This window comes from Adiantum capillus-veneris, chromosome 9 (genome assembly GCF_014529385.1).
Source record: "Adiantum capillus-veneris isolate H3 chromosome 9, ASM1452938v2, whole genome shotgun sequence".
NCBI classification, from domain to species: domain Eukaryota; kingdom Viridiplantae; phylum Streptophyta; class Polypodiopsida; order Polypodiales; family Pteridaceae; genus Adiantum; species Adiantum capillus-veneris.
In genome coordinates this window covers 164,664,611-164,736,699 of record NC_140939.1, presented here as the reverse complement: position 1 = coordinate 164,736,699, position 72,089 = coordinate 164,664,611, and the positions used below count along the sequence as shown (strand labels likewise).

Sequence of the window (72,089 nt, the reverse complement as noted above, 5' to 3'; positions counted from 1 at the left end):
CCATTGTTCCTCACATTCGTTCAGCAAAATCTGCAAAACAGGTTTCGGATATTCTAGTAGGTCTTTATGCAAGCCGCAATGAAGCTAAAATTGCTTTGCTGCGTTAAGAGCTGGAATCAAAGATTATGCATGAGGAAGATGATATGGACACTTTCCTTGCTGGTATCAAGGATATCAATGAGCAACTTATTTCTGCAAGTGAAGCCATTTCAGATAGTTCCCTTATGCAGATTGTTCTTGATGCCTTACCAGATTCTTACAGACTTTTGCTAGTACTTGGAGACTTATGAACCGAGGAAATCCTAAAGTTTAGGGTTTACGATTTAGGGTTTAGGGTTGCACATTGTTGTTGCAAGAGTCACTTTTCAAAAAAAATAGGACTAGGCAGCGTGCAGTTGAACAAGCTTTTATTGCTTCTCAAAGAAAGGGTGGTAACAGCAATGCAGCCACTTCTTATGGTTCTGTTGTGAGTGGCAAAACTTCTGTTCCTAATGCTTTTGCTTGCAGCAATTCGTCTGGAAATTCTGGTGATAAGGGAAAAAAGAAGATGTGTTGCCATTATTGTAAAGCTAATGATCACTTGATCAAGCAGTGTCCTAAGCTGAAGGCCAAAGAGGCTAAGAAGAAAGAAAGTGCTTCCAATGCAAATGCTTGTCCACTACAAATGCAGCCATTGTTGAGTCTTCTGTAAAAGGAGACTCTGTTGCTGATGTTGATGCAGAAAGGGCTTTTAGTGCAGAGTGCACTTACAATCCTGTTGTCCATGATGCATGCATGTCAGTTGCTGCAGATTCACATGTGTGGTATTTTGATAGTGATGCTACAAAGCACATTACCTCACATCGTGAATTGTTCACCTCTCTTGAGTATGTCCCTCATGGGAATTTAGTCACTTGTGCCAACAATGCCTCTTATCCAATTCAGGGAGTTGAAAAGATTATGCTTACTGCTGCAAATGGCAGTTCCTTCAAACTTGTTGATGCAATTTATGTACCTGGGATCAAGAAGAATCTCTTGTTTGTATCTGCACTTGCTAGACTTGGACTTGTAGTCAAATTGGTGGATGATAGATGTACAGTTCATGATCTTAGTTTTGGTGATGAAACTGTTGCATCTGGCCTTTTGTGTCGTGGGCTGTATAGGCTCACTTTGTATGACAAGTGTGGAAAAAAATTTGCAAATGTAGTTGTAGATTCAAGGGCTATTTGAAATGCAAAACTTTGGCATGCACGTTTTGGTCATCTGAATTTTCCCAGTTTGCTGCGCTTGCAGAAATCTGATATGGTTGCTTCTTTGCCGCCTCTTGAAGCACCTGCCAAACATGTTTGTGAAGGCTGTATTCTGGGTAAAATGTAGCGTTCTAAGTTTCCAAAGGATGGTTCAATTACGGCCACATGCACAGTGATGTTTGTGGGCCCATGCAAACTCCGTCCTTGGGCAATTACCTGTACTTCGTGACTTTCATCGATGATTACTCTAGGCATGCATGGGTATTTCCGCTTAAAGCGAAGTCTGAAGTTTTTATGTGCATATCGGTCTATTACTGATGCATATGTACATGATGTACTTGATGAGGAAAGGGCTGAAAATGAGCAGGCTAGAGGTATGCCAAAATGGCTGGTGCATACTTTGCGTGACGGTAAATTGGATGCACCTTTGTCTAGTCGTACTCATTCAGGCTCTAGCCATGCATCTTATGCATCAGATTGTTATGATTTGGCTGTGTCTAGCTTACATGATGTTGAGGAACCTCTGTCTTTTGATGAAGCACAGAATTTGGAAAATTGGATGGCTACCATGCAATTAGAATATGATGCACTTATAGAAAATGACACATGGACTTTATGTGATTTGCCTCCTGGAAAAAAGGCCATTGGTACAAAGTGGGTTTACAAGTTGAAATGAAAGCCAGATGGTGAGGTTGATCGCCATAAGGCTCCACTTGTTGCAAAAGGCTATGCGCAGCAGAAAGGCATATATTATGAAGAAACTTTTGCTCCCACTTGTTGTATGACTACTGATCGTTTTCTATGTGCATTGGCAGCTCATTTTTGTTGGGATGTACATCAATCAGACATTGTTACTGCTTTCCTGAATGGTGACATATTTGAGGAAGTTTTATGTAACGCGGCCTCACAGTTCTGTCATAAAAGGACAAGAGGATAAAGTGTGCAAATGTAAGAAGGCTTTGTATGGGTTGAACCAATCTCCTCGTGCTTGGTATGAGAAGGCTGACACTCATTTGGTCAAACGAGGGTTTCGTAACAGTCCAACACAAAACACATTGTATGTAAAGCATGAGGGTGATGTACTTCTCATTGTGGTTCTTTATGTAGATGATTTGCTAATCACTGGACCAAATGAGAGACATATTGTTGAATTTAAGGCTGATTTGAATGCTACTTTCAAGATGAAAGCTTTGGGGTTGTTGCATCATTACTTGGGCATACAGTTTAAGCAGTGTGATGGTGGTATTGCCTTGTGTCAAAAAAGTTACATAGAGACATTTCTATGTAAATTTGGACTTGAGGATTGCAAACATATTGCCACTCCCATGGAAACAGGTTTGAAATTGAGTCTTCATGATGCTGGTGATCCTGCTAATATCACTCTTTACCAAATTGTTGTTGGCTACCTCATTTATGTATGCAACACGAGGCCAAATATTCAGTTTGCAGTCTCACTGTCAAGAGGATTTTCCACTACCTTAGTGGCACTTTACATCCCGGCTTGTTTTATCCCAAGGGGGGATCATTGCCGCCAGACTTACATGCTTTTTCAGACTCAGATTGGGCTGGTTGTTTTGACACACGAGTGTCCACAAGTGGTTTTTGTTTCATGCTTGGTAGTTCATGTATATCATGGTTGAGCAAGAAGCAACCTACTGTGGCCACTTCAAGTTGTGAGGTTGAGTACAAGGCAGTCTTCACACCTATGATTGTGTGTGTATGGCTCAGATGCCTTATGGCTAATTTGGGTGTTGGACACGACAGTGCCAACACTATCTACATTGACAGTCATAGCGCATTGGTAGTTGTGAGGAACCCAATTTTTCATGCTCGCACAAAGCACATTGAGGTGCATTACCACTATGTCAGGGAGAGGCTCTCAACAAGAGAGATCATCTTGGCTTATGTGCCAACACAAGACAACCTTGCAGATCTTTTCACAAAGGCATTGTCTCGTGAGAAGCTCGAAGCTTTCCGCAAAGCTTTGGGCTTACTCCCCTTTGTGGACTAATCATGTCCTCAGGGCATAGCACTTCCCTTTAATCATGTGCCAGCTCTCCTTCACCGCATCACTCCAGGGGGGGTTTGTTACCATATACATGTGGTAGTGATGTGTGTGAACACACTAGGACCGCTGAGGCATTTTTTCCATCTTTAGGAGGTTTTTCCCCCATGCATTATATATACGCCCATCACTCTAGGGCTATCTATCTTTCCATTGCACACTAAGTAATACACTCTCTATTGTGTGCCTTGATCTTCCTTCGTCTTCTCCAAGATGTGTGTTTCTCTGCAACCCTATTTCCAACAAAATCCAAAAAGAGTACCGCACACCGAGCAAACACCGCAAATCGAGCAAACTGTTCCAAAGCAAATCCAAATAGCCAAAAAAAGCTGAAAACGGTCAAGTTGAAGCCCTGAGCGACAGACAAATTTCTAAAATTTTCAAAATCACACTAAAAATTGACCAATCATGAGGGATTGCAGATTAAGCTGCTCAAGGACAAGGTTTTCATCGTTTCAAAAGGTTGCAATCAATTTTGACACTGTCGAGCTAGAATTAATCAACTCTAATGAATTTGAAGAGTAGTCAGTCAACTGCAAAAGTACTTTGGCTAAAGCAATTTAATCAAAATCAAGGAGAAGAAATTCTGCTAATCGATACCAAAATCTGCTAGGAAACAGTTTTTCCAGAAGAAGCCGACATGGACTCAAGTTCAGCTGAGAGTTTAAGTACAGTAGAGCAAGCTAATAGCAATGGCAACACATGCACAACTGCAACCGGGCAGATTTTACAACTATATGGCTACAATGGAGATAAGGTCCTATATGTAGATTCAAAAGGCCATAGATACTTGATTAGCAGCAAAAGCAACACGAGCGCCAAGATCCTATTGATCAGAGTAAATCCAGATTCAAAGAAATCCCAGATGCTCATGGACTTCAGTGGAGTCAGGTATTGCAAGCTCAAAGATGAAGTGCAGATAGAAGTTCAAAAGATTAACCCAAGTGTTTATCCAGAAATCTGCACAAGTCAGCAAAACATACAGTTGGTGCATATGCAATCAGGGTCATTGTACATGGATTACAGTGGTCAGATCTATAATAGAGAACCAAAATTGCAAGATCCAACAGATCAGCCAATTGAAGCAAGTCTAATTGGAGAACCGAGCCAAAGACAATACAAAGGTCAAGATGGAGCAATCTACAGCTTGGTGCTCAGTGTTCTAAAAGAAGATGCCGACAACTTGGCAAGCATAGGAGAAGAAGCTTCTGAGCTAGAGCTTGACATGACTGAACCAGATGAAATACCACCATTCATGGTGTATTTCTCACATTGTGGATGAAAAGGTGGATATTTTTTTGAAGATTTCCAAGAAATCCAGACAACGGGGACACATCAACTGCCAAGCAAGGTACAAAAAAATTTGGAAATGTGAATCTCAATGTAAGTGCATTTAACTCGTCACTTTTAATGCAATGAAATGATTTTGCATTACCGTTAGAAGCACCAGTAAAAGCACTACAAGTTCAAAATGAGCATAAAGATGCACAGACACTTGAAAAGCTTAAAATTGATTCTTTGAGCAACAAATTCTTGCATGAATTTAGTCAAGGTGTCGAGATATCACTGAAGGTTGAAAAAACTATTAGGTTTGCAAATAATTTTGCATGCAATGCCACAAGTGTGCAATCATTCATTAGTCTAAGTAACACATCAAACAGAATGTTGTTAGCTTTGTATGGTACACATAATTCATATGCACACTATGTGGACCAAAAGGGGCAACTATACAAAAAGGATCAAGCAATGTTTGAACAACCCACATACCAGCTCATAGAAGTTCGTCCAGTGATAGATCAGAAAGGATGGTTCACTTCAGAGGAAAGAATCTATTATAGCCGAGTGAACCCAGAAATCTGTTCAGAGCCAAACTCTCCTCCATTGGAAATCAAGCTTCGATGTTGTGACCAAACGATCATATACTTTGACCAAAACAGTCCTAGATATAGATGAGAGTCTAGCATCTATGATGCCTTGGGTCCTAAAACCACAGAAGCTTATATCATAGGAGACCCATGGGATAGAAAATATCAGGGCAAAGATAATGCTATCTAGAGCTTGACTTGGGAAATAATTTGTCATTTTTCACAGAGATACATAGGAAGCTATGCAAAAGGTTTACAGATACCAAATGTCAACAGTGCTACCCAAAGTGTACCTTCACAGTCCCAAAATGTGAGACTAAACCAGAGCCAAACAATTCTGAACTCTTACAATGAAGCAGGCTACAGTGATCACCCTAGGAAGGGGGGAGCCAAAATCCATCAAGCTCAGCTTATGTACTAGGAAATGCTATGCCAGTTAGAAACCCTAGGGCTTCTAGCCAACAAACCTCTTCAAAGCAAAAACCGTTGAAAGATCATATGGTTGTTGGAAGTTTCCAATTGACCCAAATTCCATCAGAATCAGCAAACAAATGCTTATATAAGATCATCAAGGACAAAAGTTTCAGCTAATCTCCACAAGTCAAAGTAAAAAATTGACATATCCAATAGCGTTCAAGCAGTTACATGTGATCAAGCTCACATATGATCAAGATGCACATGGTAATGAATATCATCAAGCTCACATAGTGTTCAAGCAGTTATATGTGATCAAGCTCACATATGTTCAAGCAGTTACATGTGATCAAGCTCACATATGCATATCAAGATGCACATGGTAATGAGTATCAGCAAGATCAAAACCTTGTACAAACCCCTATGGATGGTAAGACTGAAGTCAAAGACTATCTAAAGATGTTGAATAGCCTCAAGCTGCCAGAACAGGTGATAGAAAATTCAAAATCAACAAAAGCTAAAGTCCAGAAAGCTACAAAAAGGTCACCACCAAAATCTCCTCCAAAGAGATAGATTCTGTGAGAAAGTACAATGGATCTGTTAAGGTCAAAGGTTACTTAGATGCAGGCAAACAATGCTCATCAGTTGCAAGCAAAATGTGCAATATTACAGCCAATGGAGTCAACATCGATTGAATCATATGGTCAAAGCAAAGAAAATGCAGATAAAGTTCAACCAAAGGACACTACCATAGCAAGGTCAATCATTACAGAAACAAACCTTGAGACGATCAAGTGCAACATTGTTGGTGAGAATGAAGAAAAACTCTCAAGCAAAGTAAAGCTAGATTTTCAGTTAGATAAGAACCTCATGTCTTTTCGCACTTGGATTGGATGTGGCCAACCACAGCTGGAAGATGCTCTTGAATCTGTGAGCATATCTGGAGATAAACGAGCAAAATGCTAGGGAATTATATCCATCACCATTGAAGTAAGTTCACAGATCATCACAGCTCAATTCCATGTGATCACAGCAAAAGGTATGCCAGACGACATCATAATGGGAATGCCAATGGCCTAGAAAATGTCAGAGATACAAAATTCAAACATGACGGAGCCATCAGAGACAACCAAACATGACGGATCCATCAGAGACAACAACACAAGGTCTTCAAGCACAATTAAAATGGAGACTGATATCAAAGTAGATCTTATTGAAGAGGATTCATCTCCATCAAATAGAACTTCAGAAGAGCTTAAAGAAAATCAGACAACAACAAGTGTAGATCAAACAGAGCAAAGAGAAACCACAAAAGCTATTGAGCAGAGAATGCCACTAAAGCTAGAAGTTAAGAAGAACAAGGTTGCATACAACCAAGAAGAACTAGGAGGTCCAAAGATCCAGACATTGCCAGTTGAATCAGCCGATGCAAGTCAGATTGGAAGACAGAGTCTCAAGTCACTCTCCATAGAGACACAGCTAGATCAAGGTGAGACCGTGACAAAAGCAGGCCAAAAATCTTCAATAGAACCTCCAATGAGATTAGTTGTACTTCTCAATAGTACAAAAGGAGCGAAGTACAATATGGTTGCAGACAGCATCCAAAGCATTCTCAAGATTACTCAACGCAAGCCAGATAATAGAGAAATCATGTGTAAGGCTACAAGTCAAGAAGAAATGGTTGCTACCCTTAGCATCGAGAAGTATAAAGAGCAGGTAAAGTTTCAGGTGAAGCCTTCAAAGGAAATGCTTGCAGATGTAATCCTTGGACATCAGTGGTTAGATCAACACAAGGCCCACACAATGCTTTCTTTTTCAAGAGGTAGCCAACACCAGCAGATACCGTTAGTGATGGAATCAAAGTTGCAAATGAAACAAGAATCAAAGAAAAATGTTGTAGACAAAGGTAAAGCTAAATTGGACCCTCCACCGATTAGCAAAGAAGGTGTGACAGCATATGCCTCTACATCAAAGAACCCTCATGGATCAGCTTATTCAAGCAAGTCAGGCTTTCAAAACTTCAAGTCAATTGCTGACACAACTGAAACCTCTAAGGAGACGCCCCGAAAAGCAAAGATATATTAACCAAAGTACTCAAGAAAGCAAAGGAAAGTCAAGCGAGTGTTTGTTCCGAGCAGTTTATTCAAAGTCAATGATCCGGTTTGGATTAAAGACAAGAAATCAACATAGAAAGACAAACACATGGGATGTATAGCATCACAATGGAGCTTAAAAGAACAAGAGTACTATGGAGGTAACAGATAGATATGGGTACCAAAATCGCAGGTTAGGGCATATGAAGTAACATCAAGTCCCTCCCAAGTAAGAAGGTCCACAAAGGTATCAACCTCGACAATATCCTAGGATATCTAAGAAGCAGGTATACAACAGAACAACATCAAAAGATGCTAAAATCAACCACAACTCTCAAGAGGATTCAGAACAAAGATGGATCTCAAATAATGTTCCTCTTAGACAAGGATTCTACACAAGTTATACAAAATTTGATGAGGGACGGGTAGAGAGAGAAAGAGACATAGAGAGACAGAGCGGCATGGTTGTTTGTGTAGATTAAGAGAAGCTCACATGCCAACTGTGCGAGCGAGAGAGAGAGAGAGAGAGAGAGAGAGAGAGAGAGAGAGAGAGAGAGAGAGAGAGAGAGAGAGAGAGAGAGAGCATTGCACCAACTCTCCAAGGGTGCACCTTACAAAATCCTCTATATCTCGTGCTATCAGAGTCTAGTAAAAAATCCCCTACACATTTTGTGGATTGGAATGAATCTACCCATCTTTCTTATGATCTATAACTTTTTTCAAAAATTGAACTACAATGGCCCTGCCGTACGTGTAAGTTTGTAGCTAATCTATGCAATTATAATGGGGGAAAGGATTTCGGCCCCTCCTGCCAGACACGTGTCAGTAGAAGCTTCAACCGGCAGTGTCCCCTGCACCCTTCGGGAACATAGCGAGCAAAGAGAGAGAGAGAGAGAGAGAGAGAGAGAGAGAGAGAGAGAGAGAGAGAGAGAGAGAGAGAGAGAGAGAGAGAGAGAGAGAGAGAGAGAGAGAGAGAGAGAGAGAGACGAAGAAGAAGAAGAAGAAGAAAGAAGAAAGAAGAAGAGAATTTTAACGTCGTAGGAAAGTATCCCAAGAGAACTTAAAGATCTATCCAGCGAAGCCAGTGAAGCCCGCCCACCATACTAGTAATATTGATATTGATTCAAAACCGGGAATATTATAAGTAGGAATATAATAGTGTGCATACCCTCTCCTAGCCCAGTCCCATCTTCTCCTCGCATTGTGTACAAACATGGGGTAGAGAAAGTGTTCTCTACGGCTTGTGTTTGCAACAAACAATTGAGGCCTTCAAGGCGAGAGCATCTGTGACTCCATTTGGAGGATCCATATGGAGAAAGGCACACCCTTTGCAGCTGGTGAAAATGTGAATATGCTTCTTCTCTACTAGTCCCATTTTTGTCAGTGGATTTGTTGCCGCTCTGTGGGCACAAAACCGGTGACGTTTACAATATATTCATTGACCACAAAATTTGAGAAAAAGAAGAGAGAGAGAGAGAGAGAGAGAGAGAGAGAGAGAGAGAGAGAGAGAGAGAGAGAGAGAGAGAGAGGGAGAGAGAGAGTCCTTGGCTCTTGGACTACACCTGTGGACCCTCCTTTCGAGCGCATGAGATACACCTACATACATACAAGTTGCAAGGCCCCTTAAACACCTGCTAGAAGATATCTATGCCATCAAAATAAATTCGATAAGGGAGGAGCACAAGTAGCAACAATACATCTACACATTGGGCAACAATAGTCAAGGAGGGAGCCCTAAGCATGTACTTGTAGCATCTATTATAGTTGACTCTCTAAGAGGCTCATATGAGCATGATAAATCATATGCCATGATGTGGAGCTAGGCACTAATGTGGGGTCCTAGACCTTTTATACCTTTTGAAAAGAGCATCTTCTCTAAAAAAATGCTTTCCCATTGATTGGTAATGGTAAAATGAGCCCAATCCAAAAAAATTCAGTTTGTAGCTATGATTTCAAAAAAATGGTGAGAGGAGAATCTACAAAGGTTCTCTCTCTCTCTCTCTCTCTCTCTCTCTCTCTCTCTCTCTCTCATGTATGGCAATCCACTCTCTTTCTTGTCCACATGTGTATTCCAACAGCCATGGACTCTCTCTCTCTCTCCTCCCCCCCCCCCCCCCCAAAGTTCTTTTTCTCAAATTTTGTGGTAAATGAATATCTTGTAAATGTCACCGGTTTTCTGTTCACATAGCAACGACAAATCCACTGATGGATCCCGGACTAGCAAGGAAGAAGCATTGTCGAATTTTCACCAGATACAAAGGGTGTGCCTTTTTCCCGATGGATCCTCTAGATGGAGTCACCTATGCTCTCACCTTGAAGGCCTTAGTTGTTTGTTACACACGCAAGCCGTAGAGAACACTTCGTCTACCCATGTTTGTACACATATGCGAGGAGGAGATGGGAGTGGGCTAGGAGAGGGTATGCCCATTTTTTGTCGGCCTGTGTGTGTGTGTGCGCGCGCGCACTCTAGCTATGTGCCAGAACGCTGTAGGGGACAGTGCCGATTGTGGCTCTGTTGACACATGTTCGGGGAGAGCCTCGTGATTATTTGACACCCCCTCTGTCATGTGGGATCTACGGTTCCTATTTATTGGGGGCGGCGTGATTGGTTTTGCATCGTCTCGATGGCGGATTAATCCCCAAGGGATCACCAAGTGATCACAATTAAAGTGAACATTAAGTGGCCGCCAAGTGATCCCCATGTGAATCCCAATCAACACCAAGTGATCACCTTGTGAACCCACCCATTACAAAGTGATTACAGTGTGACTCCGACCATCCCAAAGTAATCTCCAAGTGAACACCATGTGAATCCCACCCCATCATTTTTGCTATGACTCTATGTTCACACCACGCAATAGCTTAATGGGAGAGTCATGGCTATTGCTGGAATAGCTAGTGGGTTCAAATCGTGGGGTGGGGTCCCAGCCAACCGGAACCCTTTTATTCTTGAGAATAAACTAGTGTGGCCGGCGGCCTTCGGCCGCCTCTTTCTCTCTCTCTCTCTCTCTCTCTCTCTCTCTCTCTCTCTCTCTCTCCCCCTCACTCATATAAACAGGAACTCACCGGATGCAACAAAATTTGACACGTGGCATTGGAAAACCAGTCTCCTTAATATATAGTATAGATGGATGGTCCACATGGTTCAAAGATTGTGGACAGGTGATCCCACCTAACAAGAGGGGTCTCAGAGATTTCAAAAGGCAGACGATTCGAAACTCTTTGAGACCTTGGCTATCGAGTGTTGAGTAATGGTCTCTATCACCAGACTGACGCGAGCCTCCCGGCGAACTCAACAATGGCGCCACTTCTGCACAGAGCGAATTGAAAGGGTAGAGGAGAAAGCTAGGACAGCTAACAAGTAAGAGAGAGTCCATGGTTGGGCTTTGCATCGCAAGTCCTCTATTTAGGCTCAGATGTATGTATCTTGCTCATGCAGGTCCTGTCGCCCAGTCTTGGGTTTGGATGTATCTCGCTCACGCAAGTCCCGGTGCTCAAAACCACAAGGTGATTTACTGATGCCCTAGTTGGGGATCTCTATGCTTTCAATCTATAGATGTAAACTGGTAGCGCACGGAAAGGGGCATCAAGAGGGGAGATTAGAGGGAAAGGTGAGACTATCTGCAGACTCCAACGATAGTGAAAGGTGAGCTCTCTAGGATTTCAAAATGTACCCAATTGACTCAGAGCTTAACATGTAGAGTGGATGAAGTTTGTTTGGGCGTTCAACATCTTTGAACGATGGGGTTTTTCAACAAGTTGAAGCCGAGGATATCTGCAATCTCTACATATACAACCTTGTTTGCAATTCGCTTAAGAGCTAGTTCATCCGACCATGCGACAAAGGATTGTCCAAAAGCGAGCATCGATTGAAGAAGCCACAAGTTATTGCGCTCTTAATTCTTCTCCACTGAGAAAAGAAACGATGATGGCTAGTAGCTGTATATGAAAGATGCGTGCTTCAATGGTTGTCACATTTATTGAGGCGATGGCATGTTTTTTTCAATTATTTGCATGATGGATGCAACTTGTGCATTGGGTATAGTTGATTTGTATGTTTAAATGCGAACAAGCATCTATAAGGGTTGCATTGCTTAATCTTGGAGGTCCAATTGTACCCTTGACAATGCATTTGATATTTGCATTGGTGCTTATATTGGCAATCACTCCACATGGGACGCATAGAAGTGATGGAGTCAAATATTTGCGAGCAGCACTCCTGCCATTGTTTGAAATGTGTGCTTAGAAATGTCAAATATGTGACAGACAGCCTTAAAGCTGTCTTAGAGCTCCTGCCCATAGACCTCTTAACAACATTTTTAGAGAGCCCTTCAACAAATGCCCATACTTCACCTTTGCAACTATGTGAAGAAAGCCATTTTCTACGGAATCTTTAATATTGAAAGGCTCTCCATACAATCGCCCCTGAGGCTGGACGTTTTTAAATTTAGCAGGAGCTTTTGCTGTTGTGTTTGCTTGCTTGCATGGTAATGATGTCAATCTTTGAGTACCTTACCATTCTCTCCTTTGAATTGTAATCTTGTGCAGTACGGTTTGCGTGAGGATCCATACTGGTTTTTTTTGAGCGAGCAAGCTGCTTTATCTCCGCCATGATGTCTGTTTGACTAGAGTCGTTGTTCCAAACAATTGTAACGTGAACTTATCGAATGCAATGTACAGTATCTATTCAAAAGTTTAGAAGGTTGGTGGTAACATAGAACACTTCGGTAATGGAAGATTTGAAAGATGAGTAAAGAGAGGAAGAAGATATACTTGCGATCAAACTATTGATTAGAACGAGGCTGAAATATTGCTTAGTCCTTGCTGTCTACTCTGCTCCTTTTTGCACACAAGCATAAAAAAAACGATGAGAACGGTGTCAAGAGACTAAACATTTCCATCAAAAGACATTAATGAAAGCTACGTCCATGTACATTTTAAACTACAAGTGATTATGGATAGCAGATACCGCACAAACGATCGCTAGATGAGTGTGTTGGGGAGGTGCCACTATTTCTTCTCATCAAATTAGTCATAGAAACTCTTCTTTCCATTAGTGAGGGTGACTCCTATGTTGGCTTCCAGTGGTGAAAGCAGGTTTGCATACAAAAAAGAAGAGAGGATTGTGTAGTAGACTTGGACACTCCAATTCAAAGATCTAATGTAACGCATGTGAGAGAAATTGAAACAACTGAATAAAACTGAGAGAGGGACGACACGTCATGGCAGAGTTTTGTGCCTAGGAGCATTGGTACCCCTTCTTGGTATTTCTTTATTTATCAAGCTTCCACAAAGTACAAAGTCGAGGGTCCTCTCTCTCTAGCAAGCTCCTAGCTAATCCTCGGGAGCAGAGGCTCTGGCACTCTTTTAAAGGTCCTTGGCTATACCCAAAAGCAGTTACATGGAAAGCATAGATACTAAAAGCATCTATAGCTCTAAAAGCTAGTACCCCCTGTTAGATTTTTGGCATCTCAAGTGAATTGCCCAATGTGATCCCATTATTTAGTTTCGTTTCTAGGTATTTATTTGACTTATTTTTTAAAGTCTGGGTTCGGCAATTTACTGAGGTTGCTATATAAGCAACCCCTTGCCTCCATTGTAGTACATACTTAGTTATTTATCGCCAAGGTTGATTGGTTCAAGAGACTCTGTCACTCTCTCTCTCTCTCTCTCTCTCTCTCTCTCTCTCTCTCTCTCTCGTGCTCACCCTCCTTGGTCTCTATGCTTCCGCATCGTCGACTTTGACATGGTATTAGAGCTTGGTGTAGCTTGGTGATTAAAGAGCCTTGGCGTGGAGGAGCAAAGCGGAGAAGAAGAACCTCGTCAATGGTGCTCCATCTCCACCCTTGTCACTGCTAAAAATGCTGCCTAACAGTGCCGTGCAGTGTTTTGAAACGCTACCTGTTGACGACTCTCCTAATCTGTCTGTGTTTTGAAATGTTGCTTCCTGATGCCCCCCCTAACGTGTTTGCATTTTGAAACGCTCTTGTTGACGCCATTCCTACCCTCCAACCCGTCTGCGTTTTGAAACGCAACCCCTTGTTATAGCCGTTTGTCGGCAAGGGCCACCCAAAGAGAGGCTTGGAGAATGAAGATATTGTGTCGGGCTATGCGGAGCGGGAAAACTGGAGTTGAAGAAAGGGATTGCAGAGGGTGCGGAGCAACTTGGGAGTAGGAGATGGGTGGATTGGTTTGGGAAGTGGTGCGGCTTGGTTCGTGCGGCCACCCTTCGAGTGCGAGAAGGTTTGTCGGAGTTCTAGATCTTGCAACTTCATCATGGACCCCCCTTGCTAGAGCGCCAACGACAAATGGAACGGAAATAACTACGCTCATTGGAATTTGATTATGCGATTGGTTCTCACGGAAAGGCTTATGGAATAATGTCGACGTCTCGGAGCCTCGCACCAAGAGGGATCCCCGCAACAGATACACGCCTTCAAGATGACGAACATCTCAAATCTTGTGTCGATTGGGATGCGGCTAATGCGAAGGCAATGTCGGCCATTGCGGAATTTCTTACAAAGGACCTTTCTTCAGCTATTCAGATTTCTTAGACTGCCAACGAAATGTGAAAGCTCGTAAGAATGCTTGATCGGGATTCTACGATGCGAGCAATCAGCCTTCTTGGACAATTATTTGCCATTCACTTTCCACGAGGAAGCTCCTTGCAATCATTTCTTATGAAGACTAAAGCTATTCATGATCAACTAGCAGCTATGAAGAGTGCACTGACGAGTACCCAATTATCTGCTTTGGTTCTCATGAAGCTGCCTAAAGAGTATGAAACGGTGGCTGGAACACTTTGGCTACAAATCACGAAGGAAAAGCTGGAATTTGACGATCTTAAGCTCTTTTCTCATTGAGGAGGAAGCCGTATTGGTAACTCAAGGCAAAATTCAGATTTTGAGACAGAGGAAGCACATGGTGAGGCACTTGCTGCTTTAGTTTCCAGAAAGAGGACGAAGTACGTTGCTACAAATGTGGAAAGCGTGTTCCCTTGGGACAAGGATTGCAAATCCAAAGGTATCTACTTGGTGGTCACTTTCTATGGTGTCCATGGTAGCTTCTTCATCGACTCGGTCTCACTATTCGTGTCCATTATGAGTTGTAGTTTTGGCATCTCAAGTGAACTGCCCAATGTGATTCCATTTTTTAGTTTGGCGTTAAGGTATTGATTTTACTTATTTGTCAAAGTCTAGGTAGGGCAATTTATTGAGATTGTTGTATAAGCAACCCCTTGCCTCTCTCTCTCTCTCTCTCTCTCTCTCTCTCTCTCTCTCTCTCTCTCTCTCTCTCTCTCTCTCTCGTGTGCTCTCATGCATGGCAATCCACTGTCTCTCTCTTTCTTGTCCACATGTGTATTCCAACAGCCATGGACTCTCTCTCTCTCTCTCTCTCTCTCTCTCTCTCTCTCTCTCTCTCTCTCTCTCTCTCTCTCTCTCTCTCTCTCTCTCTCTCTCTCTCTCTCTCTCTCTCTCATGCATGGAAGTCCACTGTCTTTCTCTCTTTCTTGTCCACGTGTATTCCAACAGCCATGGACTCTCTCTCTCTCTCTCTCTCCCCCCCCCCCCCCCCCCCCCCCCCCCCCCCACAGTTCTTTTTCTCAAATTTTGTGGTCAATACCGGTTTTGTGTCCATAGAGCAGCGACAAATCCACTGACAGATCCCGGACTTGTAGGGAAGAAGCATATTCGCATTTTCAACAGATGCAAAGGGTGTGCCTTTTTCCTGATGGATTCTCTAGATGGAGTCACCTATGCTCTCACCTTGGAGGCCTTAGTTGTTTGTTGCACAGGCAAGCCGTAGAGAACACTTCCTCTACCCATGTTTGTACACACATGCGAGGAGGAGATGGAAGTGGGCTAGGAGAGGGTATGCAAACTATTAGCATGCCTCTGTGTGTGTGTGTGTGTGTGTGTGTGTGTGTGTGTGTGTGCGCTCGCTATGTGCCTGGACGCTGTAGAAGACACTGCCGGTTGTGGCTCTACTGGCACGTGTTCGGGGAGAGCCTCGTGATTATCATTGATTTGGGGCAACGGGATTGGTTTTGCACCGTCTCGATGGCGGATTAATCCCCGATTGATCACCAAGTGATCACAATTAAAGTGTACCCCAAGTAAATTTGATGTGCACATCAAGTGACCGCCAAGTGATCCTCATGTGAATCCCAATCAACAAGTGATCACCTTGTAAACCCACCCATTACAAAGTGATTACAGTGTTACCCTTACCATCTTAAAGTGATCTCCAAGTGAACACCATGTGAACCTCACCCGGTCATTTTCGCTATATGACTCTATGTTCACAACTCCATTTCAAGTGGTGCGCAATAGCTTAATGGGAGTGTCATGGCCTTTGGTGGAATAAGTGGTGGGTTCAATTCGTGGGATCTCAACTGGCTGAATCCTTTTATTCTTGCGAATGAACGGATGGTCAACATCGTTTGAAGATCGTGGAACAGTGATCCCACCTGACAAGAGGGGTGTCAAATAGTCACCAGGCGGGGAGAGGGCGAAGGGATTGGTTGAAGCTCCTCTTGACATGTGTCCAAGGGAGGGGCCGAAATCCTTTCCCCCATCCCCCATTATAGATGTCAAAAGGCAAACGATTTGGAACTCTTTGAGACCTTGGCTATTGAGTGTTGAGTAGTGGCCTCTATCACCAGATTGACGCGAGCCTCCCGGCAAACTCAACAATGGCTCCACTTTTGCACAGAGCGAATTGGAAGGGTAGAGGAGAATGCTATGGCAGCTAACAAGTAAGAGAGATCCATGGTTGGGCTTTGCATCTCAAGTCCTCTATTTAGGCTCAGATGTATGTATCTTGCTCATGCAGGTCCTCTCATCTAGTCTTGGGTTTGGATGTATCTTGCTCACGCGAGTCCCGATGTTCAAAACCACAAGGTGATTTATTGATGCCCTAGTTGGGGATCTCTATGCTTTCAATCTATAGATGTCAACTGGTAGCGCACGGAAAGGGGCATCAAGAGGGGAGATCGAGGGAAAGGTGAGACTATCTGCAGACTCCAACGATAGTGAAAGGTGAGCTCTCTAGGATTTCAAAATGTACCCAATTGACTCAGAGCTCAACATGTAGAGTGGATGAAGTTTGTTTGGGCGTTCAACATGTTTGAACGATGGGGTTTTTCAACAAGGCAAAGCCGAGGATATCTGCAATCTCTATAGATACAACCTTGTTTTTAATTCGTTTAAGAGCTACTTCAGCCGACCATGCGACAAAGGGTTGTCCAAAAGTGAGCATTGATTGAAGATCCCACAACTTATTGCGCTCTTAGTTCTTCTCCATTGAGAAAAGAAACGTCGATGATGGCTAGTAATTGTGTATGAAAGATGCGTGCTTCTAACGGTAGTCACATTTATTAAGGCGATGGCATGTTTTTTTCAATTATTTGCATGATGGATGCAACTTGTGCATTGCGTATAGTTGATTTGTATGTTTAAATGCGAACAAGCATCTATAAGAGTTGCATTGCTTAATCTTGGAGGTCCAATTGCACCCTTGACAATGCATTTGATATTTGCATTGGTGCTTATATTGGCAATTACTCCACATGGGACGCATAGAAGTGATGGAATCAAATATTTGCGAGCAACACTCCTGCCATTGTTTGATATGTATGCTTAGAAATGTCCAATATGTGACAGACAGCCTCAAAGCTATCTTAGAGCTCCTGCCCATAGACCTCTTAACAACATTTTTAGAGAGCTTTTCAACAAAAGTGTGCTATGCCCATACTTCACCTCTACAACTATGTGAAGAAAGCCATTTTCTATGGAATTTTTAATATTGAAAGGCTCTCCATACAGTCGCCCTATGGATGGACGTTCTTAAATTTAGCAGGAGCTTTTGCTGTTGTGTTTGCTCGCTTGTATGATAATGATGTCAATCTTTGAGTACCTCACCATTCTCTCCTTTGAATTGTAATCTTGTGGAGTACAGTTTGCGTGAGGATCCATACTGGTTTTTTTTGAGCGAGCAAGCTGCTTTATCTCTGCCATGATGTCTGTTTGAGTAGAGTTGTTGTTCCAAACAATTGTAACGTGAACTTATCGAATGCAATGTACAATATCTATTCAAAAGTCTAGAAGGTTGGTGGTAACATAGAACACTTCGGTAATGGAAGATTTGAAAGATGAGGAAAGAAGATGTACTTACGATCAAACTATTGATTAGCACGAGGCTGAAATATTGCTTAGTCCTTACTGTCTACTCTGCTCCTTTTATCCTCACACACAAGCATAACGATGAGAACGGTGTCAAGAGACTAAACATTTCCATCAAAAGATATTAATGAAAGCTATGTCCATGTACATTCTAAACTACAAGTGATTATGGATCGCACATACCGCACAAACGATCGTTAGACGAGTGTGTTGGGGAGGTGACACTATTCTTTCCTATTAAATTAATCACAAAAACCCTTCTTTCCAATAGTGAGGGGGACTCCTATGTTGGGGCTTCCAGTGTTGAAAGCAGGTTTGCATACAAACAAGAAGAGAGGATTGTGTAGTAGACTTGGGCACTCCAATCGAAAGATCTAATGCAACGCACGTGAGAGAAATTGAAACAACTGAATAAAATTGAGAGAGGGACGACACGGCATGGCAGAGTTCCGTGCCTAGAAGCACTGGTACCCCTTTTTGGTATTTCTTTATTTATTAAGCTTCCACAAAGTACAAAGTCCAAGGGTCCTCTCTCTCTAGCAAGCTCCAAGCTAATCTCGGGGAGAAGAGGGTCTGGCACTCTTTTAAAGGTCCTTGGCCATACCCAAAAGGAGTTACATGAAAAGCATAGATTCTAAAAGCATCTATAGCCCTACAAGCTAGTGCCCCCTTTTAGATTTTTGGCATCTCAAGTGAATTGCCCAATGTGATCCCATTATTTAATTGCGCTTTTAGTTATTTATTTGACTTATTTGTCAAAGTTTGGGTTGGGCAATTTACCGAGGTTGCTATATAAGCAACCCCTTGCCTCCATTGTATTACACACTCAATTATTTATCGCAAAGGTTGATTGGTTCAAGAGATACTCTCTCTCTCTCTAGTCGACTTTGACATGGTATTAGAGCTTGGTGTAGCTCGGTGATTAAAGAGCCTTTGCATGGAGGAGCAAAGCGGAGAAGAAGAACCTCGTCAATGGCGCTCCATCCCCACCCTCGTAGCTGCCAAAAACGCTGCCTAACAGTGCCCTGCAGCGTTTTGAAATGCTGCCTGCTGACGACCCCCCTAATCTGTCTGTGTTTTGAAATGTTGCTTGCTGATGGGCCCCCCAACCTATCTGCATTTTGAAACAGTCCTTTTGACGCCATTCCGGCCCCCCAACTCGTCCGTGTTTGGAAACGCAACCCCTTGCAGGTGTCTGTCGACAAGGGCCACCCAACGAGAGGCTTGGAGAATGAGGAGACTGTGTCGGGCTATGTGGAGCGGGAAAACTGGAGTAGAAGAGATGGGTGCGGAGCAACGTCTGAGTAGCAGATGGGTGGATTGGTTTGGGAAGTGGTGTGGCTTGGTTCATGCGGCCACCCTTGGAGTGCGAGAAGGTTTGTCGGAGTCATAGTAACAGGGGACGCCCTTTTTCGGGCTTCCCGTCCCCACTTTTCCGTCCCCACTTGCCGTCCCGCTCTCTTTTTTACACTAAAAATCCATTTCAGCCCCGTCCCCCGTCCCCCGTTCCCCCGTCCCGGAATGCGTCCCTTGTGACTATGGTCGGAGTTCTAGATCTTGCAACTTCATCATGGCTCCCCCTTGCTCGAGCGCCAGATTGAACGGAAATAACTACGCTCAATGGAATTTGATTTGCGACTCTGGTTCTCACGGAAAGGCTTATGGAATATTGTCCACGGCTCGGAGCCTCGTCCCAAGAGGGATCCCCGCAACAGGTACACCTGTCTTCAAGATGACGAACATCTCAAATTGTGTGTCGATTGGGATGTGGCTAATGCGAAGGTATCTCTTACAAAGGACCTTTCTCCAGCTATTCAGACTTTGTAGACTGCCAACGAAATGTGGTTCAAGCTTGTAGGAATGTTTGATCGGGATTCTACGATGCAATCACCCTTCTTGGACAATTATTTGCCATTCACTTTCCACGAGGAAGCTCCATGCAATCATTTCTTATGAAGACTAAAGCTATTCATGATCAACTAGCAGCTATGAAGAGTGCACTGACGAGTACCCAATTAGCTGCTTTGGTTCTCATGAAGTTGCCTAAAGAGTATGAAATTTGGTTGGAACACTTTGCCTACAAGTCACGAAAGAAAAGCTGGAATTTGATGATCTTAGCTCTTTTCTCATTGAGGAGGAAGCCATATGGTAACTCAATGCAAAATTCAGATTTTGAGATAGAGGAAGCACATGGTGAGGCACTTGCTGCTTCAGATTCCAGAAAGAGGATGAAGTACCGTTGCTACAAATGTGGAAAGCGTGTTCATTTGGCCAAGGATTGCAAATCCAAAGGTATCTAGTTGGTGGCCACTTTCTGGGGCATCTCAAGTGAACTGCCCAATGTGATTCCATTTTTAAGTTAGGCTCTAAGGTATTGATTTTACTTATTTATCAAAGTCTAGGTAGGGCAATTTATTGAGATTGCTATATAAGCAACCCCTTGCCTCCATTGTATTACTCATTGAGTTATTCATTGCCAAGGTTGATTGGTTCAAGAGACTCTCTCTCTCTCTCTCTCTCTCTCTCTCTCTCTCTCTCTCTCTCTCTCTCTCTCTCTCGTTGGTCTCTACGCTCTGCATCGTCGACCTTGACACCCATAAGGGTTGTCCATACGGCATGCAACGTCATTCTATTAGCGTGATTTGTGGTGGTCCGTACATCCTGCCACGTCTTTAGCTGGTTACACAACTTGGGATCATGCTTTTATTTTTAAGGTTTTAGGCTCCTCGGCGGGGGGTTACCATAAGTTGGGCATCTTTTGGGTTAGGTTTTTAAACTTTATTCCTTTGGGCCGCTCGGAAGGGTCGTGTAAGTTGGTAAAACTTCTGATGCCTCTCTTGTTAGAGTTTGGGCCCCCTTCCATCCTTTAGGCCATGCCACATCATCACTTTGTGATATAACCCCCTCTTGAAAGAATTGTAATCGTCTTCGATTACGTTTGCAAAAGAGACATAGGACGAAAACCAATTCAGTAGACACCGACTCTAAGTACCTACGTGTTAGAGTTACACCACAAGCTTCGCCATTTTGTACGGCTAGTGATTGTCCCGGGTTGGCCACCCATCGCACATCATGTAGATTGCATGGGTGGACACTTTTAGCACGTGTCCGGCCGGTCATTTTGAGAGCCTGGCTGGGTGCACACATTTTTAGCTATTTTTGGGCTTTTATGTTTTTTGCACCAGTTACACATTTTGCCCTAAGATCCTGTAAATAGAATGCTTAGGGTCTTGTAGTCATACATTGTGTATTGAGAGCACCCCATTTGCATAGCGCTTGTGCTCTCTCTCTCTCTCTCTCTCTCTCTCTCTCTCTCTCTCTCTCTCTCTCTCTCTCTCTCTCTCTCTCCAGCATTTTCAGCAAGCGTGGCTGACACCCTCTCCTCTGCTCACTTTAACGCGCTCGATGCGCGATAGATAAAGGGTGGGAGCGGCTAATAAGTCTGGGGTTGAGGCTCGAAGATTCTTTGAGAAATTTCTTTGAGAAAATTTCTTTAGGTTCTTTTCTTGGGTGATGATATTAAACATTGCCAAAGAGCTCTGATACCAATGTAATGTGCAGCGGAAGAGTTAACTATTTAGCTCGGATCTAGTACTCCGCACAAACACAAGGTTACTTTACTTCCCTTGATAAGAGAAATTGAACTGGAGACAATTAGAGACACAAAGAGAGAGAAAAGAGACGACATCAATTGTGGGGTCCCAACCACCCTCAAGGGCTCCCTTGCTCTGTTGCCAAAGAAAGTACTTGCTTTATTACTTGCACAAATGCTGATATAATGATGCTAAATGCTGAGGTGCTGAGATGCTAATGCTTGGTACTGCTGAGAAACTGAAAGGTACTGCGGTAGATGTTGAGGTACTGCTGTGGATGCTTGGTACTTGAGAGGCTAAGTGCTTGGTATTGCGGGTACTTTGGTACTTGGTGTTGTGTCGACGATGATGATACTTGCTAGAAATGCTGTCACAAAGCGATGACGTGGCTGCTCGATTGTTAGGGTTTTGATGACATGGATGTCCGATTACTGAAACCCTAAATTTTGAAAACCCTAATTACCGTCAAAAACCCTAATCTGCAGAAACCCTAATTCCAAAAACCCTATATGCTGTCAAAAACCCTAAATGCTGCGAGAAACCCTAAATGCTGCTAGAAACCCTAACCCTAATTTTTGAATTGTTGACGTGGCTGGCTACAGTACGGACATGCCCGGATATTGCGGAAACTGTGCCATGTGGCAGGACGGACGCGCGCGTTTTGCGGCGTAATTTGCGGAAGTTTTGGCTGCTTTATTGGCTACGCAATTTCAAATAGAGAGAGAGAGCTCCTTTGCTTTATTTTGGAAGCTCAAGAGAGCTTGTGAGAGAATGTTTCTCTGCTTTAGTTTTGAAAAGCTTTTAAGCTTTTGGGGCTCTGCTTTTGGCATCCCTTGTAAACAAATAAATAAGTGGTTTGGGCTCCCACTCTGCAGAGCATGTGGACGCAGAGTTTGGGAGTGCGACCCAACCACTCCTGTACTTTGAACTCATATTAATACCGAAAGGGGCGCCAGTCTTTGGGACCAATATCTCTAGGCACGGAACTCCCCCGTGCCAGTGTAAATCAATTGTGAATCGTGAACTGTTTTGAAGTGGTTACTTGGTGCTGTCGTGGTAGATTCTTGACTTGGAGTGTCAAGTCTGTTATAGTGGTATCAGAGCGCGGCCGATTTCTCTTCTACGGGAAATCTGATCCCAAATTTTTTTCCGCGGCACCTATGGCTTCACGCAAGGATCAGTGGACTCCCTCTGCATCCGGAGATGCGGGAAGGGATCACAATGAAGATTCCGGCAAGGAGTATGGTCGCCTCAGCCTACTTAGGCGGAGCGACGAGAGATGGAGCGTCATCAATTGATCGTCGATGCAACAAAGATGATGCTCAATTTTGCAAAGGACCCAAAATTTGCAAAATATATGAACGAGACTTCTTTTCAAGGAGTGCACGAGCAGTGGCAAAAAACCACAACACCACCTCCGAAACCCGCCCTTAAGAAACCTTGTGCTTATAAGAAATATTCAAAGAAGGAATTAGAAGAGGTGGTTGATGCACGGATTGCTTAGCTTTTTGATGCGCAGAACAAAGCTAAAAAGCACGGCAAAAACAAAAGAAAGGCACTGACTTCCCGGGTTATTTGGGTCGCCAGTCGACATTTGATAAGGCAAAGAAATAGAAGGAGCGTGTTCGATTTGAAGAAGTACCCAGTTCTTCTTCTTCTTCTGACAGTTCTTCTAGCTCATCTGGCTCGAGCGAAGAAGACCGCAAAGGCAAAAAGCGAAGCAAGAAACAACGCTTCGGGAAGGGCAAGAAAAAGGCAAAGAAGTCTAAATCTCGCCTAGTGAGTGACAATTCTACAGAGGACTCGTCTACAGACAGTTCAGACTCTGACGACGACAACTTTTATGCAAAGAAGAAGAATCTTCATAAAGCCAACCAGTATGACTTTCTGGAAGACAAAAGCAAGAAAGTCCGAGAGTTTAAGGAAGGTGGATAGTCAATTAAATTTGATACGTTTTCGGGATATAGAGATGCTTCGAAGGCTTTGTCTTTTATACAACAGTTTGACATCGCTTTCGCGGGAGGACGCTACTCAGAGCACTCTAAGATTTGGAGACCTGCCTCTTACTTTAAGGGGAATGCTCGAACTTGGTGGTCCCCGCTTCTTTTAAACAAGACTGCGCCAGTTAAATAGAAGCTTTTTATTTCTTCTTGGCTGACTCAAGAGTATGAACGTGATATACGAGCTGCTTGGAATCATCTTTGGATGACCAAGAAAGATACAGTGGATGCTTATTGCGAGAGATTATGGAGCTCTTTTCTATCCGCCTCTTCATTCAAGAAGATCTTGTTCAGAGAACAGATTGAGTTGTTTACCTTGGGTCTACCTACAGAGATCTGAGATGACTGCTTGGAACAGAAGTCAGCTTCTATTCAGGAGTTGATGAGTCATGCGAAACGGGGTTTTGCCATTCACTCTGGCAGTTTGACCTATCCCACCGATGAGGTCATGACACAACGAGCCGAACAGACTTCAGCGAATGAAAGTAGAAAGAGAAAGAACAACCCAAAAAAGAAGGATGCACGACCCAAGCTTACTCTTCAGGAGAGAGCTCGCTTCATTAGGGAGGGGAAGTGCTTTGGATGCGGGGAACATGGACATCTCCACGAAGTGCCCTAAAAAGGCACAGAAAGAACAGAATGATAAGGACGACGAAAGGCCTGAGAGTTCGAGAGCAACTGAGGAACGTGGAAGAAAAGGCAAGATAAAAACAAGACTGGTTCCAGATTGTGTGGGTACCGATCCCAACATCATGGACGAGAGTACAGAACTTTGCTGAGCTTGGGGCAAAGTGAAAGACCAAGAGGCCCTGATCTTCTTTGATGGAGGAGCCAAGGCCAACTTCATTTCATCGGAATTGGCGGTACGTTCGAGATCACTCCCGATCGGATGGGACCACTTGCGGAGGCTGTTCTAGCGGCACCCGGCAGGGATGTAGCCATTACACCTGTCATTGGCAAACTTCGGTTGCATTGTCAGGGGTATTTGGGGCATGAGGACTTTTACATAATGCCTTTGGAAGGTTGTGATGTTTCTCTTGGGAATTCTCTGGTACCACAAGAACAACGCCGTTGTCGATTATCGGGCGAGGAAAGCGACATTGACTACAGAGAAGGGCAGAATCATTGTACTTTACAGTAAACTGGTTATTGAAGGGCGAGTCTGTCCCTATTGTATCGGCTTCGGCTATTTTTAAATTAATGAAATCCAATTTGTTTGTTTACTCGATCTTTATGAAAGAATTGAGTGATGAGTATAGGATAAATATGTTTAAACTTGATAATGAACGCCAAGATTTTCTCCACTCACACCGATTGCTTCTTAGAGGGCCTACCAGGCGAGTTACCACCTGCTCGTCCTAAAGATCATACCATTGATCTGATACCTGGAAGCACACCATTGAACTGGCCACCTTACCGTGTGAGCCGAACACAGAACAAAGAGATTATGAACCAAGTGAAAGACCTCTTGGAAAAGGTCTTGTCCAGCCTAGTACTTCACCGTATTGCTCTCCAGTGTTGTTGGTTTTGAAGAAAGACGGATCTTGGAGAATGTGCTTCGATTATAGAGCTCTCAACAAAATCACCATCAAGAACAGATTTCTGATTCCTAGGATCGATGATATACTCGACAGATTACAGGGATCCTCGTGCTTTAGCAAGATTTATTTGAAGAGTGGATATCATCAAATCAGAATCGTGCCGAGAGACGTCTACAAGACAGCTTTTCAGACGACTTTTGGGTTATTTGAGTTTTTGGTAATGCCTTTTGGCTTAACCAATGCTCCTGCGACATTTAACCGGATGATGGACAGGATTTTTCGAGAGTATAGGCTATTTGTTGGCATTTTCTTTGACGATATCATTGTTTTATCCAAGAATGAGGTAGAACATAGAGATCATTTGCTTCAAGTCTTTCAGGCATTACGAGATCACAAGTTAGTGATTAATGCAAAGAAAAGTGATTTTTTTTTACCAGAGATACACTTTTTGGGACACATTGTGTCAGCAGCAGGAGTGCAAATGCATCCGGCCATGATAGAGACTATCCGTGATTGGCCCGATTTGAAGAATGTCCATGAAGTTAGAAGCTTCTTGGGACTGTGTTCGTACTACAGGCGGTTCATTCGAAAGTTTGCAGAGGTTGCTTCCCCTTTGCATATCTTGATACAGAAAGGAGTCCCTTTCTCGTGGAAACCCATAGAGGTGACTGCCTTTCAGACCTTAAAAAAGAAATTGACTACGTGACCAGTTTTGACTTTGTTGGACTTGCAGAAGTCATTTGAAGTATATTGTGATGCTTGTGGTCGTAGTCTGGGTGCGGTCTTAATGTAAGAAGGCCATGTCATTGCTTACGAGAGCCGATTGTTCTCAAGGCCGGAAATGACAGCACAGGTTTATGAGAGAGCTTTGGCGGTTATCCATGCTCTTACTCAGTGGCGGCATTACCTACCCGGAGCGGATTTTACAGTCTTTACAGACCATCAGAGTTTGCGCTATTTCTTGTCACAGAAGCAGCTATCCGAAAAGCAGATGCGGTGAGCGAACATCTTGTCACAGTTTCACTTCCAGATTGTCCATATTCAGGGACAGAAGAATGTGGTGGTAGATGCTTTGTCTCAGAAGCCATTGGTTCTGGCTATTTCCGCGATACATCATAGGAGCTTCGAGGATATGGTCGACCAGTATGCGACAGATACAGATTTTGCAGACGTTTTCAACGGATACGGGATGGGGAGACAGAAGCGGGATATTCCATTTGGGATGGCTACTTGATGAGAAAAACCATGTTGTGCGTTACACAGCCGTTGAGGGAAAAGGTTATGACCGGATGCCACTGTCCACCTTTTATGGGTCATCACGACATTGCTACCACCATGAAAGGGGTAAAGAGATACTTCTTTTGGCCGAGACTCAAGAAGGATGTGGAAGAGTTTGTGCGCAATTGCTTGATATGCCAGAAGGTCAAGTTTGACAGACGTAAAGCACAGGGATTGTTATAGCCTTTGCCCATAGCCACCCGCCCTTGGGAAAGCATTGCAATGGATTTCATTTTTGATCTCCCGAGAACACAGAGTGGTCACGATGGTATCTGGACTGTTATTGACAGATTTAGCAAAGAGGCTCATTTCATTCCAGTGAAGAAAACAGTCAAGCCGATCACTTAGCGAGACCGTTTGTGGCCCAGATCTTCAGATTACATGGCATGCCTGAGACGATTTTCTCCGATAGGGACCCCAGGTTTACGAGTTTGTTTTGGAAGGCAATTTGAGAGAACATTGGCACGCGGTTGCAGTTCTCGTCATCGTTCCACCCGCAGACTGACGGGCAATGTGAGATTGCCAATTCACCAGCTTTAGATTTATTGAAGTCTTATATCTCGGATTAGAAGACTTATTGGGAAAAGTATCTACCTTTGGTGGAATTTGCCTACAATAACACGATACACTCTTTGACAGGGAAGGTGCCATTTGAGATTGTTGAAGGTGCTGCAAAGGTTCCACCCTTCCTAAGCACGAAAGATAAGATTTTTGAAGCAGATGAGTATACGCGCGACTTAGACACGGCTTTTGCCCCAGTCCGCGAGGCTTTGCAAAAATCTTAAGAACGACAGAAAAAGGCAGCGGATCGCCATCTCGCGACTTGAAAGTGAAGGAGGATGATTGGGTGCTCTTACATTTTGAGAAGGCACGCCTGAGAAAGAAGGGAAAGGAGAGGGTTTTTCCAAAGCTTAGTATGCGATACTATGGACCTTTCCATATCTCTGAAAAGATTAATGATGTCTCCTTTCGACTGAAACTGCCTAACACTTGGAGGATTCACAATGCATTCCATGTGAGTCTCTTGAAACCTTTTAAAGGTGATGTGCGTGATGATGGGGAGTTTGATGAGCAACCCGAAGTGGAAGAAAAAGAGGAGATCCTTGTTCCTGAACAGATTTTGGCACATAAGGATACGAAGAATAAAGGTAAAGTCCGAAGGCGGTTCATGGTTAAGTTCAAGAACTATCCTGCATTGGATACGAAGTGAATGGAGGAGGAGGACCTAGCAGATACTCCTCAGATTGTGAAACTTTACCTCGAAGCTTTTGGTTTAGCATAGTCTATTTTAATGGAACCTAGAATTCAGCTTGGCCGGAGATCTAGTGCAATGGGATGCACAAGAGGGGAGTTACTCCGCTCCTTTGTCAACAGATGTCTCGATTTTGATACTAGAGTCACTGATGTCTCTTTGAGCTTCAGGGATACTGAGAGCTGACAGTATTCTGCTGTATGACTTTATGAAATGGAATTCCTGAATATGAAACTGATTTGTTCTTGACTTGTTTTTAAGTGCAGGAATTGATAGACGAGATGATTGCAACATTTTGGTCTACTTGATCTCGAGTAGACATGGTTGCAATAGGGGTTAGTCAATCGGGCATCGATGAGGTCCCGACTGGATATAGATGCGATTGCTAGCTACATTGCCAATAAATCATGGTCTAAGATCCGAATGTTTGTTGAATGTCATGTGATGTCCTGTGATGTCGTGTGATGTGACTGTCGATTGGTACATGTGCTAAATGTGTGTTCCTAGTACATAGGTGCTAACAGTCAGTGTCTGCTAAGGCAGTTTATGGCCTCTGTCTGTTTTGCAGGCGTAATCGAGGGCGATTACAATGCTTTCAAGAGGGGGGTATGTCACAAAGTGATGACGTGGCTGTCCGATTGTTAGGTTTTGAATACATGGATGTCCGACTGCTGAAACCCTAAATTCTGGAAACCCCAATTTCATTCAGAAATCCTAATCTGTAGAAACCCAAACTGTTGGAAACCCTAAATGCTGCCAGAAACCTTAACCCTAATTTTGGAATTGCTGACGTGGCTGGCTACAATACGGACATGCCTGAAAATTGCGGAAACTGTGCCACGTGGCAGGCTGTACGGACGCCCGCATTCTGCGGTGTAATTTGCGGAAGTTTTGGCTGCTTTATTGGCTACGCAATTTCAGATAGAGAGAGAGAGCTCCTTTGCTTTATTTTGGAAGCTGAAGAGAGCTTGTGAGAGAACGTTTCTCTGCTTTATTTTTGACAAGCTTTTAAGCTTTTGGATTTAAGATTTTGGGGCTCTGCTTTTGGCATCCCTTGTAAACAAATAAATAAGTGGTTTGGGCTCTTACTGTGCAGAGCATCTGGACGCAGAGTCTGGGAGTGAGACCCAACCACTCTTGTACTTTGAACTCAGATTAATACAAAAAGAAATATCGAAAGGGGCGCCAGTCTTTAGGGACAATATCTCTAGGCACGGAACTTCGCCGGGAGAGTGTAATCTATTGTGAATTGTGAACTGTTTTGAAGTGGTTATTTGGTGCTATCGCGGTAGATTCTTGACTTGGAGTGTCCAAGTTTGTTACAAATGCTTCTACGGTGACGACGACACGACGAACGACGAGGCTGTGGGCTGATTTGCTATCGCCGAGGATGGCGATGGCTGAAAAACTGAAAACATTGGTTACCTGGCCGATCTGAAAATACTGCTGTTCGCTGAATTCAGGGTGCTTAGAGCTGAAAAACGCTGGTGAGACTTATGGAAAACGCTGATTGCTGATGGAAAACGCTGAGGTACTGCTGAAAATCAAGGGCCGGAAGCCCTTCTTCTTTGGCTCTTTCTTGCCCATCTCTAGTGCCAAAGACCTACCTTAATAGGTGCCAAACGTTGGGTCAAGCAGCCTCCTAAATCAGCCCACGATTTGGAAGATGAAAAGTCACTTATTTAATTAAATGAACTTATAAGGGTGATTCATAGGCGGATAGAACGTAGTTCCTATGAGGTGAATTGCTTATGTTGCTTTAAATGCTCATGCTAATGGGTTATGCAACCAGAGGGTATGCAACTACTCGTGCCTAGACATGCTCTTGCGTATAGACTTACAAAGGTGCCAAAACACTTCCTAGGCTGACCTAAACCCTAGAAGTAGGAGTTACAGCTTGTCCACATGCACATAGGGTTAGATGTGCACGTGACAGTCTCGTACCGTGGCTGCTGTGCACTGGTTCAATCATCAATTTTTCCTTTAGAGTCTTGAATGCTCCAATGTCTGATGGTCCCTGAGCAAAAGGAACCTCTTTCTGTGTCAAAATGTGTAACGGAGAAGCAATCTCCGTAAACTTTTGGATGAACCACCTCTAATATGAACATAAGCCCAAAAAGCTGTGAACTTGTACATTCTTTAAATTTGGTCAATCTCTAATGGCTTCAATCTTGGCTGGGTGCATCCTTACACCCTCCGCAGTGACGATGTGTCACAAAAAGTGTATCTCGGGCAAGAAAAACTCGCTCTTCTTCCCATTAACCACGAGTCGATGTTGCTGTAGTGCCTGACAAACCTGTAACAGATGGTGTCTTTGCTTTGCCTCACTCTGGAAGAATACAATGATATCGTATGAAAAAGGTGTCCACAAATGATTCATACTCTTAAAAAATCATGTCCATCATCCTATTGAATGTTGCATGAGCATTTGTGAGATTGAAAGGCACACCAGATATTCGTACATTTTAAAGGGCCTCTTGAATGCGGTCTTGAAGAGCGATCCTGATATGATGATAGCCGCTTTTCAGGTTGATTCTGCTTAAGCATGTAGAATATTGTAACTTGTTCATTATATCATCGATCTTGGGTATTGGAAATTTGTTCTTGATGGTGATTTTGTTGAGAGCTCTGTAGTCAACGAACATTCTCCAAGATCTATCTTTCTTCAATACCAACACACCGGCAAACATTAGACCCTTTTCGAGAAGCTCTGTCACTTGGTTCATAATTTCCTCATTCGGGGCTTTGCAATCTCAATAAGGTGGTCAATTCGGTGGTGTGTTGCTTGGAATCAATCAATCATGTGATCTTCAGGTTGTGGAGGATGTCACAAACTGGTGATGTGTCAAGTCAGTAAAGAGCAGAGCCAACCTTCAGATCACGGCCGAGGGGCTTAAACCCTAAGAAGAACAAGCAACAGAAGAAGTCCTACCAACTTATGGGACCCCGTCCGATGGGGCGCAAGTGACATAAAGGATTAAAATAAAGCAGGAGCCACACACACACACACTGAAAGATTTGCGTAGCAACTGATGACGTGGCAGTTTTACGAAAAAAACCCCAAAATTGCGCTGATATGATGACATGGCAGATTGTTTCGTGTTTTGCGTTGACTGTTGACGTGGCAGTTGTACGGAATTCCGTGATTTTCATTGGCAGCTTTTTGGCATTGCTTTTGGACCAGAAGCTTTTGAGTTTGAAGGCTTTTCATGTAAACTGCTTTTGGGGCCTAGGGCCTTTAAATATGAGGCCATGGGCTCATTCTTTGGCATGCTTCTTGGAGAAGGTATAGAGTCTGGAGTATCGGCTTGTAGTGTGTTGATGCAATATAAAGAAATATTGAGAGGGGCACCAAGGTTTGGGGCCAATACTCTCTGGGGTGGAATTCCGCCACTCTGTGTTGCGTGTCGTCTCTGTCTCTTAGTTCAGTTGTTATTGAAGTGCTAAAAGTTTGTTTAGTCTGTTCGTTTCTATTGGCACGTGGTGCCCGTCTTGTGACAGTGGTATCAGAGCATCAAGTGTGCTTTTTAAAAGAGTAGACTGAGCAAACCAGAGACTACTGGAAATTGTTATTTGAAGTATCTTTGGGTCCCGACCCCGGACTTACTAGTCACTCCCACCCTTACTTCATCGCGCATTAGGCGCGCTCCCGTCTTCAACGCTCTGTCTTACAGGGCATAAGTCATAAAGAACCCAAGACATGGAATTCATGGATTCAACAGAATATTTGCAATTTCTGCTCGACGAGCTTCACGACATTCTTTCGTGGCATCCTCAACAAAATCTTCCAATGCTGCAAAGTTTTCAACAATTTTTGAACTACATGTTACCCCCTCTGATGCCCCAGGTGGTACCTCCTCCGACATCAGAAAGTACGAGAGCTTCCAACCGGCAACCTTCTCAGCCGTCTATTCCGATTGGGGAAGTCTTCAGGAATATGGTGCAGCCATCTGACCCTGATCCAGTGCAACCGCCTTTGCCACCCCCATTGCCCCCACCTCCACCACCACCATCGCCACCAGGCTACTATGGTTGGAGCCCATATGGATACCCTTATTATCCATACCCGGGATATGTGCCTAACCAACCCAAAGGTTTCAAAGATGGCGGCACGACTGTCAAATTTTTCACTTTTTCCGGGGTGAAAGACCGTAAGAAAGCATTGCAGTTCCTACAACAATCCGACAACATCTATGCTTTGGGGAACTATACAGAAGAATCCCGACCTCGGACTTACTAGTCACTCCCCACCTTACTTCATCGCGCATTGGGCGCGCTCCTGTCTTCATCGCTCTGTCTTACAGGGCATAAGCCATATAGAACCCAAGACATGAAATTCATGGATTCAGCAGAATATTTGCAATTTCTGCTCGACGAGCTTCACGACATTCTTTCGCGGCATCCTCAGCAGAATCTTCCGATGTTGCAAAGTTTTCAACAATTTACATGTTACCCCCTTTGACGCCCCAGGTGGTACCTCCTCCTCCGGCACTAGAAAGTATGAGAGCTTCCAGCCGGCAACTTCTTGGCCATTTGTTCCGATCGGGGAAGTCTTCAGGAATATGGTGTAGCCAACCGCCTTTGCCACCGCCATTGCCCCCACCTCCACCACCACCACCGCCACCAAGCTACAATGGTTGGAGCCCATATGGATACCCTTATTATCCATACCCGGGATATGCGCCTAACCAACCCAAAGATTTCAAAGATGGCGGCGCGACAATCAAATTTTTCACTTTTTCCAAGGTGAAAGATCGCAAGAAAGCATTGCAGTTCCTACAACAATTTGACAACATCTATGCTTTGGGGAACTATACAGAAGAATCCAAGATTTCTCATGCAGCAGGATTTCTTAAAGATAATGCTATGCAATGGTGGAGTTCAATCGCGACACAACCGCATGCTCCAAGGACCGGGCAAGCTTTCAAGACAGTTTTTGCACGTAGCTACATGACTTCGATGTTTGAAGTCCGGATTTTGGCAGAGTGGGGCAACTTGCTTGCCACCGAAACCATGGACGACTATAACCAAAGGTTTCTTGACGTGTGTGTTCCGGTGTCTTTCTTTAAGTTCATTTCCTTAGAGGACTAGTGCGAGCGCTACACCATTGGACTACCATCACCATCGCAGGAATATTGTCTCTCCAAGCAAGCTTTACCATGCAAGAGCTTATGGACCATGCCGCGGTCGGCTACAAGCTCATGAAGGGAAAGTTGGAGTTTACCACAGAAGAACCTCCGGCTACTAACCAGAACTCTCGGCAACAACGAACAAATTCTCGAGAATCCCGTGAAAACCAACCTCAAGGGCCTTGTTTGACACACTGTCAACGAGACGCCTTGTTACAAGAAGACGGATGCTTCGAATGTTTTCAAACAAGGTATACGTTCAATACATGTCCCGAGTGAGCCTCGACGTTCTCAGTGCAACCTTCTTCCACTTCAGACAGATCCCCAGGGCCACCTCCGGCCAAGAGGGCTAGATTTGCTATTGAACTAGTACCCGATATTTATGGTATACACCTCGAGAGTTTTAACGAATTATGCAGAGCTTATGGAAAAGTCAACGGCTTGAAAGCCCTTATTTTCTTTGACCCTGAAGCTATAGAGAACTTCATCCATCCAGAATTTTGAAGCAGATGCACTTTGATTATGATGCAGAGGGTGGAGAAATTGAAGCTGAGCTAGCCACGGGGCAAACTCAGAAAGTGGTATTGCTAATTGGTGCTCTTCCAGTGATTATACAAGATTATCATGGAAAAGCCGATTTCCACATTATGAAGTTGGGCAACTGCGACGTTCTCTTGGGCATGTCCTGGCACGACAAGAATGATGCAACTCTCTAGGTTCGGAACTGAACCATCACTGTGATGCAGAAGGGCAAGCCAATTGTCCTCAAAGTTCGATGGTCCGAACAAAGCCCAGAATGACCCCTCTAGTTGTTTTCTAGTTAGATACTTTTGAACATTGTTTGAAATTTGTTTGAAATGGATGCTATCTGTTTTAAACCTGTCTTGGTGCCAATTTGAATTGTTTGACTCTGGTTTTAAATACTAGTTTCAATGATTGGTGATTTTTCTCTCGGGTGGAGAAGTGAGAAATATTGTATTGTTTGTACCTCGAAACGACGCAGGCCGATGTTTGGGGAGCGTTTCGTTGTATGCTAAAAAACCTCCGAACGACGTAGGCCGATGCCTGGTTTGTATGCTTGAACCTCCAAGCGACGCAAACTGCAATCTGGGGAGCGTTTGGTTGTATAGTCTTCTGAGCTCATGGCCCGGACCTTTTTAGGTTATTTGCGGGGGAGTGACGAGGTAGTCATTGAGTAGCTTCATACCGCAGACTGTTTGTCTCGTGGGAGTGCTCAGCGGCGCTGCTTGTTGTGTCTTGTAACATGTATATGTAAGCATTTGTGTTGCATTGTGATGTGCCAACTACTGAATATTCCTAACTGGATGAGATTGCTTGGGTATGTAATTTTAGTGCATCAAGACACGCGTGGAAGATCAGTGCGGTTTGGGTGTGATGGCTAATTTTACTACGCCAGCATATCAGAGTTCCGAACTAGACGAAAGGAGAAGCCAACTCCTTAACAAAAAAATAACAAACTGATTGTCCCTCGGAATGACCCTCGAAGTTTTTTTAAAAGCTAACTTGAGTTGTTTTGCAGAATGCTGTAATCGCGGACGATTACTCTCTTTCAAGAAGGGGGGATGTCACAAAGTGTTGATGTGTCAAGTCAGTAAAGAGCAGAACCAACCTTCAGATCACGGCCGAGGGGCCTAAACCCTAAGAAGAACAAGCAACAGAAGAAGTCCTACCAACTTATGGACCCCGTCCGATGGGGCCCAAGTGACATGAAGGATTATTATAAAGCAAGACCCACACACACACTGAAGGACTTGCGTAGCAGCTGATGACGTGGCAATTGTATGGAAAAAAACACGGAAATTGCGTTGACATGATGACGTGGCAGACTGTACGGATTTCCGCGTTTTGCGTTGACTGTTGACATGGAAGTTGTACGGGATTTCCTGATTTACGTTGGCAGCATTTTGGCATTGCTTTTTTTTTTTTGAGAAAAAGATCCTTCTATTAGTTATTGAAACTGCCCATAGGGCTACAACCACCTCTTCAAGAGAGGGCTACAACAACCATGATGGGAGACTCTACCAATGAAAAAACCAGCATATGTACAATGGGGCTAAATCAAGAAATGGGGGGAGGGAAAATCCACACAGGTGGCCGGTAGTGCCATCGGAGTACACCCTGGACCATGGTGTAAAAAGGCCCAGGACGCCAGAGTCGAAGGAAAGCCTCTTTGCGCTCCCGCATGTGGTTGGAGCTGCCCTGTAGTCCCTCAAGCTGTCCTCTGAGAGTATGGATCAGCTCTAGCCAAAAATCGCGAACAGTCTCTGCTGGTGGCATAGGGCGAGCCTCAAAGATGTGGAAGCAACGGGCCTGCCAGATGAACCAGAGTGTCAGGCCACTGATGAGCTCCCAACACTCCTCTCTCTCACTGCACCACTCCTGTGGAGTAAGCTCTGTAGCAGGCTGGAGTGTAGGTCGCCCCTCCTGCATCACTATCATCCTGCTTGCGGAAGATAGCTCAAACTGAAGTGCCGGGCCCGTGAGGGTGGACCAAGCCGCTGCTCCCCAAGTGTACTGTCGAGCCGTGGAGAGAGCAGGCATCAGCCGAAGAACTCGTAGCCACACCTGCTGGGCCGAGGGACAGTCCCAAAGATAGCGACGGTGACTCTCCAGAAGATGGTCACAAGCTGCACAGGCGGTCGAGAGACCACTATGCACTAACCAGCTCCCAACTGCTGTAGCTCTGTGTGCGACCAGCCACTGAAACAAGGTGACTCACCTCGGCTGTCTGGAGTCCCACAACCTCTCCCAGAAGGCTGCCAAGAACTCAGCTGTGGGGAGACCCTCCTCTTGCCAATGAGGTGCTGTAGCGGGGCGGGCCTCTCTCTATGCTGCTAGTATATGACGTCCCAGTCGAACAGTGTACTGAAAGAATGGGACACCTGGGTGGTCTGCAGAAGAGAAGGGGTCCCTCTAGAGCCACTCACCAAGATCCCACTGTACTTGCGTCAGTGGACAACACTCCCAGGCCCACAACCTCCAGTGTCCAGTCTCAAGAGCTGCTGGGTTAGGATCTATGACACAAGTCCTCCCACAGATGCCCACTACTCGGATCCTCTGAAAACAGCACTCTGCCACCTACGGGGCCTCTACTGCAACTCGCTGTAGGCGTCCCCCACCCTGAAGCTCGAAGAAAAGGGATGGAACAGTCTTTAAGCAGGCCCTGACTGAGATGAGAACCTCCAGTCGTGTGAAGGCTCCCATCCACCTGGGTGCTACTGGCTCGAGAGGCGTGAGCCACTCAGCTTGAACTGCCTCTGAGACGTCCTGGCACATGCTTTGCACCCCTCTCATGCCCTGTAGCTGGAAACCCTGCACCTCCTCTGACAAGCCTGTGAACTCTAACCAGTCACCTAAAGAGCGTGCTGGACCCGCTGCCATGGGACCCCAGGAAACATGAGGCCGACTACCAACCAAGTGGCCTCTCTGAGTGCTAACCATGGGGTTCCAGACAAGGGGTTGCCGTAGGCGCTCCTTCGTGCAAGTAGGCTGTCTTTGCTCCGGGCCTCGCCGCAAGATCGAAGCAAACTCACAACGAAGCGGTCCTCCAGTCTCTTGCTCAAACCAACTCTGCGCATCTCTGTGAAGATCCATCTGGTCGAAGGTTGCCAGGGGCCTCCTGCCTGAGGCACCCTAGCACGAAGCCGCTGTAGCAAGAACTCCTTCTAGGGCTTCTCACCTGGAAAAGTCCTCTGACCATGAACATCCCAAGAAGGGCTCTGCTCTGCTGTGCTGGGTCAATGATCCCAAGCCTTCCCTGTAAGCAAGGAAGAGTGATGACCTGCCAAGCCACTTTGGCTCAGGCTATCTGAGTGTCACGTCCTGACCAAAGTAAGTTCCCGATCAACCTCTCTACCTGGCTGATACAAGAACTCGAGAAGATTGAGCAAGAAGTGATGTACCACATAGTCGCCAACAACACCTGGTTGGCCACTACTACTCTGCCAGCCAAAGAAAGTCGTGTTGAGCTCCAATGTAATAACTTTCTCCTGATAGTAAGGAGGAGGGGAGCAATCTGCTGCTCGGGAGACAAGTCCAAACCAACCTGACAGCCCAAGTACCGAACTACAGTCCCTGTGAGAATCCACCTGAAACCCTCACGTGGCATCCATTCAGGCATAGGAGTAGTACCAACCGAGAAAGCCATTGTCTTTCTCCAGTTGATCAGTGCACCTGATGCACAACAAAAAGTCTCAAGAGCTTGCTCACACCTGTGAAGGTTGGCCTCCTAGCCATCCAAGTACAAGGCTGAGTTGTCTGCAAACTCAGTGTCCAATAGCTCATCTCCCCGAATAGGGAGCGCTAAGCCACGTAAACCAACCTGCTGTGAAACCAAAAACCTGCTCATTGCCTCAGCATAGAACAGAAAGAGGAAGGGGGCAAGAGGTAGCCCTGTCTGACCGACCTGTGAGCATGAAACGATCACCTCTACCTCTTGACAAAAGTACCTGACTGTGTGCCCGTCTGTACAGAGCTGGCACACCTATGATCCAAGCATTTGAAAAGCCCATCCTGTGTAGAGTGCCCTCCCAAAAGTCCCAGTCAACTTTGTCGTATGCCTTCTCAAAATCGAGAAGAAGAATCACTAGGTCCTCACCACGGAGCTGTGCTAGGGCAGAAGCCTCCCACAAAGTAAAGATGTTGTCAAGGATACTGCGTTCCTTGACAAAACCTGTCTGAATGCCATGTATAAGGCTCTCTAGAAGTGCCGAATCCTCAAACTCAGAGCCTTGGCAAGAATTTTGTAGGCTGAGTTGAGGATGGTGATGGGGCGCCACTGTCAAATCCATCCAAGGAGCCACCGTCCTTGGGAATGAGGTAGATCAGGCCCTCACTCATGCTGTCAGGCATCACTCCTGTGTGCAAAATGTACTGAAAAGCACTACAGAGATTTGGGCCAAGCAGGTCCCAATACTCCAAGAAAAAACTGGGAGTCAGCCCATCCTCACCTGGACAACTACCACGGGGGAGGGCCCTAAGAGCCGTGTGCAGCTCCTCAAGCTGAAGTGGCAGCTCAAGCCTATGACGCATCTCCTCAATCACAAGACAAGGCATCTGTGCCCAAACCTGCTCCCTGCATACATCCTGACGCTCTGACTGGGACTCTGCAGACAGTAACTCACGGTAAAAGTCAGTAGCAACTGTACGCATATCCTCGGGCCCAAAAGCAACTGACCCGTTGGGCCTTCTCAACTGACTGACCTTGGCATGCGAATGCCGAGGTCCCATTGCCTCAAAGAAAGCACCAGTCACTCTGTCGCCCACCTGGGTCCACTGAGATGCCTGTCGGTGGAAAGAAAACTCACGTCGCTTCTCCTCTGTGCTAACAAGCTCCTGTCGAGCCTGCTGTAGCTGCTCCTCCAACCAAGGACTGTCTGGATGCTGCTCTTGCATCCTCTGTAATGAAGCAATGCCTCGTCTGAGACGCTGCTCCTCCTCTGTCGCTGTAGCCCGGCGAGCTAGAGACTCCTGGAGAAAGAAACGGCTAATCTGAGCTAGGCCTGAGGCCACTCTGTCAGCACGAGAATCCTGCCTGTCCAAGCTCTCTGGCCACAGAGCCTCTACCCGCTCTCTGAGTGCTGAGTCCAACAAGACCCTCTTTGGGATGCGAAGCATCGTGCTCCCACTCCTCCGCCTGTCTGCCACTGTGAGGATCACTGGTGCATGGTCCCAGAAGGAAGTCCATGCCAGAATGTCCATTGTCCCTCCCAAGTCACTGAAATGGTCACTAGTGCAGAAGCGATCTATCCGCGATAGATTCACTCCTCCCACTCTGCGGTCCAAACGAGAGAAGGCAAGGTTGTCTGGGGGCCTCAAAAAACCAGAGTGCTGCCAAACATCCGAGACCCTCAGAGCCATACAAAACCTCTCCCAAGCTGCCAGCTCAACTCCATGCATAGTAGCATGGCTACCACCAATCTTGTCAGAAGGGTCCTTAACATGTTGAAGTCCCCTCCTATGCACCAGGTCTTCTGCCTGCGGCGGCAGAGACTCAACTATCTGTGACCAAAACTCTGCTCGAGCACTCGCCACATTGGGCGCATAGATGTTCAGGAAGCCCACTAGGCAACCCTGAACCTGTATAGTAATCCATTGAGCCCTGCTTGGCACAATAATCCCTCTGCCCACAATGGTTTGCTGTAAATACATACCCCACTCTGGATGCCTCCAGGTCCAAAAGCAGCTGACCAAAAAGTATCATATCGTCCACGCAAGAGCTGACCACAACGTCTAATGCGGCTCTCACACAGATGGTGCTCCTGAAGCATAAGGAGATCAATCTCTCCTCCCACAAGGCAGCGCTGAAGCTCTTGACGCAGTCGGCCCCGCTGACGCTGAAACTGGGGCCCACCTAGTCCCTGCACGTTCCATGAGACGATCGCTCATGGGGAGCGAGAGAGAACAGATGCTGCCGCAACAGCTAGACGGGCTATCTTCGAGGCTGGCTTGGATGGGGAGTAATCCACATTCGAGCGTCCTCTAGATAGGCGTGACTGCAACGAGTGCAAAGCCCAAGCCCAAGCAGAGCGAGCCGTATGTAAAGCAACCTCCTGTGTCGAGGAGTCCTCATGAATGTTTACATAGCATGCAAGCATTGTGTATCGGCAAAGAAGTAAACCACAATGTCTCTACATCCTGCTGAATCTGGAGGTGTCACCGCAAACTTGGCCAATGGCCACAAAGTCTGAAGCACGTTTGTAACTCCTAGTTCTCCCATGTGGTGGGAGAACTGTAACCGGCCTGTTTAATCCAAAAAGGGCGGTAGACCTTAGACTTGAACTTTATTTTCTTTCACCCATTTAATTTGTCGCCCACTTTACCTGTACTTTCAAGACACAACAAAGGGGAAAGGGATACAGGTTGCTAGATTGCACCTGTATAAGAAGACCGACACCAGATTGGCCCCTAAATAGATGCCCCTTTCGGTATTTCTTTATTCTTTAAAGAGGGAATGGCCTTTTGAAGACGTTAATATAACATTTCATTTCATTTCATCTCTCTCTCTCTCTCTCTCTCTCTCTCTCTCTCTCACACACACACACACACACACACACACATTCTCAGATGTCGTGTCTCATTTAATCTCAGTGATCTCTCTTCTCCATGAGTCCACATGTGTGCCTTGTTCATGTGTTTGGCATTGCAGTTGTTCTAGATCAGAGTCGAGGTACCCACCGGATCACTAGCCGGTTCTTGTCTTTATTGCATCTTCCGTTGTCACCTTTGACAAAGATTTGGCATGCTGTACAATGTTATTGAGTGAAACGCCACTCTCCTGTTCTTGGCATGGAAACTTACCCTTGTCAATTTCTTGCATAAGGTTGTCAAGGTGCCAATGTATGTGATTGCAACTGGAGAGAGGCCTTCCCTTCACCCATATCAATGTCGTGCATAAGGCTGTCAAGGTGCCAGGATACGTGATTGCAGCAGCTGGAGAGAGGCCTTCCCTTTGCATCGTGGTGATCAAAACAAGTGGCGGTGTTGTGGTAGCAAGGTGGGTGCAGTGGCCACTAGCGCATGTGATTGCAATTGGAGAGAGGCCTTTCCTTTGCATCTGGCCTGATGCTCAAAACAGCAAGTGGCAGTACTGTGATAGCAAGGTGCAACTAGTGGGTGCCGGCGGCTGCAAATATTCGGTTGTTGCATGCAAAGCATGCCTTGCACGTGTTTCGCTAGCTGTTACGTGCACATGGCTCTGTGTGCGACGTGGACATGCTTTATCGCCTTCCAGAGCCAGTCTTGCACCTATCCCTAGATAGGAGTGTCTAGAATCCTAGGAGGATTAGTACCGGCTTCGTGAGCTTGTTCGTAGGACCTGCATGTCCGGATGAGTCCGTTTTATTGGGTTTTCTAGTTTTGAAACGCTCTTGCATAAATGGATCATACAAGCGGTTTTGATAGATGGTGTTACACTACGGTGGGCATCTGTATGACGTGCATGTAGTTTTAGCTAGAGGAATCCAATGAGCCATTCCCCGCGTCAATCAGTTTCCTGGATTGATACATGTGCAAGAGTTTCACCCAAAAGCTTAGCCCTAGTCAAACTTATTAATAAATCATTTTCATGATTTATTTTAGAAGAATTTGATAGAGGACCTTAAGTGGTTTATAACCAGTAAAAATTTCCTATAAAGGGAGCAGATAGCCTAGCGTTTTGGCATTAGGAGGTGCGTGAGATCTTCAATCGCTAGCCATCCAGATGCGTTCTGGTACTTCGGCAGCCCATTGAGCCTCTTCTTGGCGGTTCCCTACGCATCAAGGGCTCCCATTGTTGTCCATCATCGGTATCATTGAGATCTGTGTTTTCAGCCCTTCATTCCTCTCACGTCGGGAGCGCAATTCAGCCCTTGATCTACCCCTTGGTGGCCATCCGCAATCCCACATCAAGATGGATCCAAAGGTGCATCAAATCAGCCCTCGAGGTGCTTCATCTTGAGGAGCGGCCGAGGCGACATCCGAATTCAAATCAGTAGAGTATGCATTTGAGGTATTGCATGTGTGTACACTGTACATTCCATTCAAGCAATCAAAAGCAAATACCACATCGGCAACGGTGTGGGGGGCCCTTGAGGGGGTTGGTTGGGATCCCATTGGGTGTCACTCCCTCCCTCCCCCCCCCACCCCCCTTTCCCTTCTCTCTCTCTCTCTCTCTCTCTCTCTCTCTCTCTCTCTCTCTCTCTCTCTCTCTCTCTTCAGGGAAGTAGAAGGAACTATAATTCAAGTTAAAAACAATTATTAATGCAAGGAAAGAAGTAAGTATTTGTGGAAGTGTAAAACCTAGATCTTCACCATTTCAATTCCGCTTTACCTGACATTGGAATCCGCTTGCAAATCGCGTTGGAGAAGGATCTTCTCTTCACCCGAGTTCTACCCTTTTCTGCGGGCGCACCCCTTGGCGGCCTTGCGCTCACACCAAGGTTGCTTTTTCCCACCTCACGTCGATTGGCCGGCCGCTAAGTGCATGGTCCGCTCTCAATGAGTGAAAAGAGACACAAGGGGAGGTTGGACAAGCCCTTCTTTCTTGGGATTCCCGTTACTCTTCAACAAAACACGATTAGGAATCGCCACGCCCAAGTAAACTTGGGTTCGTGCGATTGCAACAAGCAAAAAAAATTTCTAGTGGTTCTTTCCTTGAGTAATGCAGAACACTTCCAAAGCTCTGATACCAATGTAAGGTGCAGCGGAATGAATGTTGTATTTTCTCAAGATTAGTGATCTTTATTGCTCAAGGTTCCTTTTAGTTCTTAGGGAAAGAGAGAGCTTTCCATCTTATGAAGAGTGCCATGATCACGAACAAAGTGAGTGGATATTGTGTGTGCAAGTGAATGAGACTGAGAGAAGGAGAGAGAAGAGATACGACACCCGAGAGGTTGTAAAACCCTCCTCCGAAGGTCCCACTCTCGTCGGCGAGAGTGGTCTACTTTGATTGCACAAAGGTGTACAATGCGTATGCAATGGACTGATGCAATGGGACTATGCCGATGACGACAACGGTGACGACGACGACGACTTGGTGGCTGAAATCTGAGATCTTCTATCTGCTGATTTTCGGGACTGTTTCGGTGGCTGAAAATGACTGTTTTGGCTGTGTTTTTATGGCTGAAAATGGGGGAACATCTGCAACCGACTTGGGGGAGTTCTGCTACTGTGTCATAGGGCTGAAAATTGTGTGTATCCGATGCGGTAAGGGGCTGAAACTGAAAATGCCGATGAGTCCTGCTGCTAGCCAAAAACGCTAGGCTGATCTGAATCTGCAACTCAAAAACGCTGATGGGCTGATGTGAAAAAACGCTAGCAATGCTGAGGATTCTGCTGGTGATCACAAGGATCTGCAAACGCTAGAGGGTCATGAGGGGGGTACTGCTGAGAAGTTGCCTGTTGAGCGGGAGGCTCTCTTTTGCCAGAAAGTGCTAACTTGGGTTTGCTTATATATTAACTTAGCAAAATTGCCCTACCTACTTTTGTTGGAAAGTCACTTAAAAATAATAAGTGAAAATACCAATAAATAGGAAAATAGGCTAAATGCACTGGAAAATTCCCCTAACTGATGCTAATGGATTCTGATGGGAATTCTGATGATCATGCTGTGTGCAACCGGAGGATATGCATCTATGCTAAGTGACTGGGCATGCACGGTCTACGAATAGACTCACAAAAGTGCCAGATCATTGCTAATCTAGACTTGACTGAATTGACTAAACCCTGCTGTGGTGTAGCTTGTCCACGGACACATAAGGTTGGGATGTGTCACGTGACATATTGGCTTTGGAGTCTTTGCATTGTTGGAACAACCATCCCTTTCATGTGCTTGGAGAATTTTCTCATTCCAGAAGAGGCATTGCATTGTCATTGATCTGTACACATCTTTGGCATCACATCGGTTCCACACCATATGCATCTTCTTAACAATCGGTAGCCATCAATCCGGAGTCGGAGGGTTTCAACCCGAGGTAACCACTGTGGGAGTTCGTAGGCATCGTGAGCCTACATGCATAGCCACATCCGTTGCACAAATGAGGATTCATCTTGAGCTTCCATCATACAACAATCTAGTTGAAGCCCCAAGAGGAGTCTCTCTCTTTGAGGAGTTACTTGGCGGTTTCATGAGACATCATCTAGAGGACTTACCATGGTTCATGGGCATTCCAAAGAACATATCCATCTTCATCGCCCATTTGGCATTGCTCTCTCCAATCTTCTCGCGTAGGGGCAGCATAGGTTTGCCGGTAACCTTCATGGACATCGACATTTGCATAGCCAGCCATCAACATCCATCTAGGTTGCAATTTGGTTCACACCATCCGATGCATCATCACCATCCTTGTCTTTTGGACATTTCCATATCACTGGGGGAGCCTCTCTGTCACAAGTAGCTGTGGAGGACATCATGTAGAGAGCCATTCATTTGAGATCATCTTATGGCATGCATGGAGTTCGGTACGAGTACGTCACCTTAAGCAGATGTTATTACACTATGATGGGCATCTGGCATGACGTGTATATAGTTGTAGGTTAGAGGAATCCAATGAGCCATTCCCTGCATCAATCTGATTCCTGGATCGCTACATGTGGGATAGTTTCACCTAGAAACTTAGCCTTGGTCATACTTATTGATAAATTATTTTCATGATTTATTTTATAAGAATTTGATAGAGGACCTCAAGTGGTTTATAACCAATAAAAATCCCCTATAAAGGGAGTAGATAGCCTAGTGTTTAAGCGATCCAGATTAGCCTCAACGTTTTTGCAGAGCAGCATACCAGCCTAGCGTTTTCTGATCCAGATCAGCCCTTAGCGTTTTGGCAGCAGATCAGCCAGCGATCTGCAATTCAGATCAGCCAATAATTTCAGTTTTCAGCCCTTCCCCCGTCGGAGGTGCATGAGATCTGCAATCACTTGCCAATCAGACGTGGTCCAGTATTTCGGACGCCCATTGAGTCTCTTCTCGGCCATTCCCTCGTGGCATCGAGTGCTCCCATTGCACTGTTGCAGTCCATCATCGGTATCCTTGAGATCTGCGTTTCCAGCCCTTCATTCCTCTTACATCGTCTCTCACGTTTCAGCCCCAGATCTATCCCTTGGTGGCCATCCGCAATCCCGCATCGAGACGGATCCCAAGGTGCATCAAATCAGCCCCGGAGGTGCTTCATCTTGAAGAGTTATCGAGGCGACATTCCCCATTCGAGTCAGTAGAGTTTGCACCTAAGGTATTGCATGTGTGTACATTCCATTTACACAATCGAAAGCAAATACCGCATCGCCAACAGTTGGGGGGGGGGGGGGGTCTCTTGAGAGGGTTGGTCATGACCCCATCGGCTCTCTCTCTCTCTCTCTCTCTCTCTCTCTCTCTCTCTACACATCTCTACCTCTCTCTGCATTCCCTCTCTTCAGGTAAGTAAAAGGAACCATAATTCAAGTTAAAAGCAATCATCAATGCAAGGAAAGAAGTAAGAATTTGTGGAAGTGTAAAACCTAGATCATCACCATTTCGATTCCGCTACACTAATAACAGCTACACTTGTTATTAGGATATGGTAAAGAGGCTTTGTTATTTTAATTAGAGTGGGAGCTTTTTGATTACACGTGGATATGTTGATAATGCAGGGCTCAGGGTGTGTGTATCAGCTGGGCGTGATTGTAGAATCTAAGATTTTAAATTTTGTTTGTAAGGACATTTCATAAGCTTATGTTTAATGTGTTTAGGTATGTTTGATTCTGGCGAATTGCTGCAAATGCATGAATTTCATAGAAACACAAGAATGTTCTTTCAAAACAAAAGAACCAGGAAAGAAATAAGCGACTTCTACGAAAAGGAGTACAATAAGATGAAAAAGAGTGACGAGAAGTACCCAGGAGAAGACATACAAATCTTAGAGGTACGGCATACATATTGATATATGCAGAGAGAGAGAGAGAGAGAGAGAGAGAGAGAGAGAGAGATTACTGTATGTATGTATTATTAGATTTAATTATCTCTTGTGCCCCCGGAATGTCATAGGAGCAGAAAATTGGGAGTGGGGGTTGTTTTGTGGCTGTGCTTGGGGAAGTGAGATTATTTTTCCATTTATAGCCATGCTTATGTCATGTCTATGGGATGGCAATGTATGTGTCAGTGCCCTTGGGTGCTCAGCTACTGTCAATATTTTTCAAAGTGGGGATCAAGCTTTAGGCAGCCCTGAGCAACACATTTTTTTTGTGGGAGGTTCCCTATAGGCATGTATGTTCTGCTTCCACTTTGACATTTTATCATAATTGTGGTAAGAATGAATCAAGAAGTTTGGTTTTGATGCTGATTGTGGTGGTGCAAGGAGAGAGTTCCGGGTTGTGGATGTTTGCCGACTTGGTTGGGTCTCGACTCTTGAGGATTGCAAGAGGATTGGGTGCAATGGTTCCTGTTTAGAGAGGAGAGCAGATAGAGGAGACGAACATTGAAAGAAGTGGGGGAGAGAGACTGAAACAAGAGCATTAACTGAATAATGAAAGAGAATGCTCAAACAAAGGATAGGTGATAATAAATTGAAGAGAGAGGGATTATGGGGCGCCTAGAATCGTCAGTGACCACCTAATAATAAGTGGGCCTCATCATCAAAATATGCCATATCATCATCAAAATGGGATAGATGGCTAAGAAAGCACCTAAGGCCAATAAGTATGGACCAAGATATGCTAGAATACATACGAAGGGCCACGTGGCCTACAATCATAAGATGCAAGATAACATGCCGCCATCTGGCGATGACAAATCTTCAACACTTCTTCTTTAGCGTCAGATGGGGGGACCAATGCCAGCCCATTAATGAAGATAATTTGGTCAAGATCAAGATAGAGAATAGTCCAAACCGAGATGACCATCCTTAATGATATTTCAAACAAAGTGGTAATCTAAGTAGAGGAGGTTAGAATAGGTAGAAGAAGATTTTTGGTTACTCATTCGAAGTAGTTGCAATGCATCATGGCTAGACAACTGATCGGACAAATGAGCACAAAAATGAGGTAGTTGATAGGGCATACACACCGCAAAAGATAGAAAGAATTAGCATAATATCAACTGGTTGCAACTCGGACGAAAACTTTACAATGTGAAGTCTACATGTCCGCTATACGACTAAAAAATATACTTAAATGAATCCAAGATGAGCCTAGATTCAACCATTAAGGAAAGTGCAAGGTCATGGTAGTCACCCACAAGACAATATAACCATCAGCTCATCATGCGTAGTATTGACTAAATACCACGACATCCCCACTAACGTCGTTAGTGCCCAATAGTGGGTGTAGAACTAGGTACTAACATATGCTCCCAAACACAACACACACCAAACCCACACACACATGAGCATACATCAACACATAGATCAGTGTATTGAGTTTCCCTCATGTCTCCAGGGATCAAGGCCAGCCATAATGAAGCCTAGCACTAAAAGAAACATTAAATCGGAAAAATTAGCAGAAATGAAACATTAAATCGGGAAAATTAGCAGAAAAGAAACATTAAATCGGAAAAACTGTGCATGATGCGCGTAGCTTCTTGGGCTTATGCTCTTACTAGAGAAGGTTTATCAGGGACTTCACCGAGACTGCTTCACCCCTACATGCTTTTCAAAAGAAAGAGGTCACATTCAAGTGGACACAAAAAGAGATTTCAGCTTTTAATCTCTTAAAGAAAAAGATGACTACGGATCCAGTAATTGTTTTACTAGATCTGAGGAAGTCATATGTGGTCTAGTGTGATGCATGTGGCAACAGTATCAGGGTAGTGTTAATGCAAGATGGTCGGGTAGTAGCTTATGCGAGCAGAATCTTGCAAGGGCCATAAAAGACTATGCAAATCTATGAAACAGAGCTACTAGCCGTGATTCATGCGGTTTCAATCTGGAAACACTACCTGCTAGGTGCTGATTTTGTTGTCCAGACAGATCATCAGACCTTATGATACTTCTTGACACAGTCAAAGCTATCTGAAAAGCATATGCGATGGGCAAACATTCTCTCTATGTTCCACTTTCAAATTTTGCATGTGGAAGATGCATTATCCAGAAAGCCACAAATTTCAGTTGTGTCAATTTTTTATCATCGTGAGCTTGATGCAGTATGCTATTGGTGAAGATTTTGCAAGGATCTTTGAACAGTTACAAGATGGGCAACGCCATAAGCACTACCTCCTCAGGGATGGTTTTATAAGGATGCATGGCAGATTATGTGTCACCAAGGTGGAAAGGTACTCAAGGTACGTATGTATTTGGTCCGTCCTGTACGTAGTACTGAATGGATTGAATTGTTAGATACGTAAAATTCGTATAAAAAAAAAAAAAGCCAAAAACATACGATACGGTCTGTACTCTCCTTGTGCAAGGCTCTGTAAGGAAAACTCTTGTATCTGTTAAAAACTCTCCTGAATAAGGCGCCCAAATAACCCAGAATAAGGGCGAAAACAAGTTCTAGATAAGCCTAGCTGTTTCTTATAAATTAGAAAAAAATGTACAGTACAGATCCATATGGTACGGAACCGTATGAACATATGGTGCGGTACGGACTGTACGTACATCCGGATACAACTTTGTGTGTCACTAGGCCATTGTGACATAAAGTTATGGTAGAAAGCCATGTCCCACCGTATGCAGGGCATTGTAATATAAATGCAACAGTAAAAGCGGTGGAGACATTCTTTTATGGGCCTACTTTGAGGAGAGATGTGGATGCCTTTGTGCAAGCATGCATGCTTTGCCAAAAGGTCAAGTTTGACAGACAAAAGGCACCAAGGTTGTTACAACCAGTGCCTATTACAAATAAGCCATGGGAAAGCATTGCTATGGATTTTATCTTTGATCTTCCAAGGACGCCGACACGGAATGATGGTATATGGATCATTATTTGTAGGTTCAGCAAACATGCCCATTTTATTCCAGTCTCGAAGAAGATAAAATTTGACCAGAGGGCACGGTTGTTTATGTACAATGTGTTCAAGTACCATGGTATGCCACAATCTATTGTCAGTGATCATGATCCTCGTATGACCAACCTATTTTGGAGAGGCTTGTTTGAAACCATGGGCACTACGCTCAAGTTTTCCTCCTCATTTCATCCACAAACTTATGGACAATCAAAAGAGGCTAATTCTATTATCTTAGATCTGCTGAAATGCTATGTATCAGATAACAAGGGCAAGTGGGAACAATATATCACACCAACCAAGCCAACAAAGAGATGCATTAAAAACACCTTATTCTTGAATCTCAACCCAAAAAGTTTCAAGAACAACCAAAACTACAGTTCTCATGCCAATTCATGTAGATGAGATAGTCGTAGCTCCAATTTTTCTTGCAGAAATCCCTACTCCATTACCTCCATTTTGCATCAACAGATCCATGAGAGCTTCAACGCAATCATACACAGCCCAACACACAAATTTGAAGAGAGAAACCCTAATTCACTTCATCACACACTTGAAAACTGGAAGCACGAGAGGTGGAGATTGCGTAGGAGCAACACACAAAAGCCATGGTTGTCGCCTTCATTGTACACAAAAGTGCTCATATTATAGGCTTGGACACTCTAAGCGAAATGAATGGCAACACACGAACAGAAACTGCAAAATCACTCAACTTAAACTGTGAGAGAGATAGATAGATAGATAGACTGAATTATCGTCCACCGAGGTCAGATATGACCTATGGGACCAAAAAGGGGACATTACAACGGTTGCACATTAAGCGAAAGATGACGATACATATCAGTTAAGGATTAAGGGTCCGGTAGGAAGATGAGAGAAGAAAATAGAAACCTAGGGGGAGTCAGCTGTGGGGGGAGCCGGTTTGGGATTTCGAAACTCCTGGATGATGGCTTTACCGCCTCGATAGACTGCCCATTTGCCTTGTTTGCGGGCTTCATGTACCTTCTTGAGCTCTTCACTTTTGTGTTTGAGTTGTAGCGGAGTGAGTTCTTCTACAATCCAAAGCTTGGTATCTTTGAGAAGACGTGATTGTTGAAGAAGCTTGAGTCGACCCTCTCGACTTTCGAATTCAAGGATGGCTTGTCCACTTGGTATTGGCTTGTTAGGGCCTCCCGATGTGATGCACTCTATTGCGTTATAATCGAGCTTGATCGGTTGGAGAGTTTCGTTGAGGAAATTGATGCGCGCCGAGAAGTCTTTCTCGGTCGTATCCCATGCTTGAGGTAGCCCACCAATGCGGACCTTGAGGGCATTGTCTTCTTGGAGTCGTCGTTCTCGAAGTTCTGCTGCCATGCATGTCTTCACCTTCGCAATTGTTGCCGAGTGTGTTTCGACGGCCTTCACTTCGACTTCTTTCACTTTGTTGGTGGCGAGCTCGACCATGGAGTCAAATCGTGCCTCGAGCTTGCAAAGGCGAGCTTTGAGGTCACGATTCTCTTCCATGACCCGGTCAAGGGTTGCTTGGAGGCCCTCGATTCGGTCAGATTTGTTCGGAGCTGCTAAAATGGCGGCAAAACTCGGCCGTGTTTTTGCGGGGGTCTTCGGGGTCGTCTTGTTTGCAAGCACCGATTCACAGAGAGTCGAACCGGATTGTTGGGGTATTTCTGTGTAATGCGGCTCAAGGCTTGTGCGGCAAACTCTGTTTCGCTGATTTTCTGTGTTAAAATGGTGAGATGCCTTGTGTGGAGATCTCCCTTCATAGAGGGTCGTTACCACAGTTGAGTCGAAGCCGGCCGGGCATCAACACCCTTGGGGTCGAGGACAAGGTCGGCTTTAATCCGGTTTCGCTAATGTTGGGGTCTCTGTGTTAAAATGGTGAGATGCCTTGTGTGGGGATCTCCCTTCACAGAGATTCGTCACCACAGTTGAGTCGAAGCCGGCAACACATTTCTGCACAAAGCTGCCCGTGCCGCAGACCTCAAGCAGGTTCGAAAACCACCCTTGGGGTCGAGGACAGGGTCGGCTTTACTCCGGATTGGCGAGGTCGGCAGCAGGTCGTCGGCACAGTCGTCACTTAGGCAGCTGCGGCAGAACGTCGACACCAGAGCAGGGCCGTGACCTGGGGAGAGGGAGGGCGAGGCTGATGAATAACGCCCCCCCACAGGGCTGCCCTCGCCCAGGGGGAGACTCTGCAGGCGGCTGTGTTGAGAAGGGTTAGGTCACGAGAGAGAGAGAGAGAGAGAGAGAGAGAGAGAGAGAGAGAGAGAGAGAGAGAGAGAGAGAGAGAGAAATGAAATGAAATGTTATATTAACTTCTTCAAAAGGCCAAAGTGACCTATGAGACCAAAAAGTTACAATGCGGTGTGTCTGATACAAAGTCAGATTAACAAAATAAATTAAGCTAGGATAACAAGATATAAATACTGCGGAATCCTAAATTAAGCTGATAGGTGAGAAAGGTGAAAGGCGTGAAATGTGTGAACTAAGCAGTACAACGTGTAGACAATATGGGAGGGAAGTAGAGATCCATCTTCATAGAGATCCATCTTCATCTGCACTCTAGACGACTAGAAAGTATGGCTCGAATCCTTTGCTGTAGCCTCCTTCGAAACTGTGTAGCTCCTCTTCTCCATCGGGGTCGTCTAGATCTGCCTAGCTCCAATGCTCAGAGAGAGAGAGAGAGAGAGGAGATCCGACACGGCACATTGGGGTTCCGGGCAAAGACGCACATAGCTTGTTGTAAGCGCTGAGGCAATGATCCTCCCCATGCGAGTTTATGGCTAGGTTAGAGACCCATCCCATTGAGCAAGGTAGAAGTATTGTAGTCCAGATTTTAGATGGAGAGCTTACTGGAAATTTTGAAAAGTGACACGAAGCCAAACATTGCTAGGTTAAAGGGAAACTTAGGAATAGACACAACAAACTCTGACCTAGTCTTTACTTCGTATGGCAAGAGGCACACTAATGATAAATATAAGCAAGGTGAGCTGTTGGGTGCCAAGGTATCATGCAATAGAAATGAAAAATTCCACAAAGAGAGAAGGTAGAGCCTAAGAGGGCTCTATATGTTCTCTATGACTCATGAGCAGTATGTATGTGTGCCCCATTCTCTCCCGTTCCTTCGAACCTGCTTCCTTTGTTTCTCTGGCCTGCCGCAGCTTCGCTCTCGGCCTTGCCTATCTTTTCTTGTGTGTGTGTTTAGCCCACCTTTGAAGGTCTCTCCAGTCCCAGTCTGCTGATCGAGGCTGCGGTTTGTAACCCAGGTGGACTGTGATTTGCTTGTCTCTGTATGCGCAAAATCACTTAATGCGACACCTTTTTCCATTGCGTGTACTTTGTTTGGAATGTTTTCTTGTTCTTCTTGATTCAATTTTCTTCTGTTCGGCTTTGCATGCATATTCTGCCTATCTTTGAGGCCCCCCCATAGCTTGCCAGCCTGCCGGTGCACTTTTAACTCTGCTTGGGAGAGATTTTTTTCGCTGGGCTTTTCAGTTCTCAGTTTGCCCATGTGGCCAGTTGTATACAGTTCTCCAGATGTTGCCTTCGGGCATGCTTTGTAAACAGTTTTGTACTTGTCCTCCGAAATGGCACCATTTGGTCGCTCTACGGGGTTTTCGATGACTACTTATCCCTCCCTCCCCCCCCCCCCCCCCCCCCCCCCCCCCCCCCCCAAACCCCCCACACACACACACACACACACACACACACAAACAGAGAGAGAGAGAGAGAGAGCTTTATTAACGTCTTCGAAAGGCCGAACTCGACCTATGAGACAATATCATATACATGTGTTGATGCTCTAGGCATCGGAAAATAAAAAAAGGGTACAAACTGAAATGAGCCTATACTATGCAAAAGGGTGTGGTAGGGTGGTGCATGTGGTGTACAATGTATAGTGTGGGTCCTCGTGTCGAGGTGTGCTCACGCATCATCAGGCTCAACTAGGGGCTGCGAGGTGATACCACCATGAGATGATAGGGAGGGTATCTAAAAACAAGCAACATATGTAGGGTAGAGAATGTGGTACATCGGTGGTGGCCTGCTCAGGTATCTCTGGAATGCTGGATCTCCTGGTGCTGGTACATGACTCTGTTCTAGATACTGATGGTGTAAGGTTAGTATCCTCGAGATCTCCCTCTGGTGACACCTATGTGCCCTGTATCCTGGGAGCCTCGGTCTCCGACGTGCCCTCTGAGACTCTGCCTGCAGAAGGGTAAGCCCTCTACTCTGTGTAGGTAGTGTGGGGGGGTCTGGCCCTGCTCGTCGGAAAAACTGTGTGATGGTAGTCTGTGTCTTGCTATCCTGACTCTGGCGTGGCTGTAACAACTGCTCTCGAACCTCTAAAGCCGCAACCAGGAACTGGCCAAACCTCCGCTGCTCTCGGCCTATCATATGCTGCTGTAATGAGTCTCCAATGCCATATCTCTCTCTCAACTCTGTATATGCTGGGCATCTCATGACAAAATGCTCCTCACTCTCCACCTCCGTCTGGCAAATCCGGCATGTACGCTCCTCTCGTGGTATGCCTCTGGCTTTGCCACTCTCAATCTCTAGCTCATGTGATGACACTCGTAGCTGGCCAATGTTGATCCGAAGTCGGTGTGGCATGTACTCTTGCATGTATAATGGAATCTCAATGAATCCCTGCTCTGAGAACCTCAGAAAATGCTCATAGTAATATAGCATTTTAGGAGGTAGGGTGTCTGTGGGCCTGCGCCATGTCCTCTGAATATATGTATGCCATATCTCCTGTCTGATGACCCTATTCCGCTCAGAGCGTGAGAGGGTATAGGTCGGGGCCTGGGTGTCATACTGGAGTGGTGGTAGTCTATCGATATCAAAACCGTGCTGAGCTAGCCAATCTCTTGTCTGGGCATACCATGAGCTAGTGTCCCCTGCCTGTGCCATCTCTCTAGATGCAATGAAGGCTCTATGAGAGATCCTATCTGGATCCATAGTTTTTTTCGTTCGCGTACGGAAGGCCTGCCGTACTGCCGTACGGGTGCGGGTACGGATGAAGTACGGAAGAGGATTTCGTACGTGCAGCCAGCGTGGCAAAAAATTTGGGCAAAAAAGTTTCGGCTGCATTATTTTGGCCGTGCGCTCGTATAGTCTGCAGGCGAATGTCTCTGCATAGAATATACAGAGATTGCAGAGACACTCACACTGTCACAGAGCGTGTATGAACTTGTGAGGCTTGGACATCAGCCCGCGGCCCGTCCATTTTCTCGAGTCTCCGCCCTCGGGTCGCACTCTCTCTTGCCTCCAACCTCTCCCCCAACACATAGCGCAGCAGCCAGCTCAGTACTCCAAGTGGCAAGGCTCAAGCTCGTTGCACCATCTTCCAAGTTCCAACTTCCAAGCCGAATTCTTTGCAAGTTTGCAGATGGGCCGAACCAAGCGTCCCGAGTGGCAGTATGGGCAACAAGTGAAGAGTCTTCCAAAAGGAAAATGGACTTGTAAATGTAATTTTTGTGGGCATTCATGGGACGGTGGTCCTTTGCGTATCCGTGCACATATTTTGGGCATTGCTGGCCATGGTGTGGGAGGCCCATGTGATGAGGCCCCAGCAGATGTTGTAGAGATTGTCACAAGATTGCATGCAGATGCAAGGCCAGAGGGAGAAGATAGAGCTGCTTTTGTAGACGCATTGGTCAATGATTTGGAAGGAGATGCCTCTCAAGCTCAAGGAAGTGCTTCAATGAGTACGCATGCTAAGGGAACAACTAATGTAAGTGGCTCTTCCAAGTCCAATGTGGGGTCCTCAAGCAAAAAGAGGAAGGTTTCTCAAGGGGGTTTGGCGAGTGCATTTGGCTTGCAAACACGGAAGCAAGCAGACCAAGCCTTGCGCAGGTTTTTTTATGTTGAGGATGTTCCTACATGGAAAGTAAGGAGCCCTTACTTTTTGCAAATGGTGAAAGCTATTGGGCAAGCAGGTCCTTCGTATGTTCCCCCCTCTTATCATGCTTTGCGCACCACAGAATTGAATGAGGAGGTTAAATGCGTAAAGACTGAGATCATGGGTGTACGCGAGAAATGGAAAAGATATGGATGCTCTATAGTGTGTGATGGATGGTCTGACACTAGGCGTAGGCCTATCATTAACTTTCTTGCATGCTCTATTCATGGGTCAGTGTTTTTGAAAGCTATAGACACATCTGGGGAAACAAAGACATCCGAATTTATTTTTAAGCATCTGAAACAGGTTATCAGAGAGATTGGCCCAGCAAATGTTGTGCAGGTATGCATGGACAATGCAACCAATTGTGTTGGTGCTGGGGAGATGATTGAAAGGGAGTGGAAACACATTTTTTTTACTAGATGTGCTTGCCATTGCTTGGACCTTTTGTTTGAGGACATTGGACAAATTGGTTGGGTTGGAAAAGTGCTTGAGGATGCAACAAAGATTGTCACATTTGTGACAAGAAAATCTACTGTGTTGGCATTGTTTCGGCAACTTAGCAAGGACTTGGTCAAGCCGACAGCCACTCGATTTGCGTACTACTTTATTATGTTGGCCAATCTTGTGGATGAGAGATGCATGCAAGGTATGCGCAAGCTTATGATTGATGACAAATTTGTTAAGATGAAGAGATCCAAGACTCAAAAGGCTACTGAGGTCTCGAACATTGTGTTTAATGCATCCTTTTGGCAAGAGGCAAGGCTGATTTTGAAAATGTGTGCTCCGATTTTGAAAATTCTCCGTTTGGCTGATAGGGAAGGAGCCACCATGGGGCTTATGTACGAGCTTACGGATCGCATGGTAGAGCAAATTGAAAACATGCAAGGCATTGATGCTGCAAGGATGAGAGAGATTAGGGATCTATGCATTCAAAGATGGAATATGTTGCACACACCGTTACATGCTGTTGGATACATGTTGCATCCCATATGGCGAGGAAGAGGGCAAGAAAGTGATGGCGAGGTGCATGAAGGATGGATGACATTCTTGGACAGGTACACCAAGGGTGATTTGACCTTGCAAGGCACCCTAATTGATGAGTTTGACATTTATAAAGCTGAAAGCAAGTCATTTGCTCATCCAATTGCAAAAGATGCATTGAGGATGCAAGAGGGAGTGAAATGGTGGGAAACTTTTGGGGCTTGCACACCTGCTTTGCAAGCTCTTGCTTTGAGAGTGCTTTCGCAAGGGACATGTGCCTCTCCATGTGAGAGAAATTGGAGCACCTTCTCTCTCATTCATACCAAGAGAAGAAATAGGCTACTCCCATCTCATACAGAGAAGCTTGTGTACATACACATGAACTTGAGGCTCATATCCAAAATCAAAGAGCGTGGCTATGAGAGAATGGAGGTCACATTGGAAATGCTCAATAAGGAAAAAGATGAGGACCGCTTGCTTGCCTTACAAGAGATTCAGGAGGCCATTGCAGAGAGTACTACAGATGCGATAGAGCCTATTCCCATTGCTGGGACCAGTCATATTGGGGCATCATGCTCAGTTGGTGGTGATGAGGATGAGGATGAGGATGAGGATGAGGACGAGGAGGAGGATGATGCTGCTTATGACGATGAGGATGTGAGCTATGGTGAGAGTTAGAGCTCACTGTGCCTGGCCGCCTGCTTATGGAGTCTGGACCATGGTTTTTGACATTTACTTATGCGGCATGCTGTTACCCGTATGGTGTTTTGTTCACTGTTGACTCTAGAGTCTACAGTTTAGATTCTAGCCTTTAGTCTCGCCTCCCTACTTATGTTTTGGATTCAGCCTTCAGGAGACTACACTCTTGATTCCTGAATGTTTTTGGCTTGCTTCTATTGTCTTGACTCTTGACTCCTTTCTGTTTGGAGGTTACTTTATCAATCATTACTTAGAGGTCTGAGGCACCATCTTGATTCTCTCCAATCTCGACTCTCCAGACTCCTCAGTCCACTTTTAATTTCTAAAGTTTCTATGGTTTTAAGTTTTAACTTTTGTTTGTCTATAAACTTATAAAGTTTTAAACATGGTGGTGCAGTAAGTATTTCTACAATTACTATGTAGCATCCTAAGACTGACGTGTGGAATTTTGGGTGGTCTGATCCGTACTTATTCCGTACTTCCGTACCCGTGTGCGTCCGACGTGTGATTGACGTATGGAAAAACTATGTCTGGATCCATATCTTTGAATCTGCGAAGAAGGCAAACAGTCTGAAAGAGTGCCTCTACCAACATCGGTGGTGCAGCCAGCTCAGCTCTAATAATGTCGTGTGGAACTGATGGCTTGCTGCGAATCATCCTGGAGATCATAATAATCTGTGGCCTCTCTATCTGTGTCCATACTGAGTCTGTCAGTCCCGGTCCACAAATGGCCGAGGCATACATGAGTGCAGGTGTGACCAGTGTGTCAAAGAGCCACCCCTTCGTCCGGGGCTCCTGGAAGTGGGCCTGGTGGCACTGAGAGAGAGAGAGAGAGAGAGAGAGAGAGAGAGAGAGAGAGAGAGAGAGAGAGAGAGAGAGAGAGAGAGAGAGAGAGAGAGAGAGAGAGAGAGAGAGAGAGAGAGAGAGAGGCTGACTGACTTTGTCCTTCAGGGTGACTGGAAAGGGTTTAGAGTGTACAGGCCAACTCTTGAAGCGATTCCGAGGTCTCTAGCTTGGGGGCTACCAGAGCTACCAGAGGACGCAGAAAAATGGCAAGCAACCTTCATGAAGAATAGGGAGAAGTGGTACAAGGATGGCCAGTTTGATATAGTTTTTGATAATGTGCTGCTGCTCGGTGTGGATTTGCAAAACAGATGCCTCATGTTGACGGAACATGCAATTAATGGCTATCGTATTCCCAAGCCAGCAATTATATTCTCATCGAAGATTGATGCCTTAGGTGAGAGCATACAAATTCAATCTTTTATTTTGGTTGTGCGTTTGTGTTTTTGTTCAGCTGTTTGAATTGAGAAAATGGCTGTCTTACATTAGCTTTTGTTTGTTGATGTGTATTGTGCTTCATTCTAATTTCCATTTTCTCCATGTGCAGGAAAGCAGAGGACTGTGGCATTCATTCCGGAGCAGGCCTAATTTTTGAAGGCTTCGGCGCCCTTCGGAGGCACTTTAACCCTTCAGTGAAGGGCAAAAATATTTCGAAAGAAGGATAAATATTGAAAAATCTTTGAGTAGCCCTTCTAATTTTTGCGTAAATATAGTTTAATGAGGGATAGCTTAAAATTTACCCTTCAAATGAATGATGAAGGTCACCCTTCAAAAAGGAGCCTTGTGAATCCGGAGTAGCAGCCGAAGCTATTTTCATGATGTGGTGGTAGCAGGGTTTTTATGAAAAGAAAACAAGGTTCTGGGCTAATACACAACTATCTTAAAAGGCTCTTATGCCCTGTAGGCAACATTTTGAAAGCATTTGCTTACAAATCAAAGTTAGTTAGGAGCTCATGTGAAAAAGTTAGTTAGCAGTCAAAGGGGCCTCAAAAATGTCATAGTTAAGTGAAATTTCCTTGAATGCGTGTTGTATTTCAATGTTTGTGTGTCCATGATGTAAGGAAGTCTATTAAATATTGTATGCATGCACGGGTGAGAGAGAGAGAGAGAGAGAGAGAGAGAGAGAGAGAGAGAGAGGTAAGTCTCCATTCCTATCACCACTGTTAACCTCAGCAACACATTCTTGTGCACACAAGCGTACATTACTTCATTTTTATAACTGTTAACACTTTTGCATCTCAAAACCTGCACTTTGCATTAGATGGAGGGAAGGAGTGCCCTTCCTTTTGTAGCTCATTGCAGGTAATTGTATATCAAAGTAGAAGGGAGTTTGAATAGGAAGAGGTGTGGTGATGGTGCAGATTTTGAGAAATTTGGAAGAGTCCAAGTGTTTGAAATTGAGATTTGAAATGGGGTTGTTTGGCTTGTGAAGAGTGGGTTCGCTGTATAATGCAGTTTAGTGAGATTGTGGGATGAGAATCCATATTTTATTCATAAGAGTCTAGTCGGATGTACCTCCTTGCTTGAAGACGTAGCTTAGAGCAGTAAGAAAGTGATTTTAAAGAGAAGCTAAAATATAGATAACGATGGTAATAAGCAGAGGGCACACCATGTGGGTGTGTGTGTGTGTGTGTGTGTGTGTGTGTGTGTGTGTGTGTGTGTGTGTGTGTGTGAGTGAGTGAGAGAGAGAGAGAGAGAGAGAGATTGAGATTTTATTATCGTCCTCGGAGGTCAAATATGACCGATGGGACCAAAGTTACATGTGATGTAGAGTTTGTGTAGTTGATAAGTGACTCTCGATGCTCCAAATAATTGTGATGAGAGTCACAATGGAGAGTCCACATTGTGGTTGGGAGAGGAAAGTGTGTAGGACTAAGTCATGGCTAAAAATGTAAGGGAAGCAAGTTCGGATGTGACCAAAAGCTGAGCACTCTAGTAGTGTGTGGTACTCTACTCTTGAACTTGTAGTGAGCATAATGAGCACAATCAATTTGACTCTTCTTCATTGTCCCAATGTCCCAACACTGCAATAGTACGTATGACAAGGAGATAAGCTCAAGCATGTAAGTGTAAGTAAGGTTTTTCTCTTCGGCAAAGAACATGGTTTTGTAGTTGGGAGCAATATGGGTGGTGTAATGTACAAAGTGTGTCCCACCGGATTCCTCCCAAGCCGTAATACATTGGTGTTGTAGAAAAGCTTCATTCGCTTGCGAGTCAATTGAGGCATCATGTGGCAAGTGTAGTGCATCCCATCTCTCAAACCACTTCTTTATGTCTTGCATCCATCTCGTGCTCAAGATCTTGCTTTTATGTGTCTTTTAAACTTTTTTTGCTTGCTTTTCATGCAAGTGTAGGAAGTCAATGTGAGGGGTTTTGACATATCTTTATCATGTACTCCACAACCCTTTCCATGCCCATAACCTCAATTGGAAGAGATCCCGACTCAAAAAGTAGGAGCATATTTAATGTTTGTGTCTTAACTTGCAGAAAGATTGTAAGAAAACGCTTTTGGGAATTCTCAAACTCTTTCCAAGTAGACTTTAAGATTCTTCCACCCTACACTTCAACTCCATGAAGAAGCATCGGTATCACCAATGTGTCAAAAGGGTTCTTCTTGAGAACCCAACACTTTATGTTTCCCGCATTACACATGTTCTTAAATGCATAGTATTCTCTCTTTCTTGCTTTCAAACGACGCATATAATTCATGCCACTTGTAATCGGACGGAACTCAAGGTCAAGGTACTTAAAGCTTTCAACAACTTCAAGTATCTCATTGTTGTACACAATGCATGGCTTCTCCTTATGATTGGTTTTTACAAGTATAACCTTTGTTTTGGATTCATTCACAATCACCCCCCAATGCAAGAAAAGTTCTTAAGCAAAACTATAAGCTTTTGTGCATCTTCTAAAGTGTCTGTTAGAAGCATTGCAACATTCCCATACAACAAAAGCATGATTACTGCATTGCAAGATAGTGACCTCTTCAATGCCTTCTTCTTACATAAAGTCATGTACCATTTGTTTCAATTGATTGATGCATAGACCAAAGAGAGTTGATGACAACGGACATCCTTGTTCAACTCCAATAGTGCTTACAATTTTTTTTGAAATTTCTCTTTCCATATGCGCAATTGACACATCACCTTCTCATAGATTCAAAAAACCGCAAGCATAAACTCACTTGGCACTCGGAGTTCTTCCATTCTTCTCCACAAATTGTTACGTGGAATCATATCAAAGGCTTTTTAAAGTCCACAAAATAACAATACAATTGCTTGCCTTTCAACCGGCTTTCCTTCAAAAGAATACGAGAGTGATAAGATGATCAATGGTGGTATATCGTCGACAAAAATCCGCTTGTCCTTTTGCGCTTGTCATCATCTTCAACGTAATCACTTAATTTCATTTCCATTATAGACCCGAACAACTTTGCCATAAGAGACCCAATCATTATAGTCCGATAGTTGTTTACATTCTTTACATCTCCTCCTTTATGCAAAGGTTTGACACAATTAGTACTCCAATCATAAGGCATATCATGTTGAAGTGCAATGTTGAACATTTTACACTCTTCTTATCCAAAAATGCCTGATCTCTATTCATGCAAGCATAAAAGGGGGAATCATGATGAGGAATGTAACAACCGGCTACAAAATAGGAGCTCTTTTTTTAGTGTCATAATTTTCAGCCATACATAACGTTTATGCTTGTCATCTTTTACAATTGATACAAAATCTTTCAATTCTTTCTTAACCATACATGCTACCCCTTCTTGCCCTCTTCATTCCTTGAAATTCTTTGACCATATCAATGAATGTACATTGTAATCCTCTAACCCGTTAATCCTTTGTGTATCATGCTCCCGAGTTTCAATAAGAAGTACAATATCGTCTTTGCTTGTTAGTTCACCAATGCCAACCCCCACATTCCATGGGTATCCATTGCAATTCCAAAATCACATTTTCAATTTAACTCAGCCTCATAGGTCACGCATTCCTATTTGCTCGAGGGACTTGCTTTCTCTTTGAGCGCATTTTTTTGGTGAGAGATCTCCTTGTTTTTCTTATTCTCTCCTTATATGCCTTGCGACGCATATTTTGTTGCTTAGTAGTGCGGTCGTCGCATACAAAGCACTTTGTATCCCTCAAATAGATTCAACTATTATCAAGAATAATATTTCATTTCGTCTCATCCGGCATGGTACATACAATTGGCTGAGGGAGGAGCTCCTTGCTTACCTACTCTATGTGCTTCAGAAACCATAACTCCGGATATTCCAAAGTGGGTTTTGAAGAAATCTTCGATAACAATGGCAAGAGAAGGAGGTGTTTGTAACTTCTCGTCGAAAATTCCACGAATAACAATTTTTTTGGAGCGTTGCTCCCGTTCGACTCCTCTATATCCATATTCTCAACATTCTTTGTTTAAGCCAAAGCTTGAATGAGCATATATCAGCCCAAGATTTATTTGTGCATACATTTTTCATGTTGCACATATCACGGCTCATGGTGTCAAATTTCTCCTCTTTCAATACCTGGTCACGCTCTACTTTGCTCATGCGCTTCTTCAAAGCATTCAAGTCCACAAGAGAGCGTTTACATTCCTTGACTTCCCCTTCAAGTTGCATCAGACTTGTTGTTTGCATCTAAAGTGTTCTCTTGATAATCTCGTTCTCAACCACAAGAACCCATTCTCCATTGCAAGTGTCCGTAAGTCTTCACCTTGTTTGTTTACAGTCTCTTGTAATGATACCAGGTATGCCATGATCATGGTTTTCGATGTTGTTGGTTGAGTAGTTGTGTTGCTATGTCCATACTTAGGGGATTTTGGATAATTTTTCACAATGGTTGTGGACCTTGTTGAAGAAGAATAACCCTTGCGAGTGCCGAAAGACATCATATGTAAAGTAAGAGATGAGTCATTTTTTTTGAAATTGTTTACTTCAAAAATGGTGTTGCAAAAATGCCTTCCATAATTTTAAATTTTTTTGTCTTTACATCAACTCGTAGAGCGTGCCATGCTCTTTGATTGAGGCTATAGATCACCCAAATCGGTGTTCGGATGAAAATGTTATGATCAAAAGAGTGAACACATGTTCATAAGAATCAAGTCACTAAAACACTCAACACGTAGGGAGAGAGAGAGAGAGAGAGAGAGAGAGAGAGAGAGAGAGAGATCTTACCACATAATAGTGCAAAAAACCATGCTTTGCTAGAGAGACCTCCTTCTTACCACATAATGGTATAATTTATATTTGGCACATGACTTAAACACACAATTGTGAAGTGGCAATGTTGTATCTAATTGATGGAAGATTAAGATGCATGCCATAAAAAATATTCGTGAGCACGTGAAAACGTAGAATAAATTCCACGATTGTTACTTAAAAATAAATGAATAGTCATTATATAGAGAGGGAGCAGTTTAATTCCTTTCTTGCAATGGATTGCAATTTTGGAAGCAACTTGCTACTCCAAACCAAGTAAGAAAGAAAATCCATCAAGAAATAGTATCAGTATATGTAATTTCTATGTGTACACGTGTTGTTAAAGTGTATCTCAAGTGAATTCCCAATAACGCAATCCTAGTTAATATTTGTTGTTTAGGTATTTATTTAACTCATTTGACAAGATTCTAGGTAAAGCGAATTACTTCAAGTAGTATAGAAGCAACTCAATATCCCAATTGTATAATCGCTAATTTATTGCCTTGTTGGTTGCTTCAGCAATCTCTCTCTCTCTCTCTCTCTCTCTCTCTCTCTCTCTCATTCATATGCAATCTCTCTGGCATTGCATGCTTCCACGTTGTCGACTTTGACATGGTACTAGAGCCAAAAATGAAAAAAAAGAGAATCAACGACAAGAAGATTTTGGTTTAAAGAACAACAATGTTTTAAAACGCTTGGCAAGGAAGGCCCTCAAGCAATGCTGGAGCACTGTGCTTTAAACTCAAAGTTCCAAAATGTTGTCCAAGTAAAACCCTCCTATGCCTTGTTTTTTAGTGAGCATTTTGATAAACTAAAAAACGACAATTTTCTCCTCCCAACAACATTCTGAAATGCTAATGATAACGTCACCTAGTACCTGAGTTATTTGGGACGTATTGAAACACTATTGATTGCAGTTTTTTTGTGTTTCTAGTTCAACATCGTGTTGAAACAAAAGTAGTTGAATGTTTTGAAATGCTTCAAAACGAAAGAGGGCTGCAAGTCTTTGCCATGTGGTCTATGAAGTGTTGCATTGTGAGATGCCCATGAGATTGGCCAATGGGCATTGGTATCTGGAGATAGTGCCCACAATAGTAGCCTCGGACAGTTGGATGCGCATTTTGAAACAAAAATTACAAGGCTTTTGGACATCAAATTTTCCCTATGGGGGTAGTGCGATCTTGGAGAGTGGTTTTGGAGGGACCCTTTCTCCTAACCGACCATCCAGGGGAACCTTTCTTTCAGTACACAGTTCGACTTGGATGGCACATACTGGCAGCACGGAGAGAGGCTCATCCCGCTCCAACACCTAATTGGCAGGAGGAGGGTCTCACAATTGAGTTCTTGTCAGCCTTTTGGATGAGGCTGTGGGACGCCAAACAATCGTGGCGAGTCACCCTATTCCAGTGGTTAGTTGCACATAGAGCTACAACAATGGGGAATTGGCTAGTACATAGTGGCCTTCCAACAGCATGCACGCTTGTACCCATCCTTTGGAGAGTCAGCGTCACTGTCTGTAGGACTGTCTTATGGCACAATAGGTTTGGCTTCGGGTCCTCATATGATGCCAGCTCTTGCCACAGCAAGAGAGTACACTTGGGGGGCAGCTGCTTGGTCCACTCTCATGGGCCTTGCACTACAGTTTGAGCTATCCTCCACAGAGAGAGAGGTGTGTTGGGAGCTTGTATGTGGCGTGACACTCTGGTTCATTCGGCAGGCCCACTGCTTCCGCATCTTCGAGGCTCACCTTGTGCCACCAACGGAGACTGTTTGAGATTTTTGGTTGAAGTACTCTCAAGGGAAGCTCCGATCACATGCGGGACCGCAAAGAGGAGTTCCTTCGACTCTAGCGCCCATGGCCTTTCTTGACCATGGTTCGGGGCAAGCCCAAATGGCACTACCACTGACCTGTGTGGCTTTTGCCTCCTCCATCTCTTGATTTAGCCTTCATTGTGTACATATGTTGTTTTTTCATTGGGAGAGTCTCCCCCCATGGTCGATGTAACCCTCTCTAACAGAGGTGATTGTAGCCCTATGGGTAGTTTTATGAACTAATAAAAGGATCTCCTTCTTGGAAAAAAAAACTTTTCCCTATGGGGAGGTTCCCATGGTGCCTTTAAGGATCTATGTGAACCTAGATCAACAATTGGCTATGGATAGTGCATTCGTGAGTACATAGTTAGTGACCTTGGTACTTATGAAGTTGCCAGAGGAGTATGAGGTGGCAATCATGGCATTATGCATCCAAATCACTAAGGAATAGCCGGATTTTGATGATTTCAAAAATTTTCTCATTGAGCAAGAAACCTCTTAGTCAAGGGCAAGATTTTGAGGTTCAAGAAAGGACAAAGTAATTGAAGAAAGGACAAAAGGAAAAGGCAAGCTTTATGTGCACAATAGTGATACAAATTCAATAGAAAAAGATGATATCGCTCGCATTGCAACGGCCACAGTGACTTGTCGGCTCCAGATTCCTAGTTAGGTGGCTGTTGTTGCAACATGCTTCATCCAAAGAGAGGCTTGTGAGAGGAAGATATGAGCAATTGATGCTCCATATACATGATTTGGACCCGTGTGTCGGAGTTCAAGCTAGCGGTGTTTGACCCCGTGTGTTAAGAGCTTAGGACACATGTTTCTGGCAAGGAATCAATGCAATGTATATAAAGCACTATGGATGGGTGCACAATACACTGTACTTTGTCGGATTATAAACAAGATGTGCTCCAAAGTTCATTCTCTTTGAGATTTTGAACGTGATGTGTTCATAGTTCACTAATGGAGATTCTTGGATGTAGTATGGTCTCCAATTTGACCTACAATTTAACTTTCTATGGGGCAATTGGCTCTCAACATGCCACTCTATTTAGGGACTTATTGGTGATCGCAAATTCAAGGTGTATCCAGTAGTAGTCAGTTGCTACTATGTGTCCACGGTAGCTTTTTCATCGACTTCGTCTTCCTACATATGTCCACTTTGAGTTGCAGAGAGGTTGTTGAAGCTGATGCATCTCAAGTGAATGCCCAATGTGATCCTTGTCTTTTAGGTTGTTATTTGAATTCTCTGACAAGATTCTAGGTAGGGAAAATTACTTTAGGTAGTATACAAGGAACCCAATTCCCACATCATATAATCACTAATTCATTGCTCAATTAGTTGGCTCAACAAAATCTCTCTCTCTCTCTCTCTCTCTCTCTCTCTCTCTCTCTCTCTCTCTCTCTCTCTCTCTCTCTCTCTCTCTCTATAGTAGAAGTAGGATTAGGGAAGCATGCAAAAAGTACTAGTAGTAAATCTCCACTTCTTTTGGCACCATTAACCTCACAATGACATTGCTGCACTTACAATTTTATAATGTTTATGATAAGTGAAGCCACAAAATCTGGGAGGTCCTCTATCTCGGGGGGCCCACTACTTAGATTGTATGGTATCACTTGAGTGTACAATAGGGGGTTCTATAAGGAAAAAAGATAAATTTTAAAAGGGGAGTTTCGTATATGGGGGTCAGAAAGAAAAGTTTTGTGCATGCGTGACATCTCCTAGTACTACTAGTGAATGCCGTGGGATTTTCATGGTACTTTAAAAATCCCAAGGGTTTACAGGGCACTTTGAAGATCCCTTTGTTACAATGTTGAGATGAATAGATTGACCCCCCTTTTTTTAACGAATTAATGTGTTTTTATTCAAAAATGTTGAGATGAAAACATTGACCCCCTTTTTTTTTAAATGAATTAACACGTTTCTATTCAAAATGGATTAAAAAATCCCTCATGTAAAATGCTTAAAGTTTCAAAAATAACAAACCCGTCCTACTAAAGCCATGTGGCATAGTAGCATCACTATATAGTGGACTCTCCAGGATCTCTATCTTCACAAGTCTAAATTATATTTTGCACACAATTGTTATGGTGGATAGGGATGAGTCATTTTAATAAATCGGCACTTTTCATCTCCAACTTGCTCTTTGTTGCATAAGATGGAGGGAAGGAGCGTGCTTTCTTTATCTCACTGTATGTGATTATGTATGAACAAGAAGGTTTTGTGAGGATGAACAATGATGGTGCAAATTTTGTGAAATTTGTGTGTGAGGTTTTTGTTCCTGGCTTTGGAAGCGTCTCTAATGGACTGTTTCCTTGTTGTTCCATTAGTGAAGAGAGTGTTATAGAGGCCACATACTTGCACTCTCACAATGTGATTGAGGGTTCAGCGAGATTGTGGGACGAGAATCCATTTCTTATCAGAGTTTTGTCAAATGTACCATTGATGCCAAATTAACTCTACATGAACTTGTTTTTTACCATCTTGGTTCAAGGTGGAGCTTAGAGTGTAAAGAGAGTGATATTAAGGAGCTAGGCTAAAATATGCATAATACACACACACACACACACACACACACACACACACACACACACACACACACACACACAATACACACACACACAATAGACATAGTTGTCATGTGGTGGTGGAGTGGTGATCCATCTAGGCTAAGATACTTGATTTGTGAGAGATATATAGACTATTATCTCTAGGAGTGTAGATGCAGTTACATGCTCACAATAGTACAATCATGAAGATGCATAAGACTATCTAGCTATAATGCGGGTATGTAGTACATGCGTGGCTTTAGGGTGAGGGAAACTCGAATAAATGCGGCTAGGTCTGAAATACATTTGGGCTCAACTCTTTTGGATAGCCTAGAAACATTGAAACTAGATCTCTTGTATCTATTCATGATGCATATGGGGTCTAGGGGCTCTATCTTGGAGCTTGTGGTCCTCTCTTGGCTCTGATTATCTCAGCTTACTCTAGGGCGATCTCTTTCTGGTGGGTGGTGGTGGGTCTATGATTCTTTGGTAGAAGTCTAAAAGATGCGACTATCTCCAACCCTCTCAAAGTATTGAAGGCTCTATTAGGGCCTCTTTGTGCTTGTGTATTCCCCGCGATGTCTAAAAGATGCGACTATCTCCAACCCTCTCAAAATATTGAAAGCTCTATCAAGGCCTCTTTTTGTTTGTGTAAGGAATTTTTATATTCCATTTTGAAAAATAAGAGGTCATTTGATTCCTTCAAACATGTTGAAAAATAGTTTTTAAAGTACATCTCGATTGTATGTTATATAGGGTGTTTCTCAATAGTGCACCCCTCGAGATGTGCGTAGGAGCCGACCAAACTAGCACTAATTTTTGGAATGCATTATCGATCATAAGGCTAGACTGGTCTTTGAATAAAGTCTCATATCTACATCTAATATCCTCATATGCTCCACATTTGTAAGCAAAGTGCCTCACTCTCCACCTTCTCTTTATCATAAGGCTAGACTGGTCTTTGAATAAAGTCTCATATCTACATCTAATATCCTCATATGCTCCACATTTGTAAGCAAAGTGCCTCACTCTCCACCTTCTCTTTGCATAGCCAAAGATCCTCTGTGATCCAGGTATAATATGATCAGCTACATCTAATATCCTCATATACTCCACATTTGTAAACAAAGTGATCCTCACTCTCCACCTTCTCTTTGCATAGCCAAAGATCCTCTGTGATCCAGGTATAATATGATCAGCTACATCTAATATCCTCATATACTCCACATTTGTAAACAAAGTGATCCTCACTCTCCACTTTCTCTTGGCGTAGCTCAAAGATCCTCTTTTCTCTAAGTATAATATGATCAGCTCTGTCAGTCTCTATCGCAAGTTTGTGCCAAGTGTTGCCCACAAACTATGTGGCATGTACGTATCCATATAGAATGGTTGCTAAATAAAACCCTCATTTTGTGTGTGTGTGTGTGTGTGTGTGTGTGAGAGAGAGAGAGAGAGAGAGAGAGAGAGAGAGAGAGAGAGAGAGAGAGAGAGAGAGAGAGAGATTTCATTACTATCCTCAAAAGTTAAATATGACATATGAGATCAAAAGAAACATATCATGAAATGGGGTGTATTGAGGTGATAAGTGACTCTCCATATTCAAAATTGTGAAAATGAGCAACACAATAGACAATCCACATCATGGTTGGAAGAGAAATGTGTATAGAGAGAGCTGATGGCAGAAAATAAGAGGGGAAAAAATGTAATTTAATAAAAAATTGAGTAGTTAAGTGGGTTGTGATGCTCATACTTGCAAATTTATGGGGGTATAAAGTGCACGTCCTACTCCTCGCTGGTGTCCCAATGTCCAATCTTGCATTGGAGAGAATGAGAGATGAGCTAGATGGAGGCAGTTGTCTATATGCACTCAAGTGGATGAGCTCGAGTATGTAAGGGTGGATGCAGCTCTCTTGTTTGAAGAAAAAGAGGGTTTTGTAGGCGAGGGAAACATATGTGGTATACATGTATGAAGTGTGAATCTCCTGATTTACTTTGTAATCTATTGAGGCATCATGAAGCAAGTGTAATGTCCCATCTTCCAAACCATTTCTTGGTGTCTTGCATCCATCCCTTGAGAAGCTTCTTCTTTGTCAATGCTAGCGGCATAGCTAATTGTATGAGGAGATAACCTCACCTATGAGCCCTATTGTACAATTTTTGCTAGTTATTTGAGCAACTTGGACTTTCATAGCCTTTAATTTATGTAAATGGTCATTTTTTGAGTGTATGTATGTCATAAAATCTAATGACTAACCAACCCAAATGATTTTCTCATATTAAACTGATCACTTAATGTGGGAGAATAAATGGGAACAAGGGTTAAGATACAGATTTGCTTATAGATCTATTTCAACACGGGGCCAATGGTAAAGGGGTCCAAATGAGAGATGGTATATCAAAGAGCAAGGTTAACCAATGGAGCAAAAGACCTTAGGGTTGGCTCCATTTGTTGAAAGCCTTAGGACATAGTCTTTAAATTTTAAACTTTAGTCAAGTATAGTCCAAGCAGGCAAGGGGGCAGCTTGCTTAAGCAGGGGGGCTGCTTGCTTACCAAGATCAAATATCTTGCTACAAAGAGGGGGGAGAGCCCTACAAAGGAGGGATGTCTGTAGTAAGTATGCACCTCACCAAGGACCCATACTCTTATGAAAGGAAAGGGGCCACATGTCAAGTGTAGAGGCACATTGCTCAAGCAGGCAAGGGCTGTGCTTAAGCAAGGGGGGTGCTAGCTTAACCTCACAAGAGGGAAAGAAGGACACTTGTCAAGAGACTACACATCTTTCCCCAAAGGGAGCCAAGCTCTCATTGGCTAGAGGGCTACATGGACCAATGAGCTTCAAGGAAAGCCTAGGGAGGGGGTCTACCTAGCTACCTCTCTCTCTCTCTCTCTCTCTCTCTCTCTCTCTCTCTCTCTCTCTCTCTCTCATTTGAGAATCCCACGAGCTCTCTCTCTCTCATTCTTCTCTTCACACACTCTTGTGAAGCAAAGTGTCAGGACACGGGTCCTACGGGACAAGGCCCAACCTAGGGGGTCAGGGACCTAGGCCAAGGGCCGGCTGGACCAGTGCGGACTAGGGATCCGCTTAGGGCAAGTGCTAGGAGCTAGCCTATATAAGGGGCGGTAGGGAGGAGGATCCTATGTCCAGTTCCCTAGGCTTTACATTGGTATCAGAGCCATCTAATTTTAGGGAAGGCGTGGAGAACTTTTTGCATGTGCATGAGGGCAAGGCTGTGGAGCTCTCTCCTTGACAGCTCTCAACGAGGCAATTTCGGTGGGCAACTCCGCTTTCAAGGAGGAGGGTCGAGGTTTGCACCCGCTCTTTGGCGTGACAGAAGCGCGCGGGCCTGCTGGACAAATTTCGTCTCTGTGGCGGGTGGTTTAAACGAACAGCCGCGAAGGGCTGAGCATTTCTTGCATCCCGCGTTGCCTGCAAAGCAAGCCATGGCGCTGCATGTGGTTTTTTCACACACCAGGAGCGCCCAATTATTTGGGGTTAAAGACCAACGTTTTTTTCTTCAAGGGGCGGTCCCCACAGGCTACAGCGGGTAAACCCCTCTCCCTATTGTGAAGCCGGGCACGGATCGGCATACCGCCAAGGGTACTATGGTCGGCACGGCCTCTATTTTTTGCAGATTTACCGCACGTGCAGATTTTACAATTATCTCCAATGCATTTGAACGCATGTTCACTTGCTATTTTTGACACTCCACGAGCCCTGAAGACAGGCACTTGTGGACCAAAAATTGGCATTCCACCAATTGCAAACTCCATCAACTCCACATACGGTGACTTGCAACCTGCCGGCCTCCATCCACTGCCAGGGAGTTTATTGGGAAGCTCAATTTTTTAGACGCCTTCTAGGTCATCGGAAATTGAGCCGTCGAGTGATAGTTTGTACGGCTCATCACCGGCCTCTGTGTTCGATACGGCTACGAACTTTCTCACACTCCAAGGTAATCCTTTCTCTTTTGTTCGCACAACACGGATTCACCATGAGTGCGGAACTTGATAATAATCACATATTTGACTTCGAATACCTGGAGTCTGCTTCACCGGTGGATGCCATGTGGCCGGATACTCTCACGGAGGGTACCCACGTGGCAACCAAGATGGACGATGCATACCCAGGTCGTCTATCTTTCTCTCCGCAAGTATCTACACCTCCTCCTCAGAGCGTCTTTGATATTCTCGAGGATGATAGTAACTTGTCGGATCCCAGAGAGTTTGTCACTCGACAGGACTGGCAAGCTTTTGATGCCCGATTTCGCAAGCTAGCTGTAAGGGTACAAATATTGGTTACGCAAGTGGACAACCTCGCACGATTAATTTACAATATGTTACCAGAATCAGCTTCTCACTCGCCAGCAACCCAAGGGGTTGTCTGCCCAACAGTTATGCCCAAAGAGGTCCAGAAGGTACAAGAAAACTCGGTGGTCGATACAGATTTGGTCGTGACCAACGTGGTCAGGAAACGACTCTCACAATCAGACTTCCAACGGGCAAAGCGTGAAAAATTATGCTTTTATTGCTTAGGCACACATCAAAAAAAGCAGTGTCCACATGTCCGACATACTTAAGTAGGATGCATGAGTTCGTGATTCGCAAAAGCCTCCAGTTTTCGTGCAAGGCACAGTAGTTCTATGTTTTTTGAACCTGTTATGCTTATACTTTTTCAAAGTACTGTATGTTTTTTTTGGGTCGTGTTATGCCCATTTCTTGTTTGGTATCATGATTTTTTTTGGTACGACCAATTTACATGATCAGTCAAACACATTATGAGTTGCACATTTACAATGGACAGTATGGGTTGTTGTACAAAGCTAATGCTTGACCAATTTTACGAGAAGCAAGGCTTCCACTTGTGCTACGAGTGACTTGGCGTCAATAGCAGTAGCAATCAAGTTTTGAGGCATTTATGCTACCATAACATGCCAGATGCAACAACAATTGTGCGGGTCAATTATGACGGCATAGAAGCAAGGCATAACGGCACACCATCTCTTGACATGAGTGCTCATGCCTGCTGCAGGTGATTGACACCATGTTACTCCACGTTGTCACGCAATTCATGAGGTCTGCAATTGTTTTACATTTTTGATTCGGATGTCATTGCTTGCTATGGCAACGCCCAAGTCTAGACTCTCAAGGAGATTGGCACAACATGTTGCTTGCTGACATGAAAGGGGCCGAGGTTATATAGTCGTGTTATCATCTCACCGAACCCCTCCCAGTTTTGCTCGTGCACGGCATTTATGTATTGGCTTTTATGTTTAAGGCCTTCACGGTAACCAAAGGGCTTCCACTTTTGTATGTACGTCATGCTAACCACGGGGTATAAAATATGTTTTTACCCTTTCCCAGCCCCTCTGTCAAGGACAAGCTGAGTAATGGATTGTTTAACATACTTACTAGTTGCGGTCAACTCACAACGCCACTAAAAGGAACCTAAAATTTGCACTTGATTCCCAGGAAAAGTGCCAAAACCAAGTCATCCTCATACAATCACGACCCCTACAAGATAGGTGGGTTGGACTGAGTTTTAGGTTTTTCTATTGCCTCTCTCGACGAAAGAGTCATACCAGCAAACTGTGGACTGCTTATACGATAAGCTGCAAGTCAGGCATACAATGAGTCAGGGCACACAACTTGGATACACACTCTACAACCTTACGGAAAGTTCCTCAGCCCAGCATGCTCTTCTACTCTCTCTCTCTCTCTTTAAGGGAATAGTAAACATTTTATAACAAGTTTTTGATACATGTTTTTGCTGGTGCGTCAGCCTGAGACAAGGTACTCTAATTCTTACCTAGAAATTCGGCAAGACGCCATCTAAATTAGTCTTCATCGGTTCCTCGATTGAACACTAATTGCAACAAGGGCTATGAGCCACACACACTAGCTAAGAGTCATTGTCAGATCTTGGGTAAAACCCAACTGTTGGTATTCCTTGGGCGATTGTTCTCCAGCTCGAACAGATATACCAAGGAGAATACACATTGACGGTAATGGACACGCAAGAGTCTTGTCATTATGGATG

General features: G+C 44.4%; 2 protein-coding genes across 2 annotated transcripts; both read left to right on the top strand.

Moving 5' to 3' along the window:
- Nucleotides 1-44,802: 44,802 nt before the first annotated feature.
- On the top strand, nt 44,803-57,452 carry LOC147451520 (uncharacterized). Its single transcript, XM_086520951.1, has 3 exons — nt 44,803-45,041; nt 56,589-56,877; nt 57,028-57,452. Exons 1-3 carry the CDS (start codon nt 44,859-44,861, stop codon nt 57,066-57,068), a joined length of 513 nt encoding a protein of 170 aa, XP_086377077.1. The 5' UTR covers nt 44,803-44,858; the 3' UTR covers nt 57,069-57,452.
- Nucleotides 53,442-55,616, top strand: LOC147451521 (uncharacterized). The gene has a single exon (XM_086520970.1). The coding sequence runs from the start codon at nt 53,442-53,444 to the stop codon at nt 55,614-55,616; it is 2,175 nt and encodes a 724-aa protein (XP_086377096.1).
- Nucleotides 57,453-72,089: the final 14,637 nt, after the last annotated feature.

Coding starts and splice junctions, on each gene's coding strand:
- LOC147451520 (XM_086520951.1), top strand. CDS start 44,859: ATGTGTTTAGGTATGTTTGATTCTGGCGAATTGCTGCAAATGCATGAA. Junction 45,042..56,588: donor AAGACATACAAATCTTAGAG/GTACGGCATACA, acceptor TTTGTCCTTCAG/GGTGACTGGAAAGGGTTTAG. Junction 56,878..57,027: donor ATCGAAGATTGATGCCTTAG/GTGAGAGCATAC, acceptor CTCCATGTGCAG/GAAAGCAGAGGACTGTGGCA.
- LOC147451521 (XM_086520970.1), top strand. CDS start 53,442: ATGGGCCGAACCAAGCGTCCCGAGTGGCAGTATGGGCAACAAGTGAAG.